This window comes from Rattus norvegicus, chromosome 5 (assembly GCF_021556685.1).
Source record: "Rattus norvegicus strain SHRSP/BbbUtx chromosome 5, alternate assembly SHRSP_T2T, whole genome shotgun sequence".
NCBI classification, from domain to species: Eukaryota; Metazoa; Chordata; class Mammalia; order Rodentia; family Muridae; genus Rattus; species Rattus norvegicus.
The window spans coordinates 35,063,528-35,135,616 of record NC_141538.1 but is presented as its reverse complement, the minus strand read 5'-3'; the positions used below and the strand labels follow the sequence as shown (position 1 = coordinate 35,135,616).

At 37.7% G+C, this 72,089-nt stretch overlaps 1 long non-coding RNA gene across 1 annotated transcript; it reads right to left on the bottom strand.

Annotated features, from left to right (window-relative positions):
• Nucleotides 1-19,262: 19,262 nt before the first annotated feature.
• On the bottom strand, nt 19,263-63,041 carry LOC148005692 (uncharacterized). Its single transcript, XR_015620160.1, has 5 exons — nt 62,916-63,041; nt 36,188-36,380; nt 28,841-28,945; nt 24,977-25,111; nt 19,263-23,497 (listed from the first exon to the last, which is right to left on the bottom strand). It is a non-coding gene; the product is annotated as an uncharacterized LOC148005692 (long non-coding RNA).
• Between the last annotated feature and the right edge of the window lie 9,048 nt (nt 63,042-72,089).

The window sequence follows — 72,089 nt, the reverse complement described above, 5'->3', positions numbered from 1 at the left end:
GTCACTTATGTATAGTATCATATGATCTGAAAATGGTGATATCTTGTGTTCATCCCTCCCAATTTATGTCCCTTTGATCACTTTCATCTAATTGCTCTAGCTAGAACTTCAAGTGCTGCATTGAACAGATAGGAGAGGTTGAGCAGCTTTGACTTGACCCTGATTTTAATGAAATTTAAGCTTCCATTTACTTTGATGTTGGCTATTGGTTTGCAGTATATTGCTCTTATTATATTTAGGTATAAACACTGAATTCCTGATCTCTCTAATACTTTTAACCTGAATGAGCATTGTATTTTGTCAAAGGCTTTTCAGAATGTAATGAAAGGATCATGTGGGATTTTTTCTTTGAGTTTGTTTATATAGTGGATCACATTGGTGGATTTACATATATTACACTATCCCTGCATCCTTGGGATACTTGATCATGTTGGATGATAGTTGAGATGTGTTCTTGAATTCAGTTTGCAAGGATTTTATTGCATATTTTGCATAGATATTCATAACGGAAATTGGTCTGAAGTTCTCTTTGTTGGGTCTTTGTGTGGTTTAGGTATAAGTATAATCGTGGCCTCAGAACAAATTGGGTCTTGTTTCTTCTGCTTCTCTTTTGTGGAACAGTTTGAAAAGTATTGATTTTAGGTCTTCTTGAAGGTCTGATAGAATTCTGTCCTAAACACATCTGGACCTGGGCTTTTATTTTCCCCCTTAGGAGATTTCTAGTGACTGTTTCTATTTTCTTGTGGGTTATGGGAATATTCAGATGGTTTATGTGATCCAGATTTAACTTTGGTACCTGGTATCTGTCTAGAAAATCATCCATTTCATCCAGATTTTCCAGTTTTATTGAGTACAGGCTTTTGTAGTAAGAGCTGAATATTTTTTGAATTAGCTCAGTTTCTGTTGTTAGGTCTCACTTTTCATTTCTGATTTTGTTAATTTGGATACTGTTTCTGTGCCCTCTCATTAGTCTGGCTAAGCATTAACCTATCTTGTTGATTTTCTCAAAGAACCAGCTACTAGTTTTGTTGATTCTTTGTATATTTCTTTTTGTTTCTACTTGGTTGATTTCAGCCCTGCGTTTGATTCTTTCCTGCCATCTACTCTTGCTAATGTATGATCTCTCCAATTTCTTTATGGAGGCACTCAGAGTTATGAGTTTTCCTCTTGGCACTGCTTTCATTATGTCCCATAAGTTTGGGTATGTTGTGCCTTCATTTTCATTGGATTCTAAAAAGTCTTTAGTTTTTTATTTCTCCCCCTGACAAAGTTATTATTGAGTAGATAGTTGTTCAGCTTCCACGTGTATGTCAGCTTCCTGTTATTTTCGTGGCTCCTGAAGACGAGCCTTAGTGTGGTGGTCTGATAGAATACATGGGGTTAATTCAATGTTCATGTATTTGTTGATGCTTGTTTTGTTTCTGAGTATAAGGTCGATTTTTGAGAAGGTACCATGAGGTGCTGAGAAAAAAGTATATTCTTTTGTCTTAGGGTGAAATGTTCTGTAGATATCAGACAAAGACTTTTGGTTCATAATTTATTTTAGTTTCACTGTGTCTCTGTTCACTTTCTATTTCCATGACATGTCCATTGGTGACAGTGGGGTGGTGTAATTGCTTACTGTTGTTGTATGAGGTTCAGTTTGTGCTTTGAGTCTTACTAATGCTTCTTTTACAAAGCGTTACAAATATGCTTGCATTTGGGGCATAGATGTTCAGAATTGAGAATTCGTCTTGGTGGATTTTTTCCTTCAATGAGTATGTAGTGTCCTTCCCCATCTTTTTTGATAACTTTTGGTTAAAAGTCTATTTTGTTGGGTATTAATTAGAATGACTACTCCAGTTTATTTCTTGGGACCATGTGCTTGGAAACTTTTTTCCATCTTTTACTTTGAGGGAATGTCTGAGGTGTGGTTCCTATATGACGCAAAATATTGGATCCTGCTTACATATCCAGTCTGTTAGTCTATGTCTTTTTATTGGGTAATAGAGCCCACTGATGTTGAGAGATATTCGGGACAAATGATTGCTGCTTCCTGTTATTTTTGTTGTTAGAGGTAGAATTATGTTTGTGTGTTTCTCTTCTTTTGGTTTGTTGTGAAAAGATAAATTTCTTGCTTTTTCTTGGGTTTCCCTCCTTATGTTGATTATTTTTTTAATCTTTGACCCAATTGATAAGATATAATTGCCCACCTATTTTCCTCTGTAGGGCTGGATTTGTGGAAAGATATTGTTTAAATTTGGTATTGTCTTGAAATACCTTGGTTTCTCCATCTATGGTAATTATGAGTTTTGCTTGGTATAGTAGCCTGGGCTGGCATTTTTGTTCTCTTGGGGAATTTATGACATCTGCTCAAGATCTTCTGGCTTTTAGAGTCTCTGTTGAGAAGTCTGGTGTAACTCTGATAGGTCTGTCTTTATATGTTTCTTGATCTTGTTCCCTTACTCCTTTTATATTCTTTCTTTGTTCTGTGCATTTGGTGTTTTAATTATTGTGTGACAAGAGGAATTTCTTTTCTGGTCCCACCTGCCTGGTGTTCATAGGCTTCTTGCATATTTGTGTGTATTTCTTTTTTTAATTTAGGAAAGTTTTCTTCTATAATTTTGTTAAAGATATTTGCTAGCCCTTTGAGTTAGGAACTTTCACTCTCTTTTATACCTATTATCCTCAGGTTTGGCCTTTACATTGTGTCCTGGAATTCTTAAATATTTTTATATAGGAGCCTTTTGCTTTTTGTATTTTCCTTGACTGTTGTGTCAATGTCTTCTATTCTATCTTCTACCACTGAGATTCTCTCTTCCATCTCTTGTATTCTTTTGGTGATGCTTGCATCTGTAACTCCTGTTCTCTTTCCTAGGTTTCCCATCTCCACGACGGTCTCCCTTTCAGTTTTCTTTAAAATTCTGTTTCCATTTTTAGATCCTGGATGGTTTTGTTCAATTTCTTCACCTATTTGACTGCTTTCTCCTGTATTTCCTTAACGGATTTATGCATTTCCTCTTAAAGGCCTTCTAATTGTTTTCTTGTGTTCTCCTGTATTTCTTTAAGAAAGTTATTTATGTCTTTCCTAAAGTTCTCTATCATCTTCATAAAATGAGAGTTTGAATCTGAATCTTGCTTTATAGTGTGTTGGGTTATCCATGACTTGCTGTGTTGGGAGAATCGGGTTCTGATATTGCCAAGTCAAATTGGTTTCTGTTGCTTATGTTCTTATGCTTGCCTCTTGCCATCTGGTTATCTCTGGTGTTATCTGGCCTCCCATTCTCTGACTGGAACCTATCCTTCCTGTAATCCTGTGATCCTGCATTCCTCTGATCCTGTACTCCTCTGATCCTGTGATCCTGGATGTGTCAGAATACCAGGGAAATCGACATGCACTTGGAATATGGACTGCATGGGATTGGGTCCAATGCTGGGGTTCTGCTCCTGGCAAGATGGGAACCAGAAGACAGACAGGTCTCTGGCTGGGTGGGAAATTTTCTACCTTGCGCTGCAGGGGTCCTGGGATGGTACATTTTGAACTCAGAGATTTGCATGGCTGGCTCTTGGGTTAAGGGAATAAAGGTTTGTACCACCATGCCTGGATCTAAGCTTTTTTTCTACTTGTAACTTGCACTGTCCTAGGCTGGACTTGAACTCAGTTATCTGCTTGCTTTTGTCTCCTGAGATTAAAGATACAGGCTACCATGCCTGGATCTAAGCTTTTCATGGCCACTATGCCTCAAGACCTTAATGACAAGTTCACCTTCCCTTTCTAGATCATAGTTCATTTCAGAACTGAGAATAGGACCCCCTTTGGGGGAATTAGAGGAAGGATTGAAAGAGCTGAAGGGGCTTGAAATCCCATAAGAACAACAATGCCAACCAACCAGAGCTTCCAGGGACTAAACCACTACCCAAAGACTATACATGGACTGACCCAGGGCTCCAACTGCATATGTAGCAAAGAATAGCCTTGTTGGGGCACCAGTGGAAGGGGACGTCCTTGGTCCTACCAAAGTTGGACCCTCCCAGTGCAGGGGAATGTCAGGGGGTAGTAAGGAGAGATAGATGGGGGAACACCCTTAGGAGGGAATGGGAGGGGACAAGAGGGCTTATGGACAGGAAACCGGAAAAGGGGATAACATATGAAATATAAATAAAGAAATATGTCTAATAAAAAATAAATTTAAAAAAGATGCTAACTCAGGGAAAAATATTTTAAATTATGCTATTATTATTATTACTATTATTATTATTATTTATCTTTTTCTTCATTGGTTTACTTATTCATTTACATCACAATCATACCCCCCTATTCCAAAATCCCCTCACACAGTGCCCCTCCCTACCACCCATTATTCTTCTCTGAGAAGGGTCAAGTGCCCCCTGGGTATCATTCCACCTTGGCACATCAAGCCACTGAAGGACTAGGCACATCCCCTACCAGTAAGCCCAGACAAGGTGGCTTAGTCAGGAGAACAGGATCTAGAGGCCAGCAACAGATTCAGTGACAGTCCGTATCTGCTACATATGTGCAGTGAACCTAGGTCGAGCCTGCTTGCTCTTAGGTTGGTGATTCGGACTCTGAGACCCTTAAGAGTCCAGTTCAGTTGACTTTGTTGGTCTTCTTGTTGTATCCAGATCCCCTTCTAGTTTCTCAATCTTTCTCCCACCTCTTTCACAAGACTCTCTAATCTCCTTCTAATGTCTGGGTCTTTGGGTGGAGCCTCTCAGAGAACAGTTATGCTAGGCTCCCCTCCACAATCATAATAGAATATCATTAATAGTGTCAGTGATTGGTGCCTGCTCATAAGAAGAGTATCATGTTGGGCCAGCCATTGGTTGGCCATGCCCTCAGACTCTGTTCATCTTTGTCTCTGCATATCTTGTAGGCAGGAGACATTTGGGGTTGAAGGTTTTGTGGGTGGGTTAATGTCCTTATTCCTCCTCTTGACGTACTGCCTGGATACAGAAGTTGGCCACTTCAGGCTCTATATCCTGATTGCTAAGATTTTTAGCTACAATAACCCCTATAGACTCTCTGGGGCCTCTCCCATCCCCATCCCTATCCCTGTCCCCATCCCCATCCCATGTCTCTGGTCCATCCAAGAGATGCCCCCCACCCCCACCTTGCCACTGCCGATTTTCCTTTTCTCTCCCTGGCTCTCCCTACATCTGATCCCCTGCCATTTCCCCTTTCCTCTCTCCTGCACAATTCCCTCTCTTCATCTACCTCCAATATCTATTTTATTTCTCATTTTGAGTAAGATTCTAGCATCATCCCTTGGGACCTCCTTGTTAAATGAAAACTACTCTGAGGTTCTACCTTACACCCATCAGAATAGCTAAAATCAGAATGGTTCTATGTGCTGTCAAGGACACAGACATGAGGAACACTCCTCCATTGCTGATGAAAGTGCTAACTTGTACAACTACTCTGGAAATCAACGTGGCAGTTTCTCAGAAAATTGGGAATAGTTCTATCTCAAGGCACAGAATTGTTCATAACATCTTTATTTGTAAAATGCAGAAACTTGAAACAACCCAGATACCCCTCAATTGAAGAATGGATAAAGAAAATGTGGTTCATTTACACAATGGAGGACTACTCAGCTATTTAGAACAAACTCATCAGGAATTTTGTAAGCAAATGGATGGAACTAGAAAATATTATCCTGGGTGAGGTAACCCAGAGCCCAAAAGACATGTATGGTATGTATTGACTTATAAATGAATATTAGGCATAAAGTACAGGATAACTACATTATAATCCACAGACATCTGTCATTTTTTTAAATAAAGAAGCCAGAAAAGCACATGAGGAAAAAAAAGTACATCATCTTCAACAAAAGCTGCTAGTCAAGCTCTATATCTGCATGTTGACACACAAAAACATCCATATATGTCACCCTGCACAAAACTCAACTCCAAGTGAATCAAAGACCTCAACACTAAACCAGATACACTGAACCTTGTAGAAGAGAAATTAGGGAATATCACTGAACTCATTAGCACTGGAGAAGACTTTCTCAAGAGAACACCATTAGCATAGGTACTAAGATCAACAATTAATAGATGGGACTTTGTGAAAATGGAAAACTCTGTAAGTCAAAGGACATTGTCCTTGGAAAAAAAGGTGTCAACATACAAAGTTTATCTTCACAAATTTCAAATCTGATGGAGAATATTTCAAATAAATATAGAACTCAAGATGTCAAAAAAACCCAAAAAGATACAATTAAGATTGAGTACAGATCTAAACAGAGAAATCTCAAGAGAAGAAAATTAAATGACTAAGAAACACTTAAATGTTCAACATCCTTAGCTATCATGGAAATGCAGATCAAATCTACTTTGAGATTTCATCTTTTATCTTACATCAGAATGGCTAATATCAGTAACACAGATGGCAGCTCATACAGCTGAAAATGTGGAGGAGGGGGAACACTCCTCTGTTGCCGATAGAAACCTGTACAGTCACTATAGGAGTCAATATAGTGGTTCCTCAGAAAGATAGGAATTGATCTAACTCAAGATCCACTACTTGGCATATACTCAAAGGATACTATATCCTACCACTTGCTCATTTTTCATTGTTTCTCTGTTCATAATAGCTAGAAAAATGAAAACAACCCAAGTGTTCCTCAACAGAAGAATGAATAGAAGAAATGTGATACATTTATACAGTGAAGTTTTTCTGAGCAGATTAAAAAATAACATCATAAAAATTCCAGAAATAAATTATCGGGAGTGAGTTAACTCACACTGAGAAAGATAAATGTGTTATGTACTCAGTTATATGTCAATATTGGCCATTAAATAAATGACAACCGGACTATTGTCTGTTTATAGCTGTGGGACAGTGAGCTGTGAAAGGTATCCAGGTTCCCAGTCGAGATAAAGTTGAAAACCCAGCGACCCTAAGGGATAGTAAGCATTTCCCCAAACTCCCAGGAGGCCAGGTCCCTCTCAAGTAGCTACAGCACCCCCATAGCCCCCTGTAGAGAGGCTTGTGGCCATCAGTCATGTAGAAGCAGCATCACATCCTCCCTAAGCTCTCATGGCCAAGCCAATAGGAAGTAGCTACTGCCAGACCCTGACCAACCCCTCCCACATGTAAATGAGACATGTCCAAGCTCTCAGGCCAAGCCAATAGGGAGTAGCTGCTGTCAGACCCTGCCCCGCCCCAAAACTATATATAACAATCCTATCAAGAAGGATTAAAAGCATGCGAGAACTGCATCGTATGAGAGCTTCTGTCATAAGAGCTGTAACACTGTCATTTGGAGAAGAGATCTGCTCTCCCAAAATCACCGTCAGAAGCTCCCCTGCACCTGTCGCTGGCTAGCCAGTCTCTTGCTTGCTCAGCCCAGCCAAAGTCTTGGAGTAATTGAAGTTGCAGCAGCAGAGACAAAGGTGGAGCAGCTGCAGCAGCGAAGGCAGCCGAGGCATTTACCCCTTCCTGCTTAAGTTCTCTCCCTGAACCCTCGCACCAGGCCAGGCCAGAGATCTGTGGAAAGCCTCCAGTGGAAGGCCGACACCTAGTTCCAGAGAGGTCAAGTATAAAGAAAGGTACTAGGGAACGGTGGAGGGTGAACACATGGATCTTCCTGGGAGGTGAAAATAGATTTTACAGGTGGAAGGGGTAAGGGACCGGAACAGGAAGATCAGATGAGGAGCAGGAGGCAAGATGGGATTGAGGAAGGAAATATGAGGAGAAAGAACTAGAATTGAGGGGCATTTGAGACCTAGCATAGTAGAGGCTCCCTAAAATAGATAAAGGTGATGCTAATGAGGCTCCAAATAATGAGAAATATGAATTCCCAACTGGCCATTTCTTGTCACCATATGAAGCTTCCAGTACCAGGACTGGGTACATCCAATTGAATTGTTGAACAAAGGTGTCCCATGGACATCTCCAACCAATTCAAGCAGTTGTCAAAACAGTAGGTTGCTCTTGATAAATGGAGAGAAAGATTCTAATGCTTAAAACAACATTCACATACCTCATTGATCATGGAGAGGTAGAACTAGAACCCTTGTCTTCTAGTGCCTTTGGTATAGAAACATACTTTGCAGGTTATCAAAAAAAAACAAAAAACAAAAAAAAAAAAAAAACACCAACCATACCAACCCACCCAGGAAAACTTTAATTACAATCTTTTATGCCTGTTAAACATGCCAGGGCAGTGGGTACACAGAATTTATGGGAGTAAGTCTTAAGGCCTACTCCACAAGAATGCATACCCAAAACTCCCTGAGTGACTATTTTAGTTAGAGTTTATTTTTCAACAAGGAAACACCAAAACACCAGTTGAGGAGGAAAGGCTCTATTTGGCTTATACTTCCCTATCAATGCTCATCATCTAAGGAAGAAAGTCAGCACAGGAACTCAAACAGGACAGAAATCTGAAGACAGGAGCTGAGGGAGAAGCCATTGAGGTGTGCTACTAACTGGATTGCTTCTTTTTTTTTCTTTTCCTTTTTTTTGAGCTGGGGACCGAACCCAGGGCCTTGCGCTTGCTAGGCAAGCGCTCTACCACTGAGCTAGATCCCCAACCCCAACTGGATTGCTTCTAATGACTTATTTATAGAACCCAGAACCAACAGTCCAGGGAAGAAACCACCCTACAATTGTCTGGATCATCCCTTGTCAATAACTAATTAGAAAAATGCCTCACAGATGGATTGTATGGAAACATATTCTCAAATATGGTTCCCTCCTTTTTAGAAAACTCTAGTTGATATCAAGTTGACCCAAGTCCAGCCAGCTCAGTGACAATGACCCAGAAACTAAGTAGCCTATAGGCCTAGGATAAATCCAAATTCTACCTGTCTGAAAACCAAATAATAGATGGTAGATGATAGATAGATAGATACATAGATAGATAGATAGATAGATAGATAGATAGATAGATAGATAGATGGATAGATAGATAGGCAAACAGATAGACATAAAATGACTCATAATGATTTTCTACTATAGATAGAAAATATAGATAAACATCTTATTTAGCCATCATCAGAGAACTTTCCTCCAATAGTAAATGGGAAATATGTTTTCCCACAACAAGATGGTTCAAGAGAATGAAACATTGGACATGTAACTATAAATGTGATGTCTCAATTAAATCTTTCCCTTTAAAGCTCAGAAAACCCTGTGGAAGGGTAATGGAAAACATGTAAGAGCCAAAGGTTATGGACGGCACCAGGTAAACAAGGCCATCTGAATCAACTAGGAAAGGCTAATGTGAACTCACAGAGACTGAAGTAGCAAGAACAAGGCCTACATGGGTCTACACCAGATCCTCTGTGCATATATTACAGCTTTCAGTTTATTATTTTTAGAGGGCTCCTGAGTTTCTGTATGAGTTCATCTCTGATTTTTGTTCCTACTCTTAGGGCACTTTTCTTTCTGTTGGGTTGCCTCATCCAGCTTAGATACAAGAGATTTTTGTTTCATCAAACTGTATTTTATTTTGTCATGTTTTGTTATCTCTTAGAATCCTGTTCTTTTCTAATGAGATAGACAAAGGGGGTAGATCTGGATAAAAGAGAATATGGGGGGGGCGGTTTAGTTCAGTGGTAGAGAGCTTGCCTAGAAAGCACAAGGCTCTGGGTTCGGTCCTCAGCTCCAGAAAAAGAGAAGGGGGGGATATGGGGAAAAACTGAGAGGAGTGAAAAGACGAAAAACTGTAATTAAGATATAATGTATAAGAAAAAATCTATTTTTAATAAAAGGAAATTTTAAAAGAAAATTATTTATGTTTAAAAATAAATCAAATTTATACTTCAAAATAAATCTTCAGCTTTTAGAACTTAATTTCCATGATCTGAATTTTTTTCCTATCATTGAATTACTAATTTGGACTTACTCTAACCATGCAAAGCAGGTGAGCAAACCCATCACTAATTGAATAGTTACTCTGTGATAACCATCAAATACGAGATGGACCAATCCTTTCAATCTAAACAAGAAGTTCAGTGTTGATAATCATGAATCCACAACTATAAAAAATAAAACCAGGGGTTAAAGAAGTTGGTTAATATGAATATGCCCACTGCAAAAAAACATGATAAAGGCATTTGTTATTTTTTCCAAAGTTAGTTTTTCTTAATATAACTTGACATTTTATAACCTAGTTAACAGGACTATAGCTTCTAGGACGTCCTTAGCATTGTGAAAATGTTACTTGTAATTGAACTTTTGGTTTATATTCATAATGGCATTCAGTTTTCATCATTTGTTTTATCAAGTGGTACCTACTGTTTGTGTCAGAGATGATGCATCATGCCCTGCACAATAAATACAGCAATGGGCAAGACAGTCTCTTCACCCATGAAACACAGTTCAGACTGATAGAGAAAAAGAAAACTTAAGAAGACAGAAAGCATCTATAAGTACTCATAATTAAAGAAGATAAAGATGAAGACTAATGGTTGAAACCTTGCCTTTTATTTGGTGAGTTATTAGGGAGGGCATGGGTCCCAACAAAGCGGAGTATCAGCAACGTAGGATAAGGGGAGATATTAGAGCAGAGATGAGATACTATAGAACAGCAACAGCAATGAACGAAAACAGAAAACATGAGTAAGAACTCAGGTGAAAGTCATGCCATTATGACAGAAAATCTAGATGGCCTACTATACTTAGAAGCAGAAAAAAGTAATAAATCTGTATGAATGAAAATTGAAAATATTAAGACTTTGAAAACCCCAAGAAGAAATACAGCAGAGAGGAAGCAGGACCATAAGCATGTGATGTTGTCAAGAAAAAGAAATGAGGTTTAGGTGAGCCCAATGTGCAGAAACTATGTATCAGATCCTATGTTGGGTATCAGAGAAGGATGAGGTACATAATACAAAAGCCAAGAATCTAGGACTGGTTTTCAATTGACCTCTTGTAGGAAGGGCTAATGTCACTAACATGACTAGACTTCAAATTTTTTACCTACCCTATAACCTAACAATAGAGTCACGCAAATGCTATTGTTTAGTATGAATTAATACGAGTACACAACGAAAGAGCCAAATGTGGCTCTTTATGCATATTGTCAGCAATCTCTGTTCTTTAATTATGCTGTCATTTTATAGAACCACAAGAAACTTAAGCCTGTAATTTATTTTTAAAGGAATTCTCATATTACCTAAAGCAATAGAAAAACCTTTATAATATTGTTACGTATATCTGAGTGTCATTTCTGAAATTTGATCAAAGATTGAAGCCATGTGTGGTTGACTATTAAAACCATTGTTATTTAAATGCTGCTAAGGGTTCCTTTTTTCTAAGGTTAAAAACATTTGGGAAGTTTACTTGTACCCCCTGGTCACACTCACTTCCAAGTCCTTCCAGGTCCACCTCCCAAACACTTGTGAAACCCCCCCTCACCCCGAAAAAAATAAAAGGAAAAAGTGACATATTACATATTTATTCTCGTCGGATGTCAGAACGTAGATAAAAACCCAACCTAGTCAGTGTGTCCTGAATCACCATATGGCTTTCTGCCTTTCCTTCATGCTTTCACAGATATAATCTGCAGTGCACGCCAGGCGATTTTGAATAATTTGGTGTGTCCTGAGAAAGTTCTGGCAAAGAGCTGCTGTGTTAACACTTAGTGTGTGCTGACTGCATCTATATACATGTTTTTCGAATCATGATTTTTCTGACCATGTTTTACTGAATTCAAACAAACATCCTTAGATCATTACGTTTTAGTTACACTCGTGTATAAAGTACACTGAAATAAGATTGTCTGTGGCATCGGACTGTAGTCTGCCCCCGTTCTTTCAGATTCCAGGCCCAGCAGACAAGGAACCAGGTCCTCAGATCTCAGATCCATTGCAGGCCGTCTGAAAAGCCGACAATGAGGAATCAATCACCTTCACACTAAGCAAAGCATCTCTCCGGCTCTAACTTGTCATTTTTAAGGGTGAAAAGAAAAATCTTTGGTTCTTTGGTTATAATCTTCATTATCCTTATTGGAAGAATATACGTAATGCCCTAGTGGAATTCATGAATTTTCAGAGTAATAAGTGCTATATTTTAAAAAAAAAATCATCTTTAAAATGTCAACACAGTGGGAGTATTTGAGATAGCTTTGAGTCCATTTCTTATTTCGAGGAACAATTAGCTTCTCAACTCTGAGTTCACAATTATAATTAATATTACAAAAACATTCTTGAAATGTGCTTCTTTGTTTTGACTTCAGGTAATATGTTCATTCGTAAGCTTTTGACAGGATCTGGTGAGTTCTGGACTACGATTTTTTTTCTTTTTTTTTTTTTTTTTTATTAACTTGAGTATTTCTTATATACATTTCTAGTGTTATTCCCTTTCCCGGTTTCCGGGCAAACATCCCCCTCCCCCCTCCCCTTCTTTTTTAAGAAAATATTCAACTAAACTTTTTTTTAAAAGTGGGTCATAAAATTGCTGAATACCTGTTTTAAGAATTTCTTCCACTTTCATTAATTGCACTAGATTGCCAAATTTAGCCACTGGCATAAAAATTAATGTTAACTATATTGTAGCTGTCATGTTGAACTAGAGAAAGGGGGCCAGATTAAAGTTACAACTTTGTATCTGCCTGGTCTGGTAGAAGAAAATAAGGCAGTACATCTAATCCGATGGTTGTTGGAAAGGAGAAAATGTGTACTTAGAACCTAAAGGAAGATGTAAGTAGTAGAAGCCAGAGTTAGCATCTGGGAGCTGGGAATTAACACATCAAAATTGGTCATACTGAAACAAATCTCCTTGAGCTTTTCTAATAACCATGTATTTTTCCAATTATTTTCATTTTCAAAGTGTTATATACCAAAGAATATCCTCAGAAATCATTTTCTTAGTCTTTCTTTTTTGTGGGTCTCTGAATTTTGTGCTTGGTATGATTCAGCTGATTGAAATGAAAATGGGACAATACAAGAAAAAACTGACATACGCTACTTATATGCACATATTTCGTTGTCATTCAATCTATCTTATGTTAAGAGTGGACATAAATGTTCTACAGTCAATGCCTGAGGAATCACAGTTTTATGAACTTCTAATTATGAGTGAGTCCATTAGCTGTATAGTCCCATTGTGCACTGTTGCATCCCATTTGTCCTAAATGTTGTTACTAGATTTTAGCAGCAGGAAAAAAACTGGTATTTCAAAACAAAGAAATCAAATCACATGGCATATTACCAATGGAGAAACACACACTCACACATAAAATTATGAATTTCCTTACTAAAGGAACACTCTATCAAGAAACTTAGAAATGCCATTATAAAATCCTAGAGATTGATCATAATTCAAGTCAATAAGACAAAAATCAATTGTTCCATTATATTGCTAAAGATGCTGCATATACATCCTCAAAGGAAAAAATTACTTCATACATAAAGTATAAATTACTCTGTAGTTACTGAATCTTTAGATTGTAGGTCATCTACACAAAACCCACTTGCTGCTTTCACTTGAGAAAAATAATGTTATCCAATAATATCTCTACATGCTCTTTTTTTTTTGAACATTTATTTAAGTGCTTCTCAAGCCAGTTGAGTTTCCTCTGTCTCTACATGCTCTTAATCCAGTTCTTTCTAAACCTTAGAGAACACATCATCTCCATAATATCTTATTATGTCTTCTTGCTTTTCCCACGTGACAGATCCTGCTGGTGAACATGCACCATTCATTCTATTCTAGCATTGATTTTGGTATTCAATGTTCATGAACTACACTAGCTTATACATGCCCAGTTCCCAGCAGCCAGCGAATATGTCATTCACTTTGGAAAGATTAAATACTGAAAAACATATAAATCTTGCTCTTGAGCACAATGACTCATGATTAAAATGAAATTTTATTATTTGAACTACTTCCAGTTTTTTTTTCAAATTGTTAAAGAATACATCCAAAGTTAATAGACTGGGTCTGACAAGAACATTTGTTTGACTGAAAACAAAGGAAACAACTTCTTGTTTTCCAAATCCACCTAGTATTTGAACTCAGTGTGGAAAGGTCAAACAGCCACCTGATTTCTTTTTTTTTTTTCCATCTTTATTAAATTGGGTATTTCTTATTTAAATTTCGATTGTTACTCCCTTTCCCGGTTTCCAGGCCAACATCCCCCAACACCTCCCCCTCCCCTTATATATTGGTATTCCCCTCCCCATCCTCCCCCCATTACTGCCCTCCCACCAACAATCACGTTCACTGGGGTTCAGTCTTGGCAGGACCAAGGGCTTCCCCTTCCACTGGTGCCCTTATTAGGCTATTCATTGCCACCTATGAAGTTGGAGCCCAGGGTCAGTCCATGTATAGTCTTTGGGTAGTGGCTTAGTCCCTGGAAGCTCTAGTTGGTTGGCATTGTTGTACATATGGGGTCTCAAGCCCCTTCAAGCTCTTCCAGTCCTTTCTCTAATTCCTTCAACGGGGGTCTCGTTCTCAGTTCAGTGGTTTAATGATGGCATTTGCCTATGTATTTGCTGTATTCTGGCTGTGTCTCTCAGGACAGATCTACATTCGGTTCCTGTCGGCCTGCACTTCTATGTTTCATCCATCTTATCTAGTTTGGTGGCTGTATATATATGGGCCACATGTGGGGCAGACTCTGAATGGGTGTCCCTTCTGCATGTGTTCTAAACTTTGCCTCCCTATTTCCTTCCAAGGGTATTCTTGTCCCCTTTTAAAGAAGGAGTGAAGCATTCGCATCTTGGTCATCCTTCTTGAGTTTCATGTGTGCTGTGCATCTACAGTAATTCAAGCATTTGGGCTTATATCTACTTATCAATGAATGCATACCATGTGTGTTTTTCTGTGATTAGGTTACCTCACTCAGGATGATATTTTCCAGTTCCATCCATTTGGCCATGAATTTCATAAAGTCATTGTTTTTGATAGCTGAGAAATATTCCATTGTGTAAATGTACATTTTCTGTATCCATCCCTCTGTTGAAGGGCATCTGGGTTCTTTCCAGCTTCTGGCTATTATAAATAAGGCTGCTATGAACATAGTGGAACATGTGTCTTTGTTATTTGTTGGGGCATCTTTTGTGTATATGCCCAAGAGAGGTATAGCTGGATCCTCAGGTAGTTGAATGTCCAATTTTCTGAGGAACCTCCAGACTGATTTCCAGAATGGTTGTACCAGTCTGCAATCCCACCAACAATGGAGGAGTGTTCCTCTTTCTCCACATCCTCACCAGCATTTGCTGTCACCTGAGTTTTTGATCCTAGCCATTCTCACTAGTGTGAGGTGAAATCTCAGGGTTGTTTTGATTTGAATTTCCCTTATGACTAAAGATGTTGAACATTTCTTTAGGTGTTTCTCAGCCATTCGGCATTCCTCAGCTGTGAATTCTTTGTTTAGCTCTGAACCCCATTTTTAGTAGTGCTATTTGTCTCTCTGCAGTCTAACTTCTTGAGTTCTTTGTATATTTTGGATATAAGCCCTCTATCAGTTGTAGGATTGGTAAAGATCTTTTCCCAATCTGTTGGTTGCTGTTTTGTCCTAACCACAGTGTCCTTTGCCTTACAGAAGCTTTGCAGTTTTATGAGATCCCATTTGTCGATTCTTGATCTTAGAGCATAAGCCATTGGTGTTTTGTTCAGGAAATTTTCTCCAGTGTCCACGTGATCCAGATGCTTCCCTAGCTTTTCTTCTATTAGTTTGAGTGTGTCTGGTTTGATGTGGAGGTCCTTGATCCACTTGGACTTAAGCTTTGTACAGGGTGATAAGCATGGATCAATCTGCATTCTTCTACATGTTGACCTCCAGTTGAACCAGCACCATTTGCTGAAAATGCTATCTTTTTTCCATCGGACAGTTCTGGCTCCTTTGTCAAAAATCAAGTGACCATAGGTGTGTGGGTTCATTTCTGGGTCTTCAATTCTATTCCATTGGTCTATCTGTCTGTCTCTGTACTAATACCATGCAGTTTTTATCACTATTGTTCTGTAATACTGCTTGAGTTCAGGGATAGTGATTCCCCCCAGAAGCCCTTTTATTGTTGAGGATAGTTTTAGCTATCCTGGGTTTTTTGTTATTCCAAATGAATTTGCAAATTGTTCTGTCTAACTCTCTGAAGATTGCATTGAATCTGTAGATTGCTTTTTGTAAAATGGCCATCTTTACTATATTAATCCTGCCAATCTTTGAGCATGGGAGATCTTTCCATCTTCTGAGATCTTCAAGATTTTTCTTCTGAGGCTTGCAGTTCTTATCATACAGATCTTTCACTTGCTTGGTTAAAGTCACACCAAGGTATTTTATATTATTTGGGACTATTAAGAAGGGTGTACTTTCCCTAATTTCTTTCTCGGCTTGTTTCTCCTTTCTGTAGAGGAAGGCTACTGATTTATTTGAGTTAATTTTATACCCAGCCACTTTGCTGAAGGTGTTTAGAATCAAAGCCAGGTACCAAGGATATACAAATAAGAAGTAAATGAAACTCGAGCAGTTGACAACTTAATGGGTTACCAAAGTACTGGGCTGTCTGTGGACTTCCTGATGCCACCAGAAAGAAATGGCATGTAGTCAAGTTAGTGTAAATTATATATACAATGTAATACAATGTAAATTACATATATATATGTATGTATGTATGTATGTGTGTATGTATATAATGTAATTGTCACTATAAAGAGGAAATAAGTGACATTTTTCTTACATGAACATACATGGAATATTAACACTAGAGTTACCTTTTGTCACATGTATATAAAGACTTTAGAAATAAAAAAATAAATGAACATTCAAAGAAAATATGTGTACAAATTTTTCTAGGGTTAGGTCTTATAGTGCTTATTCAGTTTGGCCCATTTGCTTACTTGCTTGTATTTGGGCTTTTTATAATTGATACACATCCATTTAAATATTATATAATATAAAAATATCACTTGGTATTTCTGAATATATAGTTGTTAATTCAGATTATAGCCTCTGTCCTTCCCTTTTAAATCTGAGCAGCCTGTGACATAAGTGAAGCTGGTTATAATCTCCAAGGCTATTCCCAGTGAGGTCATCACAACCTTACATGTCTAGATATTTAGGCCAGAGTTCAGACTTGCTCAGTTAGAAATACAATTATTTTATAGCCACGATCCTGCTAGGATAGCACATAGAAAGGACACTTTAAGGAATCCTGATACTCAAATACTTCAAGTTCTGAACCAGATATGGAAAGAAACAAAACTAACATGTTCCATGACTGAGCTTCTACCAAACTTTGAGTCTTTTTAGCTGAGACCAGACAACATGAATCAAAAACAAGCTGCTACTATGACATATTGTAATTCCTGACCAACAGAGTTTGATATAAAAATGTTTCTATGTTGTTAAATTACATGATCTGGACATAGAACCCACACACATATATCGCAGATGTGCACCTTGGTTTTCATTTGGGTGCCCCCAACAATTGAAGTGAGGCCTATCCCAAGCTGTTCCCTGTCTGTGGAACCCATTCCCCTGTCTTGTCTGGCCTCAGTGGGAGGAGAAGCACCTAGTCTGACAGAAATTTGATGTGCCAAGGTAGGGAGATTACTAGAGGATCCTCCACTCTCTCAGAGGAAAAATGGAAGAAGGGATGGGGGAAGAACTATGGGTGTGGGGGCACCAGGATAGGGGAGAGTGATTGGGATGTAAAGTGAATAAAAAATAAAATATAAAATAAAATAAAAATTGGGGGATAATCTTTTTAAAAAGTCACTGCACTAGAGAAAGTCCTTTCCCTACATTTGCAAATATGGAAGAGAAAAAAGTTTCTCAAGATTAAAAAAATAACAAAAGTACTATCCAAAAGGTAGTAATAATACAAACAATACTTTTACACATACTCGAATAAACTAATTACCAAACAATATAAGGTATAAAAACTCAGTATAGTTCAATATACTGAAATTCACAAAAAGAAAAAAGTTTACATAATCAGAGAAGGATCTATAAAGTCATTGAGTGATGATGAATTTTCACAATACTCAGTCTCAGCTCAACAAATATCATTTGCCCCCAAGGTAACTGCACCCACCATCATCATAAAAGCAATAGAACTCTTCCTGTTCTAATCATAATCATCCACATTTCACTCTTTCACTAAAATGCTGGAAAGACAGGTAATGAATGCCCTAGGTGTTTGTGCCACGTTGGGTATATTTTTTGTATTATAAATTTAATAGCTTTTTTGTCTACTCTCTTTTGAGATTTCAAATAATGTAGGGGAGACTCAGAGCCAGTGCCATGAAAACTAAGTGTATCCTGGGATTCTTATGCAGAGATAGTTTAATGGCCCACACAGAAGATATATCTTCATTCTGGAACCATTTCATGCTTCCTATTAAAGTGTTAAAGGCATATTGTTTAAATATCTTATTTTCTGAAAGTTCTATGCTTTTATTTTTACTGCAGCAGTAGCATTTCTATAAGATGCTTGCAAATAACTTTGTATATATTGGTCTGTAATTATTTTCCTCTTCTATGTGGTTTATTCAAAAAGGCATGCAGATATAATGGGGTGTTGAAGAGGTATCCTGTATCCCAGACTCACTGATAGACAGCCAAGTGCTCCATTTAAATCTGTCCTTTGAAACAAAGTTGAAAATTATGAACTTTTTCTCAATTCTTGCTTGACATTGTCCTTCTCAAAGCTATACACTTACATCATTCCAAGGATATCGCTTGCAATCATGCATAAACATCCCAGATCTTCACTAAGACCCAAGTTTCTGATGGTTGTCAAATCACTCAATACAATATTTAGTTTGAATATACCTCCCCTAAAACTATGACAGTAACATCCATAAACTTTGTGCTGAAAACACAAATGTGTCCTTAGTTGACTATAGTTTATTGTGTAGAGCTAAGACCTCATAAATGTTCTCCTGACCAAATTAACATGACTATTGCTGTCACTCATGTTCAGCTTATGTGTAGGCAGTCATATTATTCTCTTTTTTGTACTAGCCATAAAAAACATATTTTAAAATATTATTTTATATACCTTGTAAAAAATATAAAATGATCTATATCATAAACCAGCTTTACCAGGTCAAGTACTGAAGAGGATGTATAGCTAATCACCCAGTGGACTTTTTCTCTGATGAAGTAAAACTTAATTCTCTGAGGCTGAAGAAAAAGGTGAAGGATAAAAAATTAATTCTCTGGGGACAGTGAAAAGGAAGAACGCAAACACATGCATGCACACATGCATACATGCATGTACACACAAACACACACACACATGTCTTATTGTTGAAGCATGCTTAAAATCTTTTCTTTATTTTTTCTCTTATTCTTTTTGTATCACCTAAGACAAAATTCTATACATAAGAAAAAAGATCACCTCATAGCCACCAAATACATGTTCTCCAAAAGCAATAGCCACAAAAATATATTCTTCAAAAAAAGAATCATTGGAATCATTACACAAATCAATTACAACATTCTTAGTGATTATATATTCTTCTTTTGAAATTCACACTGACAAAACATTTTCCATCTTTCTTTTCATAAATTCGTTCTTAACCTCAAGGCAATAATGGTTCGTTCATTGATTAACAAAGTTTAAGCAAGCCAAACCTGAAGTAGCTGTTTTTTTCCCATGTGAGCTGATGGAAGTTTGCATTTGCCAATAAACAAATTACTTACCTTAAGTTTTATTTTTGAAACCTTATTTAGCAAAACTGATAATCCATCTCTATTCTTATACTCAGAATAGGATTGTTTATACTTTGTTCATAACTTTGCCTATTCATAGTGCACACCGAAACCCGTAATGATATGCCTAGATCAAGTAAGTCAGACCCAACGTAGAGCTAATGTCTTCTTTAATCATTAACCTTTCTCAAGCCTATTTCTCCTCCACAAGTACAACTATCTGCTTGTAATGCATGAGAGCTCACTGTGCTCCTTTTCTAGCCTGTGCAGCCCTCGCTACTCTACACAGAGGGGTCACATTCTACTCCTACTTGTAATCTTTATTATACCCTTCTGATAAAGCAATCTAAATCATCTCCTTAATTTTTTTAAAAAAATAGGTAAACTTTATTTATGAAATATTTCATAACATTTTTAAAAGGTTACTTAAGAAGGATATTAATGCCAACATCTTTAGCATTTTGAGAATAAGTAAAGAAAAACTGTAATACATATGACAGAGTGATTTAGCATAGGGTCTATAAAATAGGAGAAAGTATGTCTCGTATGAGAAAAATGACATTTTTTTATTAACTTGAGTATTTCTTATATACATTTCGAGTGTTATTCCCTTTCCCGGTTTCCGGGCAAAGATCCCCCTCCCCGCTCCCCTTCCTTATGTGCTACCCTAACTTCCTAAAACTATTTAAGTCAAACCAGGAATTTTGTAAAATCATTAATTCATATAAACAGTATTATTCTAAGAAGGTTTATCTTTATATTGATCTACAGGAAAATTGCCCAGTAGAGTGGGCAATCCACTATATAGGCAGTCAGGGTCTCACTATACCTATTTATACCACATTAGACACAGGAGGAATAGAGCAATGATAAACATGAGAAGGAATAGCAGCAAAAGTAATCCAGGGACAAACCTCTCCTAGGCTAGGGTTGTTCCACCCCAAGGTACATCCATCACAGCTATGCAAAATGGTGGACCATCTCACTTGTCCACTGCAGTTTCTCAAACATGACACCAGCCAGATCTGATGATTTTCTATATATCAGTTAGGTGACATTTACCTTCCTGGGAGAAAGTATTGTCTATTTATCTCAGATAGAGTACTAATGTACTAAAGAAAAAAAATTATACAATTCAGTGTGGTAGACTAATGGGTTTTGTTGGGGTGGGTCAGAGAAAAAAGGGTAAGGCATCACTAAAAAGAGGACAGATGAGTGAAATGCAGCTGATTCATTAAAAAATACGACCCCACCATGAGTGATAACTCAAAAAAAAGACTATCTATGGATTCCTCACTACCTCTGCCTCTTAAATTACACAGTCTAGCATAAGGTTTCTTAAACATAATCCTCCATTATCTCTTTGCACAAGACAGTTTTGCAAGATGTTGGTTATATAGCTATATGAAATAGGTATATACAATTAGTATTTACTGATAATAAAGCATAAAGAGATTTGTTTCAAAATAATTCTTTAGTAGTCATATAATTTTACTTTTAAAAAGATAAACACATGCATACTAATGAGATGAGGTGCTTACTTATTTCTGCATAAATCCTGGCTGAATATTTGACACTGAAGGACATAGAATATCTTTGAAACATTTTAGAGTTGATTGGCATTTTGACTGCATTGTATAATCATCTATGGTGAGACCATTACTTTTCACAAACATACAGTACAAAATGGCAGAAGTATGCTGAGGGCCATGTGAAATATTATTGGAAAAGTCATTAATTTTTTAGGAAACTCAAACAACAATTTTTGAAATCAAACATCCTAATATAACACAATCAAGATATATTACGTTTGATGTGGGAATGTTGAAAGATGATAATAAGAAAATTTTCAGAGTTTATTGTCCAAAATTCAGCAATTATACTTGTGAAAGATAAGAAAACCATACCAATAGCAAAATCACTTTCATTTATAACAGTGATTTTGACTTCTAGTTAAGGTGGTTGAGGTAGCATTTGTGGATGCTGCATGGCACATTGGCAGGTTCATTCTTGTGTGTTTAGAACTGAGACTGCAGTGAATATCACAATGTAGCAAGTCGTGAATTCACTTATTTAATTTTAGAATTAAATTTTGGTTGTTACAAATGTAAAACTGTGATTATCTGTCAAATTTCCGCAACACCCACCACATTTGATTATGCAACACCACATGAGACTGTGACTCTCTCTCTCTCTCTCTCTCTCTCTCTCTCTCACACACACACACACACACACACACACACTCACAGATACCATGTACAGTTGATAAAAAGATGAGAGCATAAGCATCTGATACCCCCTCCTCTTTCCTCCTGTGGTGGACCATTAATATTGCAATTGCTATTACCTAGCTATACTGTTCTGCTTTATTTCATGCCAAGACTGCAGGGCCAAGTATTCTTGAATCCTGCTCTGTTTCATGTGGAAATGGTTCTGTCAGTCCTAAAGGATATAGCTTCTCAACAGCTACAAAAGAAGCATTACAAAGCCAAGTTTTCTCAGTTTTCACAAAAGCACACAATTTTTGCCAAGCTGAATAGTTTAGGAAGTTTAAGGATTCATATTTATCAGCAGTTTTGCAGCATGATACACTTATTTCTTATTATGCTTTAATTATCAACTAATCATTTTTTAGTTTTGTTTTCTTATATAATATCCCCTGGTATTTTTTAAAGGTTGTTGTCTATATAAAAAGTAGAATTTTTCAAATATTTTGCCAAAGAAAACAATTCTTGAAACCAATTAGGTGGAATTGATTCTCTTTGAGCTAAATGATATATATGTGCCATAATCTATAACTAGACTGAATTTGGAGATATCAATTTTCTTAAGATTTTTTTTTTGGATTATTTGGATATTCATTAAGCTCATCTATTGGCATGGGACCATTTAAGAAGCACAGGATATAGTTAAATTTTATGGATTGGTATTTTCAGAAAGTAAAGAAGTAAGTAGTTAAGAAATGGATGAGTCAGAGACTTTCTAATGGGTTTCTTATAATGGAAACCCCCACCCCAGCACTCTCAAGACTTGAGTACTATGAACCCAGAATTTAGCATCCTTCCATGCCTCATGACAGTGCCTAAAGCAACACAACACTATTTTCTCATGACAAAAGCCCTAACTACGAAAGATAATTTTTTAATCTTTATTAACTTGAGTATTTCTTATTTACATTTTGATTGTTATTCCCCTTCCCGGTTTCCAGGCCAACATCCCTCTAACACCTCCCCCTCCCCCTCTACATGGGCTTCCCCTCCCCATCCTTTCCCCATTACCACCCTCCCCCCAACAATCACATTCACTAGGTGTTCAGTCTTGGCAGGACCAAGGGCTTCCCCTTCCACTGGTGCTCTTACTAGGCTAGATAATTTTTAAACCCCTAAGTTTTGCCAAAACAAACCAAATTAAGAGCATATCTCTAACAAATTTGTGCACAAGACAATTAAGAGGACCACTGATAGTTAAACCTGTATTTTTGACATCTATGGATGGCCTTCTCAAATCCTATATCCTCCTATTCCAACTTATTATGTCCCCAACACGCCGGTAAATTGAAGATCAAAGACATGAAGGAGTTTGTATAAATATTCCCACTTATTATGTCCTCAACATGCAGGTAAACTGAAGCTCAGAGACATGTAGAAGTTTGTATAAGTGCAACCAGCCAATGACAGAATTCAAATCATTAATTCATAACACTTTTGTGGCATTTCTGCATACTAACCACTTATAATAGCCAAGCATTGGGATGAGGGGGGTTGGGATGAAGACTCAGCCCAGACTGCTTGAGAAGAAGCTGGTCTGCAGCACAGAAATCATATCATAGGAAAAGCTTCATGACCACAGCCGCCATTGCCTGGGAAATTTTTGCATACCTGTGGACACAATTCCAGTACATATTTCATCATATAGAAATGTCTTGTATGTGCTCACTAACTAAAGCATACTTATCATAAATCATTAAGACCTTCCTAGATCCTGATCTATATGCCTTAGAATACTAGGAAGTACATGTTATTACCTGATCATTTTGTAAATGAGGGAAGTCAAGACAGATACATTAAGCAATGTGTCCAGTCACACAGCTTGAGGTTGACAAGACCAGGGCCACAACTCCAACAGCTTCCAGATTCCAGCATCTTTTTAACTATTCTGCTGTAGTGAATAAATGCACATGAGATTCAGACAGCAAATAAAGAAAACCATACCATGGTTAAGTGCCATGATGCAGGGATTCTGTTTTGCTGTTGACACCAATGAGGTGCTGACCCATTGTGCTTGGGGATGGTGAAACTTTAAACATAGCAGATATTATCTGAATTAGGAAATGAGTGCTAAAGCCATAGGCAGCAAATATGAGGCTTTTTAGTCATTGTGCACGTCATATATTAGGAAGAAATTACCTATTTGAAATCTAAAATTTGAAGTTCTCATTTAGCATAACTTACCTTTTCGCCATTTTCATGATAACGGCAATATTTAGAGGAAACCAGGTTTTACCTTTGTGAGGTAGACTGTTTTTGCTGGTGTTCATAAAATGAACCAAAAGCGAGCTGGAAAATGTGCAGTGATTTTTTCTTCTATATTTCATGAGGTTTGTTTTGGCTCAGAGCAGCCTAAAACTGTAAAGTGATCACTCCAGGGACCACCCATACACCTTGCAAGGTTCACATCTACTGTGACCAAACCTCCTTCTGAGACGATGCTCAGCCTCAAAGAAGTCTTAAGTAGATGACAGGAAGGGGGAAGAAGGATCTTGGGTTTCTGTATGCCGTGTCATTGGAAAATAGGGAGTCACCAGGGTGACGTGAAGATAAACTAAAGGCCACCTGGTCAGCACTAAACTATCTATTCTCCAGCAGGATTCTGTCCGGAGATGACAGTTGATTCCCCTCCTACCACTGCTTAAGCAAATTTGAGACACAGGCTTAGTTTTCAAATATGTAGTTGCTGACCTTGCAAAAGAGCAAGGAAAAATGTGCAAAACATCCGCAAGCATGTCAATCAACAAAGCCCATAACGTAAGGTAATTCTTATGAGTGAAAATCAGAACTCAGTGGGCACATAAATTTTATGTGAGTCTACTCTTTTCCAAATGATGTAAGGAGGAAATAGTATAATCAACTTTATACCTCTGCAATACTTAGGTTCTTTCCTCTCGAGAGATCACTGTGTTGAATATTTCTGACAGGAGAATTTAGACCAAATCTGGGCAGAACAAAGCAACTACATCTCAGAAAATACACCGTAAAAAACACATCCTGCGAGAAATCTTTTGTTCCCTTTTGTACGGTACAATGTCAGTCTGTCGTTTCTTAGAGAGAAATAAGATTACACATTTATCCTTTAACTACCTGCAGAAGAGACTGCATAAAACACGTGCACAGGTCAGGCTGACCCACAATTCTGCAAAACTCCATGAGGAAGCAATCCCAGCAGGACTACCACCAACACCACACTCGGCATAAGGTCCTCCATCAAAGAAATGGCTGGGGAAGAATTGAGATATGGACCTAGTTGAAATAATGCAATGCATTGCTAAAATATTAAGCAAATTTCAACACCTTGTCAACTCGATTTTGGATGTTATTCTATTTGGCAAAGTACAACAAAATAATATATATTATATTATATTGTATATATTAAGAAATATATATATGTATATATATATCTTCATGAGTAAAGCATGTCATTCTCCTGTCCATCTCTCAGGAACTTTGAAACAAGCACTGCTTACAGAGGTCATGGAATTCCTTTTGGATCCATGTAGGTATTATTTGGCAATAAGAGTTTCACATTTACAGACTCTAGGAAACTTGTTTTATTGTTGCCTGCTGGTTTGATCAGGCTGGCCTTGAACTCAAAAATCCTTCTTCCCTCATTGTCCCAGAGGCTGGGATTACAGGTACGGGGTCTCACAGTCCATTTATAATTTACTCTTTGAAAGATAATACTCATGTACACTTTCACTTTGACTTTTACCATATATAAGACCTTAAATAAAGCCAGTGGAAAATGTCAATTACTTAGACCCCAGTGTGAAATAAAGCTAACCAAACTTCTGCCCCTCAGAGGAACATAAAAGTGTTCTAATTTTGAAAACAGGTGTGATGTCAACACTCTGGCATTTGCTGCTTTAAATTTCTTGATTTTATTGGTTCATGTTACGTATTTCTTTAGGTAATGTCTCTTATCATGTGCAGTTTATATGGTATAACTATCTAGAAAGAAAAGTGGAAACCAAGAACAGATTGTAAAATAGCTGAGTTCACACATGACTATTATAATGCCCATGGAAATTAACAAGAAAAATGCAAAGGTGATCTCATTAATATTCATCTAATAAAAATCTAAATGTCTCCAGAAAGGCATCAACCTGTATATCTTAGACTGTGGAAATATTAATTACTGGTGTATTACAGTAATTTTAAATGAATTTTCACAGGTTTACAGGCCAAATATAAATAGTCTATATGATAGCTCAGAAAATGGACTACTCAATCATTCACTCATTCTTCCACTGAACACATGTTGGTAATGTACCTAACCTACTGAGTTTCAGGTGCTATAAGGCATAAGTAACACAAGAGTGTACCATAAGGAAGGGGGCACAAATAATAAAACAAATACGGGATAATATCAAAGATCAGGCAAAAAGGAAAACTGGGTGATGTGAAAAAGAGCATGGCAGAGAGCAGGATCCCAACAGGCAGAGGAACATGTCAGGAAAGGTGGTTTTGAAGATATAACAGCTGAGCAGAGACCTGAATATGAAGGTGAAGGGGAATCATGGAAGTAAAATGCAGGGTCAGAGCACTCTGTGAAGAAGGCCAGCAAATTCACGTAATCAACAATAGTGGGATGGAAAATTAAACTGAAATCATCAGCATTCTCCATGCACAGCACTCCTCTTCTATTTAAGAATGACAAACTGGACAGAGAAAAGAGCATAAAGCTTTAAGCCTACACAAAGAACTACAGACAACTAGGGAATTCTAAAAGCTGGAGAAACAGTCTTCTCTTGGGAAGAACACACCAATTGATTATATAATACAGAATGGTTAACCCTGAAAACATGCATATGAGTAATACTATAGAGACTGAGGAAGTTGTGTTATATCTTTAGGAATATGTATGCATATGCAGATATATGCATGCTTATAACAGCAGTCAATGAAAACAGTGGACCATGAATTGAAAGAGAAAAGGGAAACGTATATGAAAGTATGTGAAGGGAGGAAAGGTGGAAATGATGAATAATGTTATAATCTCCAAAAGAAAAAAATAACAAAATTTTACTTACAAAATCACATTAAGACTTTTATAGTAAAATACTTAACTGCAACCTTCTTTTCAAAATATTATCCTTAAAAATATTCACATATTCTAGACAGGAACTAAAGATGTATATTTACAATCAAGATACATTTTTTTTCTTTTTTCTTTATTAACTTGAGTATATCTTATTTACATTTCGAGTGTTATTCCCTTTCCCGGTTTCCAGGCCAACATCTCCCCATTACCACCCTCCCCCCAACAATCAGGTTCACTAGGGGTTCAGTCTTAGCAGGACCAAGGGCTTCCCCTTCCACTGGTGCTCTTACTAGGCTATTCATTGCTACCTATGAGGTTGGAGCCCAGGGTCAGTCCATGTATAGTCTTTGGGTAGTGGCTTAGTCCCTGGAAGCTCTGGTTGGTTGGCATAAGATCCATTTATCTTAATAGAAATAACTCATCACTCAGTGAGGCTTATATTTAATATTTATCTATAAGTTATTTTCCTTCAAAGTGTTTTTATGAAAGTACCTTCATTTCCATTGTGAAATACAAGAATTAATACATAAATATTAAATAAAAAGCATAATTTGTTTACTGGAAACCTAGAACACTGAAAAGTAAAGTCTATTAAAGTGTAAAACTAACACATACATTGTTATCAATAAAATATCCAAAGCCCAAATAAAGTTGTGAGTTTAAGGCACTTCAAATTCTATTGTCCAAAAGCCCTCCCCAAAAACTGCTGAGATTAAAATGTTCCACAAACCTATAGAAAAAATTCTATAAGTGAGTTTGAGAACAAAGAAAGTGACAAAAATGGGATATTATTTCCAAAAAGGTAGCATGATTCTTCATCTTCAGTCTAAATCCATTAGATCCAGGTGAAAAGTTGCTCCCTAAAGGAAAGAGAGTCAACACAGACTAGCCTACACCAGAACCAGTGAACGTTGAGCACAGCTGCACTCATCTAGGACACAAACACTAAAGAGCAAAGACAGAAGGATCCCTTGGGCTTGTTGGCCAGCAATCTAGCTAAGACAGTGGTTTGCTGGATGGGATATGAACATTGCCTTTGATTTTGTAGGTAGCTAAACTCAACCTCCTAAAAGTTAACTTACCTCCTTCCATTTTAATTGTCTTTTTTTTTTCTTTTAAGACTAGGCTTTACCACTGGCCTCCAGGTATGTCATTCCTACTACAGCAATGAACACTGAGCACTGTGGATAACATTCCATCGTAGATGTGACAGGTCCTCCTGAGGCTCAATACTTTCTGGAGGAGATATGTGCTGTTAATGGTTGCTAAGGGAAGCAGAATCATTCTCTTCAACATTGTGGCCTCTGGTAATTTTGTCTGTTCCCTAGGAAGTAACCTTGATTATGTTCAATGGGTCAAAAGTAACCCAAAAATAGGAGAGGAAAAGAGAGGGTTCAGCACGTGTCCAGTATGTTTTTTCTCAACTTGACACTAGCTAGGGTCATTAGGGAAAAGGAAATCTCGAGAAAAATATTTCATCAAATTGATCTGGAAGCAAGCCTACAAGGGCATTTTCTTGATCAATTATTGATGTGGAAAGACCCATCTCATTGTGGTCAACCCTGGGAAGTACCCACGGTTGGTCTAAGAAACAGGGCTGCATAAGCCATGAGGAGCAAGTTAGTAAACAGTGTTTCTCTGGTCTCTGCTTCAGTTCTTTCCCCCAGCCTCCTGCCTTAAGTGGCTGCCCCGTTTTCTCTCCATGATGGATTATAAACTGTCAGCTGAAATAAACTAGTTTCTCTCCAATTTGCTCTTAGTCATGATTTTTTTATCACAGCAACAGAAATCCTAACTGAGACAGCAGGAGTAGAATTGAGATAATAAGGAGAAATAGATTGTGTTAATTGAACCACAGTAACACATGAAAAATTGTAAAAACAAAATTGCATGTCTTCTCTTACTTGCAAATCTTTGAATCTTCAGACACCCGCAGAGGTCAGGAAATGAGTCCATAGGTAGATACTTTCAAGGGAGTTGAGAATAATATTAACACATGGTATAATGGGCTAAAAAACATGAAAAATTAAATGGTTAAATTGGGATGGGATATTAGAGAGATAAAATAATAAAGTCCTTTTTTTTAATTATATGAAAACCCACTACTATAGAAGGTTCCTAAAATGTGTTTATACACATATGTAAAAGGAGCTCTTTGAAACATTTTTAATGATTCTTTGTGAGTTTCATACATTTCTTCATGTCCTGTATCTGTCCTCTGCTCTTCCACTGACCTGCCTTTGGACTAGCTTTCATACTGCTGGAAGGTGCATGCATGTTACCAGATGGAAAAGGTAATCACCAATGTAATCTAGCTCAGAACACTGCAAACTACAATAATAACCAACCAGAAGAGATATGCCCTCTGGTAAAGTCAAGAACAACTCTCTGATAGCTGTAGCCAATCACTTTCTGATTGGACTTAAGACCAATTCCAGATGATGAAACTCAAAATCTAACACTATTATCAGGACCCAGCATCAGTAGCTAAGCAGATTTTAGTGGGCAGAGAACTTATTACTGCTACTATTCTGTTAAATGAACATAGCATTAAATTGACTCTTAATAAATGTTTTTACCTATTAATTAATATATCTCTCAGCACTCATCATAGAAGATTATTTTGCCATACATGCAATTAATAATGCAACCCACAATTATATGTACACATAATAAGAAACTTTATAATGTTTGACCCTAAATGGAATAGTAATATCACACATACACATGTGAAATGCTCAGTGATCATTGTAGAAGAATGATCTACAATCAAGAATATTATAAGAGCCAAAGACAGTGGATAACCACACAGAAATAGTGTTTTCTAGACAAAGAGGCCAGATGCACACTTGAACTCACAGTGTCCTGACAGATCAATGCAAGCTCAAGTCAGATCTAATTCCATCATGGAGAGGAGAAGCATAAAGTCCCATCACTACCTGAATCCTATTGGCAACTGATAGTTGCTGGGAAAGGGAGAGAGTCAGTTTTCTCTAAGAAAGTAGCCTTTGTTGAGTCAGCCATATCCAGTGGAAGACCACACATCCACAAAGATATGGGCAGCAAAATCTGATTTTATGGTTGCTTTTTATTCAGGGTTTGAGGTTTTTTTTCTTATAGACATGACATTGGGTGACTAGTGAAAGGGCAGAGGATCTGGGAGGAGTTGGAGAAGGGAAAAATATGATCAAAAATATTTTATACAATTTAAAAGGTAAAACTAAATAACGTAGCTATAATTAAACTTAAAGATAAAATAAAGAATTGTGATGGTTGGAATTAAAATGGCCCCACAGGCTCATAGAGTTGAATAATTGGTCACCATAGAGTTGCATTATTGGAGCGGACTAGGAAATATGGTCTCATCCAAGAAATGTGTCACTGGGGGAGTGAGCTTTGATGTTTCATAAAACCTATTCCAAGCCCAGTGTTTCTTTCTTTCTGCTGCCTAAGAACCTAGATGTAGAACACTCAGCTACCATTTCTGCCCATGTGCCACCATGCTTCCTAAAAGGTTGATAATAATAAGATAAGCTCTGAAACATAAGCAAACAACCATTAAATGTTTTCATTCAAACTAGTTGTCATTATCATACTGTCTCTTCAGAAAAAAAAAAAAAGAACATGGGCCAAGACAAGAATAGAGGACAGGGTGACATGTGATCTGAACTGGCTTCAGACTTGCAATGTGGCTGGGATTACCTTGACTTCTGATTCTCCCATTTCCAATTCTCAAATGCTGAGCTTACAAGCATGTGTTACCAACCACACACATATTATGCCAGGTAAGGAATCAAGCTCAATGTTGTGCTCATGTTAACCCCATGCTCCATTAATTGAGTTATCTTTCCAGGCCAAATTTCAGTTTTTCAATCTACACAATAGATGTAAAAAAATATGCTGAATGTATCAAGCAAAATAATGTAGATCAGAGAGCTATTTAAGAGTAGCTTTATCACATTAAAGTAGCTTTATCTCATTTTCTATTGCCCTCATAAAACTCTCCGATAAAGGATTTCGACAAGAAAATGTATAGACTTTCTTAAGTCTACCTACAAAAGGAAGGTGTTACATACTAAATTATACAAGTCACGCATTTATATTTTATCTTACATGTTCATTTTTTTCAGTAACTTTAGCAAGATGGTTAAAGAATTAAATTAACTTATAATTCCAGGCTTTTGGATATTTGGCAGGGTGGTGCCTTCAAATTTTTTCAAGTCTCCATATCAGACATTTTTAGTAAAGAATTTCACGTATTTGTTTTATGCAATCATTACCTAGGCGAACCTGCTTGTTTTATTATTTTGTTCTCTTCCACATCGTGTGTGCTTATCAGTCACTCTCACACCTCATTACCTGAAAAGATGCGCCTCGCAATGCACAATAAAGCCTCTCACAGACTTGCTTTACTTGAGCGAGCAGCAAGTCGCTGTTTTCTCTATTTCAAATGGCAATCAGCACTGCATTAAGAACAGCGGACAATAATGTCAGTGGTCATCATTCTTTCCTAGACAATATCAGGACCAAGTTAGAATTCGTGCTTGCCTAGCTAGCTTTTCTCTTCTAGCAATTATTTAAGGAAACAATACTGAGTTTATCCTTGTTTTTCATTGATCTTTTTTAAAACACTGGGTAGCTGTGTTCTATAAAAGTGACAAACAAGTAGACCAGCTGTTAATGGCTTTAATAGCAGGAGAATATTATTCCTCAAATCCTTAAATCCAAGACGTACATGGATAGACTTCAAAGATAAAACGCAGCTTATACAACTTTACATCTCTAACATCTATGCTGTGCATGTTACATCAATAAGCATCCTCTCGCACTCTCTTACATAACCAGGGATTTTTAGAAAGTCCTTGGCATTAATAACTAAGACAACCTACTCCTAAACAATCTGATTTTTTAAATAGTCTCTCGTTTCATAGTGAGCCGAAGAATTTCAAAAATTGGATTTTCTACTGCCAAGCAATCTGTCATTAAAACTAAAGGATTATCTAGATTTTAAATGATGGAATAAGTGTAAAAGAAGCTAGTCAGAAACTCTAGAGAACAAATTGTGGAAGGCTGCATAACATCTGTCAAAAATGTGCATGATACTTGCACATCTGTAATCTTAATAGCAAAGGAAAACAGGGAATTTTACAAAGCAGGAGACAGGGTCCATTCCAGAGACACTGGCTCAGTTTGGGTGAGAGGAAGACTTGCAGATATCAGGACCCAAGGGCAGAAGCCAAAACTAAAGACACGGGACCTCAAAAGATCCACTTTAGATGTGTAATAGCAATCATTCAAAGGTCAGAAAAGAAATGAGAAGCCAGGCAAAGGGTGTAAGGCAGGGGTACTGGCAGAGAGAGGAGAGATACAAAGAAAATGTTCCCCAAGATTAGTATTGAGGGTCATTCTAAAAAAGACTCCCATTGTGTGAGAATCCTGGACACTGAGACCTTCTGTGGATTTCACTCAAGAGAAACACAAGTGTCACGGGAATGGAGAGCATGCCCTAAACCTGGCCACTCTGATAACAGAACCTCACAGTACTCACTGAGGTGCAAATCTTGTCAAAGACAGCCTTCAAGGGAACATACAATTAAGGTGTATAAGGGGCACTGGACATTATGAAGTACTGCTCAGGAGTAGGGCCAGTTTGGAACTTGGCCAATGGACATGGGACCAACATCAGGCTTGCAAAGGATTAACCAAGGGACATGTCTTAAGGACCACTGAGATGCATGATCATCATCTGCAAGTCAATACTTAAAGAATTTGATTCAACTTTACAAAAATAAATGCCTGGGAAGGTGACAGGTACCTGGTCACTCTAGAAGAAATGCCAAGAGCCTGGGACCAGCAAGCAAGTGAGGAAACAATCAGACACTATACTCATCCCACTCTCTCCCCTTCACATACTTCTTCATTTTCTACTCAGTGTTAATCTAACAAACCAACTCTATCCTACTGTGTTTCTACCTTCTCTCTGTTTCTTTTTCTCTCTTTCTTTTTCTCTAGTCTTTGCTTTTTCATATTCTTTTTTGTAAGTTTTTAGAATGAGTATAGTTTTCATTTACTATTGGTGTCTCTATTTCTCAGTCTCTTGGTGGCTGGGACTCTTTTAGGTTATCTGACTGTATTTTTTTTACTTGTTTAATTCTACCTGCAGCCAAAACATCTTTTTCTCTCCATGGTCTCTATGGTTCACTTCTTCAACTCTTCTCTCTTCAAACTTTTTCTCTATTAGCACAATACTAATTTCTAATTTTACTCCTTTTTTTCTTTACATTTATACCTATAGTAAATGGTAAAATAGTACACACAATACTATCAGTGTTTCTTCTTAAAATGGTATTTACATAATAACTTTTTTCTTTTATTTGACTGCTACTTTTATGTTCATAACTGGCATACCCTTTATAGTAATTTATTTTACAGACAATATTCTGACATCAGGGAAGCACTGTGATGGAATCTGGTACCCAGAACACCAACCTATCAGAGGAAAATGACACGGAAAATCTATTACTACTCCCTTTTGAACTGGACGAACATTTTCATGGAAAGAAAACGGGTGAGAATTGGTGATGTTGCTCATTGGGTAATGGTGTTTTCCACAGCCTGACAAATGAAGTTCAACACCCAGGATCCACATGGTAGACAGAAGAAGAGTACTGACTCATAAAAGTTCTCCTTTGGTCTTTACATGTATGTCACAGCACACACACACACACACACACACACACCTACAATAAATAAATATATGTAAATATATTATATGTGTATTATATAAATATGATACAAGTATATAAGTAAAAAATTAAAATGACTTTTTAAAAATTCAAGCAATGCTCTAACCTGAAATGTATAAATTCCAATAATAAAACCCAAGGAATATGAAAAACCATGAACACCTCTGCTCCAAATATTATAGAAGCCACAGCAATGAGAGCAAAGTAGATAGCAACCCAGACAAAGAATTCAAAAGAATGATTGTGGTTCTGTTCACATGGACACAATCAACTCTAAAATGAATTCCATGAGAAGAAAAACAGTGGACATGAAGTCAACATATGATATCAACGTGTAAATTAATGAAGAGATGAGAATGCTGAAAATATACTGCAATACTAGAAATGAAAATTCAAGTGAGTCCAATGTCTAAAGTTTGGAATACTTTTCATTTCAATAAATTGACAGGAGAACAAAATATCAAGGATCCGAGATAAGGTAGGTGAATTGGAAGACTGATCCACAAAATCACATTTGTATATTTGACATGAGAGAAGAAGCAAAACTGTCTACATGAATAAAAGAACGAATGAGACTTAAAAGAGAAAGAAAGAAGGTTATGCGTATAATAGTAGTAAGTGGAACATCGCTCCCTGTTGGCCTCTACATCATGACATAAACAAATCTATAATCATACTTAGTTTATAACATTCTGTCCTTTAACATCACTCTTTCCCTCTAAAGATCACATCAGCACTTTTCCTGTATGTTCAGGACAATGTCGTAATAAAGAGTTTTGATAGTTGATAGTGAATAGTTAACCAATCCCACTACTTCCGTTTGCCCTGTTGCCTACATATCAGAAAGCTAAAATTCTGGGCAAGCTTCCTTTGCTATCAGTAGAAATTGTAGTCCTTCAAATACTCATCTAAATATATATAAAATATCTCCTAACTTCAGTAAAAGCCAGGCTATGTCCCATGATCTCTCTAATTTCCATCCCTGCTTGGGAAACTGTCCTTATCCCTCAAGATTGTCCCATTATAGTAGTAAACCATTTTACAGCTTTGTGATATATACAAGGGCATCATCAGTCTTGACAAACCAAATTTTGAGAGAGGGAGCCATTTCATTTTTACAAAATAACTGTAATGACTGTGCTAAGGCAATAACTTAGAGAGACAGAATATGAGCAGGCAGACCTGAGAGTGACAGTGGCTTCTTTAATCAGTACTGCCCATGGGTGCAGTTGGTAGGGACGTACCAGGGAAGCTTATTTTACAGTGATTCCCAGGTGAGGCCCTTCTTTCAGTAATTCAGTGATAACTTTATGTCCTTCTTTTCCCGACATTTCCAAAGATTTAATAGACCCCAAATTCTCTACTAGCTTCTCCATTCTTGGAATAAGTGGGGAAATTTTACCTGCTGAATTGAACACCAAATGATCTATTCACTTGGTAGTAGAGATAATCACAGCTTAGATTTTTGACTACAAAATGGCATGCAATAGACACTTATTGTAGAATGGCAGGCCTCTCCCTTATCCATTAGAGTTTGCACCAATAAAGCACAGTAGCATGGAGAAATGTGGTAGAAGTTTAATAGGAAAAATGTCCCAGGACATTCAAGGACAATGGAAGATCAAACCCAGACTATTGACTAAGCAGGAAGAAAGTAAGCTGTCACATTCATACTGGCTTACATGAAAGGAAGATGCATTTTTTTTCAAATATAGGGCATCTTTGATAAACTTATGAAGCAGTTATTGATTTTTTTAGGTAGGTGACCTTTCTAAGTCCATCCTTCAATTCTATATTATTCTTCCTTTTATCTATAAGCAGTCATATGACTCTGCTGATGCCACAGCTATTTTCTAGAATGGAGTATGGAATATATATGTATGTATGTATGTATATGTATATGTATATGTATATGTATATGTATATGTATATGTATATGTATATGTATATGTATATGTATATGTATATGTATATGTATTTGTATATGTATATGTATATGTATATGTATATGTGTATGTATATAAAACAAATGCCAATCTAAGTTCCTCAACTATTCAATGTAAACTCCAATACCAGAAGACAAAACTAAATAGGAAAAGTATATATAATTTTGTTCATAGAATAACCTTCTTCTTGGTCATATAATACATTGGACATTACTGTTGGTCAGACTTTTGGCCATGAATCTTAAAGGGAGGAAATCTATTCACAGATTATACCCTGTTTCATAACATTTGGGCTTATAGGTCTGCTAAAATTAATCCCATTCAATATTACTCTATCTATGGAGACATTTACTACAGTTATGCCCAGGTATAACTAAGAATATACTAGTATTATAAATTAATGAGTCATAGTGCAAATTGGCAGAAGCAGGCCTGCCTTTCCTAGTGTCCATTCCCACCAGACCAAGTCACTGCAAGGGCTCTTCGAATGACTGCAAAAACAGGAAACAATGAACCTGTAATCATATAAGAATATCAGACTTGCAGCATAAGTATATACCTTGGCTTTTGACTCTTGGCCACACATGACTCAGAATGTCTGTTTTCTATTCATTAACATGGAGGGGAACCAGGTCTCCACATGATGGCCACACTGTCAATATCCACTGAACCACAGGCCCTTTGTAAAAGAGTGATCTTCTGTACTGGAAGCAGTTGCTTTCCCGAATAGGGAGAGTCCTGGGCATGTAGGCCTGGAAACCAGGAAAGGGAATAACAATTGAAATGTAAATAAGAAATACCCAATTTAATAAAGATGGAGAAAAACGATTAGAAGAAGAAGAAGAAGGAAGAGGAGGAGGAGGAGGAGGAGGAGGAGGAGGAGGAGGAGGAGGAGGAGGAGGAGGAGGAGGAGAAGGAGAAGGAGAAGGAGAAGGAGAAGGAGAAGGAGAAGAAGGAGGAAGAGGAGGAGGAGGAGGAGGAGGAGGAGGAGGAGGAGGAGAAGAAGAAGAAGAAGAAGAAGAAGAAGAAGAAGAAGAAGAAGAAGAAGAAGAAGAAGAAGAAGAAGAAGAAGAAGAAGAAGAAGAAGAATTAGTCAGAGCTCACAGAATAAGCTAAGCACTGGAGAAGGGGTCAGAAGCCAAAGGGCCAGCCCTGAAAATAATGGACAGGCTCTCAAGCCCTGCTGTGTGGTCCTCCTATCATCATTCATGATGTAAACAATGTTACTGAACCTGTGAAATGGAATCCAAGGATAAGGGATAGAGAAGGGTGGAAGCTGTGGAAACAGGCTGCCAGGATCTCCTTCATAGAATGCTTCCAGCCTCAGTACCTTACTTTAACTTTCTCCAGGAATCCATTCCCTACCTCCTTTTGCTATTTATTGCTGTAATTTATTGTCCCCAAAAACGCTGCTTAACAAGCCTGATGGGTAGTAGAGTTTCCAGGGTCACTCCCTCCATCTGGCAGCTTCTCGGGGGGGGGGGGGCAGGCACTGAAAGGAATCTCTCTGAACTTCCATCCATCACTCACTTCCTTAGAATTCCCCTGGTTGGGCTACATCTTTCTCATTTACAAATACTTCAAGAAATAAAGGATATATATGTTTCTTTTAATTGGAGCCAGAAGAGGGTCCATGCCGTTAACAACCTTTCCAGAGCAAGGAAGGGATGCTGGAATTGAATTTCTGTACAGATCTACACCATCTCTGCTTATCACGCTGAGTTTTTTCTACATCAAGTTTGAATGGATGCATTCAGGTTGGGCATCTATGCAGGCCACACTTCAGTGCCAGTGATTTGCAGACTATTGAACTCTCCATTCAAAAGCATATAGTCTTAATACACAGTTACAATAAACTATTACCTTATGATAATTTAAAGCTTAATTGAAAAAGTAATCAATAACTAAATATTTCATTCTATGTACTCATGTAAACATATCCAAAATTTGTCTATTTGCCATCCTTTTTAATTCTTCTTTTAACATTAAGCTCTGCCTGCTTTATCTTTCAATGCAAGGTCAGTGACTCTATTTCTTTTACAATATTCAATTCACTCTGACTTTCTAAATAGCCTTTCCCAGGAAAGGGAGAAAAGGCTATAAATTGGAAGGTATTTTATAGGTCTCGAATTACCAAAACAGTAGATGTGGAAGAACTATACAAAGAAAGATTGTTTTCCCTTGTTGTATACTAAACTCAACTCCAAACACTGGATAAAACAGTAAAAGTAAGAACTAGAGGGATCTTACTGTCTAGCTTCAAATGATACCATAAAAGTTATAGGAACCGTAACAACATACAACGGACATTAAAAAAAAAACAGAATTGAGAAAAACAGAAATGATTCCATAAATAAACAACAAATCTAACACAAAGGTGACTAAAACCCACAGTAAAGGAAAGATTTCTCTTCAATAAACCATACCTAGAAATGTGATTATGTTCATATATAGAAGAATCAAGTGAAACTCATTCCTCACCATATAAAAATCAATAGAAATGGATTACCACCCTAAGTGTAAGATCCAAGGGATAAAGATACTAGAAAAAAAGTAGTTGAGTCAAGAATATTTGAGTTAAGTACTCAAAAATACAAACAGCAAAAGCAAAAAATAAATAAGTAGGATTATCTCAAACTTGGAGAGAAAAAACTTATAAGCCATACATCTGACAAAAGCCTAAAATTCAAAACATATAAGAAACACAAAATTAAAGAAATAAAAGTATATCATTTATTTAATGAGCAAAAGTAAATTCAACATATTTCTCAAAACAAGATATACAAATCTCTATCAAGTACATAGAAAAATGCGCAGTATCATTAGCCATCAGAGAAATGCAGATAAAGCCATGATGACATAATCCTGCACATTAGCTAGATATCTTGAAATCAAATTGACAAGAGAAATAAATGTTAATATGCGTCTGGAAAATGGGAAATATTCATGCCCACAGTATTAATTTTAAGTAGCACAACAATTATGGAAAATCCTCACATGACTCAGTAATCACACCACTAGTTACATATTCTCAAAGGTAATTAAATAAAAAAATCAGAAAGGCATCTGCCTTCTAACACTTATTCTAGCACATTTTATAACAGCTAGGAAGTAAATACAACCAATGGGTCCATAAACTGATGAAGTGATTTTTAAAATGAACCTAAACACAATAGAATGCTGTTTAGTCATAGCAAAGTATAAAATGATACCATTTGTGGCAATATGGAAAATAAGCCAGGCACAGAATAAAAATGTTTTGTGATCTCACTCACTGTAGAATCTGAAAATATTTATTTATCTTATAGAATTAAAAAAGTTTTAGGGTGCTAGGAAAGTTAAGAAAGGGGGAAATGGGGAGATTATTAATTTGCCCACAAACACTAAGTTGAAATTAGCTAGGAGAGAGTTTTCAAGTAATTTGTTGTAAATTATAGACTTACTGTGATTAACAACAGTGAAGTAAATATTTCAAAAGACTTAAAAGAGAGTGTTTTTAATTTTCTCATCAAAAACAATCTGCTATGAAAGATAAACCAAATGCCCCAGATTCATAGTTAAATATCTATGTATCAAGGCATTATGCACCATAAATGTTATATATTTATGGGTCAAAAACAAAAATAAGTACAAATTTCTCAGTTCAATTTGAATTTCAGATTAACAATGAATCAATTTTTAGTATAGGCCTGAGACACCATTCTCTAGACGATAGCTCATTCTTCATTTTGGAATAGGACTAGCAATACATTCTGGGTTTTCTTTTTCTGACCATCATAATCCTACAAAATAAAAGTCAATTAGATAAAGAAAGGGGACTAAAAACAAATAGCACTTAAGAATAAAGTGTAAATAGATATAGGGAAAAATAGGAAATTTAATTTATGCCTGTATTACAAAGGACACAGAACTACTTTCTTGGAATCGTGGATGTATATAAGCACAGCATATATTAATGAACTTATTTTAAAGTTAACATTAATATAGCTAAATATTATCCCTAAGAAAAATTGAATGAAACATGTATGTATGGAAAGTCATGCCTACTATAGCTGGCTTTCTAGTTTTCACAAAAAAAGTGGGGAGAAGAAAAAAACATGTGTACATAAGAGTTTGAAAATGAAAATCTACCAAGATGAACTCTCAATTCTGAATATCTATCCGCAAATGCAAGAGCATGTACATTCATAAAAAAAGCACACATTGAATCTCACACAATAATAGTGGGGGCTTTAATACCCCACTCTCACTATTGGCCAGGTCACTGAAACAAACACTAAACAGAGACACACTGAAACTAACAAATATTATAAACCAAATGGATTTAACACATATTCAACCAAACAACATTTGGCTAACTAAATTCAACTAAACAACATTTCAACAAAAACAAAAGGATATACCTTATTGTCACCATCTTCTGGAATCTTCTCAAAAGTTGACCATATAATCTGACTTGTAACAAGGCTCAACAGATACAAGAAGATTAGAAAAATCCAATGCATTCTATCAGATCACCACAGACTAAGGCTGGAAATCAATAACACACACACACACACACACACACACACACACACACACACACACACACAAATAAAAAACCCAGAAATCTCACATAACCATAGAAACTGAACAACTCTTTATTAAATGATAACATGGTCAGGGATGAAATAAAGAAATTAAAGACATTTCTAGAACTCAGTGAAAGTAAGGCCCAGTATACCCAAATGTATGGGATTAAAATGAAATCAGTACCTCCCAGCACCCAAACCCCATGGGGGAGAGAGCTGAACTCCCAGAAGTGAAGATAACCCTGAGACCTTGAGACTGCTAATTCCGCCAACTTCTGCTCACATTCCAGGCCCAAGAAGAAACTGCATAGTGCCTCTGGATACAGAAATATAAGAGCAGTCAACAGTAGGACCCTGCTGGTTTCTGCCTGCACCTGGAACTGAAGTGAGCCAGTCCCACAGCTCCCTGGACCAAAATCCCATGGGGGAGAGATATGGACATTCAGAAGTGCTGACACTTCTGAGAACTCAGAGGAGACAACTACTTTCTGCCCACATTCTTGACCCAAGAGAAAATCACCTAGTGCCATCTGTGCCTTCTGGGCACAGGGACCTAGGAACAGTCAGGGGTAGGATCCTGCTGGTTTCAGCACTGAGAGCTGAAAGCCATTTGCCAGGAGCTCCTACACACCTGAGCGAAGAGGTTAAACCAACTCTTCTATGCCAAGCAGCCTAACTGGAGGCTTCGGGTCACACAAACCCAGGAGCGGCTCTCAGTTCCCAGATCTGGCTGAAAGAAAACAGGTTTATAGGAGTGCTGACAGAGAGGACGATGTGAGGGTCAAGCCACTGTCGAAGACAGCAAGACAAGCTAACACCAGAGACAACCTGATTGATGGCAAGAGGAAAGTGTAGGAAACTAAGTAACAGAAATCAAGAGTACTAGGTATCATCAGAGCCCAGATCTTCCACCAAAGCAAATACTGGATATCCAAATACACCGGAAAAGCAGATTTAGATTTAAAATCACATTATATGGTAATAATGGAGGACTTTAAGAACATAAATGACTCCCTTAAAGAAATACAGGACAACACAAGTAAACAAGGAGAAGCCCTTAAAAAGGAAACACAAAAATCCCTTAAAGAATAGCAGGAAAACACAAACAAACAGGTGAAGGAAATGAACAAAATCATACAGGATTTAAAAATGGAAAGAGAAACAATAAAGAAAGCACAAAGGGAGATAACCCTGGATATAAGAGCTAGGGAAGAAATCAGGAGTCATAGATGCAAGCATCACCGATAGAATATATAAGAGATAGAAGAGAAAATATCAGGGGCAGAAGATAACATAGAAAACACCAACACAACCATCAAACATAATGTAAAATGCAAAAAGCTCCTAACCCAAAACATCCTGGAACTCCAGGACAAACGAGATCTAACCTAAGGATAATAGGTATAGAAGAAACTGAAGACTCACAACTAAAATGGCCAGTAAATATCTTCAACCAAATTATAGAAGAAAACTTCCCTAACCTAAAGAAATAGATGCCCATAAACATACAAGAAGCCTACAGAACTCATAAAAGATTAGACCAGAAAAGAAATTCCTCCTGTGATATATTAGTCAAAACACCAAATGCACAAAACAAAGAAAGAATATTCAAAAGCAGTAAGGGAAAAAGGTCAAAAGCGTATAACTGCAGACCTATCAGAACTACACCAGACTTTGCACAGGAGACTATGATAGCCAGAAGATCCTGAGTAAATGTCATACAGACCCTAAGAGAACATGAATGCCAGTACAGGCTATTATATACAGCAAAACTGTCAATTAAGATATATAAATAAACCAAGAAACTCCATGAAAAACCAAATTTACAAAATATCTTTCTACAAATCCAGCCCTACAAAAGGTAATAGACGGAAAACATCAAACAAGGAGGAAAACTATGCCCTAGAAAAAACAAGAAAGTAATCTCCTTCAAATGAAACAAAAAGAAGAAAGACACACAAACATAATTCCACCTCTAAAAACAAAAATAACAGAAAACAACAATCCCTATTCCTTAATATCTCTTAACATCATTGGACTAAATTCCCCAATAAAAAAGACATAAACTAACAGACTGGATACATGAAAAGGACCCGGCATTTTGCTTCATAATGGAAACACACCTCAGAGACAAAGACAGACACTATCTCAAGTAAAAGGCGGGAAAACAACTTTCCAAGTGAGTGGTCTGAAGAAAAAACTTGGAGTAGCCATTTTAATCTCTAATAAATTAATTTTCAACCAAAAGTTATCAAGAAAGAGAAGGAAGGACACTTCATATGCATCATAGGAAAACTCCACCAAGGTGAACTCTCAATCCTAAATATATATGCTCTAAATGCAAGGGCACCTACATTCATAAAAGAAACCTTACTAAAGCTCAAAACACACATTGCACCTCACACAATAATAGTAGGAGATTTCAACACCCCACTCTCATCAATAGACAGATAATGAAAACAGAAATTAAACAGAGACATAGAGAAGTTATGAACCAAATGGACTTAACAGATATTTATAGAACATTTCACCTTGAAACAAAAGGATACACCTTCTTCTCAGTACCTCATGTTACCATCTCCAAAATTGACCATATAATTAGTCACAAACAGGCCTCAACAGATACAGGAAGATAGAAATAATCCCATGCATCCTATCAGATCACCACAGACTAAGGCTGGTCTTCAATAACAACAAAAACAACAGAAAGCCCAAATATACATGGAAGTTGAACAACACTCTACTCAATAACTTGGTCAAGGAAGAAATAAAGAAAGAAATTAAAGATGTTTTAGAATTTAATGAAAATGAAGGTACAACATTCACAAACATATGGAACACAATGAAAATAGAGCTAAGGGAAAAACTCATACCTCTGAGTGCCTCCAGAAAGAAGCAGGAGAGAGCACACATTAGCAGCGTGACACACACCTAAAAGCTCTAGAGCAAAAAGAAGCAAATATACCCCACAGGAGTAGAAGGTAGCAAATAATCAAACTTGGGGCTGAAAGGAACCAAGTAGAAACAAAGAGGAATATACAAAGAATCAACAAAACCAGGAGATGATTCTTTGAGAAAATCATGACAATAGATAAACCCTTAGCCACACTAACCAGAGGGTACAGAGATTATCCAAATTAACAAAATCAGAAGTGAAAAGAGAGACATAACAACGGAATCTGAGGAAGTTCAAAAAATCATCAGAGCCTACTACAAAAGCCTATATTTAACAAAACTGGAAAATCTGGAGGAAATGGACAATTTTCTAGACAGGTACCTGGTACCAAAGTTAAATCAGGATCAGACAAACCATCTGAACAACTGCATAATTCCTAAAGAAATAGGAACAGTTATTAAAAATCTCCCAACCAAAGAGAATCCAGGACAAGATGTGTTTAGTGCAGAATTCTATCAGACCTTCATAAAATACTGTTTAAACTGTTCCACAAAATAGAAACAGACCAAGCACTACCAAATTCCTACTATGAAGTCACAATTACTTTTATACCTAAACCACACAAAGACCCAACAAAGAGAACTTCAGACCACTGGCCCTTAAGAATATCAACACAAAAATACTCAATAAAGGTCTCGCAAACCAAATCCAAGAACACATCAAACTATCATCAATCATGATAAAGTAGGCCTCATCCCAGTGATGGAGGGATGATTCAATATACATAAATCCATCAACATTATCCATATATAAAAAAACTCAAAGAAAAAAACCACATGATTATTTCATTAGATGCTGAGAAAGCATTAGACAAAATTCAACACCCCTTCGTGATAAAAGTCCTGGAAAGATCACGAATTCAAGGCCCATACCTAAACATAGTAAAAGCAATATATGGCAAACAAATAGCTAAAATTAATGTATGGAGAGGAACTTGAAGCAATCCCACTAAAATCAGGGACTAGACAAGGATGCCCACTTTCTCCCTACTTATTCAACATATTACTCAAAGTCAAAGCTATCAAACAATGAAAGGAGGTCAAAGGGATACAAATTGGAAAGGAAGAAGTCAAAATATAACTACTAAGTCCAAAAAACAATGTCAGCAAGGTGGGTAGGTATAAAATTAACTCACACAAATCAGTAGCCTTTCTCTACTCAAAGGATAAACAGGCTGAGAAAGAAATTAGGGAATTGACACCCTTCACAATAACCCAAATACCATAAAGTACCTAGGTGTGACTTTAACCAAGCAGGTGAAAGATCAGTATGACAAGAACATCAAGTCTCCAAAAAAAAAAGAAAGAAATTGAAGAAGTTCTTAGAAGATGGAAAGACCTCCAATGTTCATGGATTGGCAGGATTAATATGGTAAAAATGGCCATTTTTCTAAAAGCAATATTCAGATTCAATGCAATCCCCATAAAAATTCCAACTTAATTCTTTATAGAGTTAGAAAGAGCAATTTGCAAATTCATTTGGAATAACAAAAAACCCAGGATAGTGAAAACTACACTCAACAATAAAAGAACTTCTGGGGAAATCACCATCCCTGACCTGAAGCAGTATTGCAGAGCAATAGTGATTAAAAGCTATGATGTTGGTACAGAGACAGACAGATAGACCAATGGAATAGAATTGAAGACCTAGAAATGGACTCACACACATATGGTCACTTGATCTTTGACAAAAGCACTAAAACTATCCAATGGGGGGAAAATAGCATTTTCAGCAAATGGTGCTGGTTCAACTGAAGGTCAGCATGCAGAAGAATGTCAATCAATCCTTTCTTATGGCCCTGTACAAAGCTTAAGTCCAAGTGGATCAAGGACCTCCACATCAAACCAGATACACTCAAACTAATAGAAGAAAAAGTGGGGAAGAGTCTCGAACACATGGGCACTGGAGAAGATTTCCTGAACAAAAACCAATGGCTTATGCTCTAACATCAACTATCGACAAATAGGACCTCATAAACCTGCAAACTTCTGTAAGGTGAAGGACACTGTCATTAGGACAAAATGGCAAACAACAGATAGGGAAAAGATTTTTACCAATCCTGCATCTGATAGATGGCTAATATGCAAAATAAACAAAGAACTCAAGAAGTGAGACACCAGAGAGCCAAATAACCCTATTAAAAAATGAAGTACAGAGCAAAACATAGAATTCGCAGCTGAGGAATGCCGAATGGCTGAGAAACACCTAAAGAAATGCTCAACATCTTTAGTCATCAGGGAAATGCAAATCAAAAGAACTCTGAGATTCCATCTCACACCAGTCAGAATGGCTAAGTTCAAAACCTCAGGTGACACAGCAGGTGCTGGTGAGGATTAGAAAAAGAGGACAACCCCTCCATTGTTCATGGGATTGCAAACTGGTACAACCACTCTGGAAACCAGTCTGGAGGTTTCTCAGAAAATTGGACATAGTACTACCTAAAGATTCAGCTATACCACCCCTGGGCATATACCCAAAAGATGCCCCAACATATAACAAAGACACGTGTTCCACTATGTTCATAGCAGCCTTATTTATAATAGCCAGAAGCTGGAAAGAACCCAGATGACCTTCAACAGAGGAATGGATACAGAAAATGTGGTACATCTACACAATGGAATATTACTCAGCTATTTAAAACAATGAATTCATGAAATTCTTAGGCACATGGATAGAACTTGAAAATATCATCCTGACTGAGGTTGCCCAATGACAAAAGAACACACATGGTATGCACTCACTGATAAGTGGATATTATCCCAAAACCTCTGAATACCCAAGATACAATCCACAAACTACATGAAGCTCAAGAAGACAGAAGACCAAAATGTGGCTGCTTCAGACCTTCTTCGAATGAGAACAAAATACTCTCAGAAGGAAATATGGAAACAAAGTATGGAGCAGAGACTGAACGGCCATCCAGAGACTGCCCTACCTGGGGATCTGCCCATGTACATACAGCCACCAAACCCAGACAATATTGCAGATGCCAGGAGTGCTTGCTGACAGAAGCCTGAGTGGCTCTGTCTGACCCTTACAAATACAGAGGCAGATATTCTCAGCTAACCATTGAACTGAGAACAGGTCCCCAGTGGAAGAGTTAGAGAAAGGACTGAAGTAGCTGAAGGAGTTTGCAACCTCATAAGAAGAACCAGAGCTCCAAGGGACTAAACCACTATCCTAAGAGAACACAGGGATGAACCTATGACTCTATCCACATATGTAGCAGAGGATGGCCTTGTAGGTCATCAATGGGAGAAAAGGCCCTTGGTCTCGTCAAGGCTCATGCCCCAGTGTAGGGAAATGTCAGGGTGAGGAGGTGGAAGGGAGTGGGTGGTTGGGGGAGGGAGCACCCTCATAGACAGGGGTCTGTGGGACAATAGGTTTCTGGAGAAAAAATCAGGAAATTGGGTAACAATTAAAATGTAAATTTAAAATGCAATTAAAAAATAAAAATTAATAAAAAAAAGAAAATCCATCAATATAATCCACTATATAAACAAATTCAAAGAAAAAAATCACATCATCATTTCATTAGATGCTGAAAAGATCTTAGAAAAATACAACAGCCTTTTATGTTAAAAGTCTTGGAGAGATCAAGAATTCATGGGGCATATCTAAACACAATTAACGCAATATATGGCAAACCAACAGCCAACATAAAATCAAATAGAAACTTGAAGAAACCCTACTAAAATCAGGGAATAAACAAAATTCCCTTCTCTTTTCCTATCTATTCAATATAGTACTCGAACTTGTAGCCAGAGCAATTAGACAAAAGAAGGGTGGGATCAGAATTGGAAAAGAAGATAAAGTATCACTATTTGTGGATGACAGGGTGGCAGGGTAGTTATAAATGAGCAATCCCAAAAATTTTGCCAGAAAACTTTTACACCTGATAAGCAACTTCTGCAAAGTTGCTGGATACAAAGCTAACTCCAACAAATCAGAAGCTTTTATTAATACAAGTGGTAAACAGGCTGAAAAATAAATTAGGAAACAACACCTTCACAATAACCAAGGGTAATATAAAGTATCTTGGTGTAACTCTAACCAAGCAAGTTAAAAGTCTATATGAGAAGAACTTCAAGTCTCTAAAGAAAAAAATTAAAGAAGACCTCAGAAGATGGAAAGATAACCATACTCAAGGATCAGTAGATTAATATAGCAAAAGTAGTCATCTTTCCAAAGGCATTACCAAAAGCAATCTACAGATTCAATGCAATCACTATCAAAATCCCAAACCAATTCTTCACAGAGATAGAAAGAGCAATTCTCAAATTCTTTGGGAATAACATAAAACCCAAGATAGCCAAAACCATTCTCAACAATAAAAGAACTTCTGGGGGAATCACCATCCCTGACCTCAAGCTATACTAAAAGCAATAGTAATAAAAAAAACTCATAGTATTGGTACAGAGACAGACAGGTGGATTAATGGAATACAACTGAAGACCCAGAAATAAACTCACACACCTATGGACACTTGATCTTTGACAAAGAAGTGAAAAACATACAGTGGAAGAAAGAAAAGCATCTTCAATAAATAGTGCTGGTCTAACTGGCAGTCTGCGTGTACAAGAACAAAAATAGATCCATAGTTATCACCTTTTCCAAAGTTCAAGTTCAGGTGGATCAAGGACCTCAACATAAAACCAGATACACTGAATCTAATAGAAGAAAAATTGGGAAAGAACCTCAAATATATTGGCACAGGGGGAACTTTCCTGAAGAGAATACCAATGACTCAGACTCTAAGATCAACAACTGACAAATGGGGGATCTCATGAAACTGAAAAGCTTCTGTAAGGTAAAGTCAATAGGACAAAATGGCAACCTATAGATTAGGAAAAGATCTTTACTAGGAGGGTTAATATTCTTAATATACTAGGAACTCAAGAAGGTATCCACAAAAACCCCAATTTAAAAATGAGATATAGAACTAAACAAAGAATTCTCAACCAAGGAATCCTGAATGACCAAAAAGTACATAAAGAAATGTTCAATATTCTTAATCATCAGGGAAATGAAAATCAAAATGACCCTGAGATTCCACCTTACACCAATCAGAGTGGCTAAGATCAAAAATTCAGGCAACAGTAGATGCTGAAAAGGATATGGAGAAAGAGGAACACTCCTCCACTCCTGGTGGGACTGCAAACTGGTACAACCACTAAGGAAATCAATCTGTTGGTTCCTCAGAAATTTGGAAAAAGTTCTGCCTAAGACCCAGCTATACCACTCCTGGGCATATACCCAAAAGATTCTCCTCCATACCATAAAGACAAGCGCTCCATTGTGTTCACAGCAGCATTATTCATAATATCCAGAAGCTGGAAATGCCCCTCCACTGAAGAATGGATACAAAAGATGTGGTTTATTTACACAATGGAATACTATTCAGGTACTAAAAATGAGAACAACATGAGTTTTGCGGGCAAATGGCTGGAACTAGAAAATATCATCCTGAGCAAGGTATTCCTGATCCAAAAGGACATGCATGATATGTACTCACTGATAAGTGAATATTAGCCAAAAAGTAGAAAATACCCATGACACAACTCACAGACTGTATGAAGTTTTACAAGAAGGAAAGCCCAAGTGAGAATGCTTCAAACCCACTTAGAAGGGGGAAGAAAATAATCATGGGAGGAAGAGGGAGGGAGGAACCTGGATAACAGAGGGCAGAGGGAGAGAAAGGAGGCAGGATCAACTATGGAGTAAGACAAAAGAAAAGCCCAGAAGGCCAAGAGAATGGATGGAAATACGTAGCTGCAGAGGGTGAATGGTAGGGGGAAACCTCTGGAAAGTCCCAGAGATCTAAGATGTGTGAGACTCCCAGAATTCAATGGGGATGATGCCATTATCATCCCCATTTGGATTAGCCAAAATGCCCAACACTAGGGAGATGGAGCCTAAAGAAACCACTTCCAGTAGACAGACAGGACTCCTCCTCCCTTCAATTTTTTGACCCAGAATTATTCCTGTCTAAAAGAAGTGCAGGGACAGAAAAGGAGCACACACTGAAGAAAAGGCCACCCAGTGTCCTGACCAACTTGGGATCCATCCCATGAGGAGGCACTGAACACTGAAACTGTCAATGATGCCATGTTGGTTTTTCAGACAGAAGCCTAGCATGGCTGTTCTCTGAGAGGTTCTCTCACCAGCTGATTGAGATAGATGCAGACAGTTACAGCCAACCATTGTTCTGAGGTAGAGAACCCTTATGGAACAGTTAGGGAAAGAACTGAAGGAGCTGAGCTGATTGCAACCTCAAAGGAAGAACTAAACTGTATCAACTAAACTGCATCAACTAAGAGTGTTAACTAAACTGGACTGCCTCAGACATCCCAGAAACTGAGCCACCAGCCAAAGAGCATACATTGGCAGTAGCCATTGGCAGTAGCCATCTAGCACAAACATAGCAGAGGACTGCCTTGTCTATCCTCAGTGGGAAAGGATGTGTCTAATCCTGCAGAGACTTGATGCCCCAGAGAAGTGAGATGCTGGGACAAATAAGGAAGGTTGAGGGGAGGGGAGGGGGACGCCAAAGGGGCAGAGGGATGGGGTAAAGAACTTTAGGAGTGGGGGCAACATTTGAAATGTAAATAAATAAAATAATTTCATAAAAATAACATATTCAGGAGGAATTCTTATGGAAATTTCCTTAATGTAAACCATGAGGACTGCAGATGATAATACTGCAAATAGATAGATTCACACATGCACGTGCATGTGCGTGCGTGTGTGTGTGTGTGTGTGTGTGTGTGTGGGTGTGTGTGTGTGTGTGTGTGTGTGTGACCTTACTATAACCATACACTTCTTTTGAGGTATTTGCTCTTTGTACTTAAGAACAAGGTTGTCATTAGGTTTTACTTCCCATTCTTGATTAATCCTCAGTCTAGACTTCTGACACAGCAACAATAACTTGAGGAATATTCTGACACGGTGAAGGATAGTGGCCCAAACTCAGGGGAATGCATTTGGTGATTAATTTTGGTAACTGAATGTTTAATAAGTCATGAAACAAACAAGAATAAAACAAGCAAGAACACAGCTTGACCCAAGTGTGAACGCACTCATCTGTCTGCTCTTTGAGATAGGGGTGAACACAGGGTCATCCTTTTCCTCACGGACATTCATAGACAACTTGACAAACCAAGATAGACTCAGTTGCCTCAATGGCACTTATAAAGGCAGACAGATTCATGGAGAAAGAACCAATACACAGTGCACTAGGATCCAATACCCATACACCATAGCCAGGACACTGATAGCACTCAAAATGCCTCCACTGTGTAAAAAGACCACTCTAGGCTCTTATCTGGAATGTAATTGAGTAATGTGATGATTTTTTCCCTTAAGTATTTTTGTCTCTTGTCACTGATTAACATTTAAGTTCCCATAGAAATTTTATTTTGACAATCATATCAAGGAAAATTCATAAGAAAATTAAAATAAAAACTGAAGTACACTTCAAGCTGTGGAGTACAAAATATTGAATCATCTTTTACCACTGTGTAATTCACAAGTTACTGTGCAGGTCTTTTCTAGGACTCTTTTGAAAGCTGAATTTTTTTTAAGTACTTGCGGAATACATCATCCATTTGAACAGTAGTGTTTTTCCTTGCTTATGGGTTATGGTCTACATAAAAGTGCTTTGAAAACTAAGAAATATTCCAATGCTGATTAAAGCCCATAAACCTAAGTCCAAGTGAGGCGTATGAAATTGCTATTTGATTCTAAGAACTGCATTCCTTCAAGGAGAAGTAATGTATGCCACTAAATAGTATGACTGAGAGGTGGAGAGTTAAGGAATAAAGGGTGAACACAGAAGAGGGTATATTTTGAGAGTTCAGAAAAGCGTACAGTTTTGGAAAAATTATAACAAAAATAATAACAAAGCACTGGGATGGAGAGGTGACTCAGCAGGTATGAACCCTAGATACTTCCAGAGGACCCAGGTTCAAGTCCAAGCACCCACATGCCAGCTAACAGCTGTTTGTAATTCCACTTTCAGGATATCTGACACCCTTTGAAATCAACAAGCAGGCATGTGTGGTGCATAGACATACGCATGGAGGCAAAAAAAACACGCAAAAGTAATAAATAAAAATATTAAATAAATGTGCTTATTTATGTAAAAACTAATAATAACAACAAAGCCATTGACAATGTGAGCTGTGGCACAACAGATTGCTTACCCAAAGGTCCTTTGTAAGGTTCAATTTTGGGTGTCGCTTTGCATTTAAAAGTGGAATTACATATGTTTTAATTATGCTATGTCTCTGCTGGATTTAGTACTAATACAAATTCATAAGGCATCCCTTTAAAGGAGTTGAGATTTCAACCTTCAGCTCAACTACTGAGATCACTATGTCTCTTGAAGGAGAACAAAATTAACCTCAAAATCCAAGGCCAACAATTAATTTTATAGGCTGCTCAACACCTCCATGAAAGTTAGTCTGATTATAAATTATACCCGAAAGCCTCCCTCTTGCATATTTTCAGATTAAATTCCATTATAAACATGTCAAAGTTCATAGTTGCTAAAGCTCTACATTTCGGTACAGCCAGTGAACCACAAAACCACTGTTAGCTGTGAATTGCTTTGTGCATTGATTAAAAAGCAGGAACCGTGTGGAAAGCAAAGGTCCTACTCAGTCAGGAGAGGACTGTGGATATCGAGAAGGAAAAAAAACTTACAAAATTAGATAAACATCACAACATTAAGTTATCTTTCCATTTTGTGGTCTACTAAGTTGGAAAGACCAGATCTTGATTATTATAATTATTACAAATTTCAACTAGTAGTGTCACCTTTTGTGGAATGACGGGGTGAATGTCTATACTTTCTCCTTTCTAGTTGAGAAAGTAGAAAACTAAGACATACTTTCCCCAATTCTCTTGCAACTAGTACACTATAGCCAAGTTATGCTCAATCCCGTTCACCACGCTCAGGCAACATGTAGAAGATAGAACTGAGGCACAGAACTATCTACCTGTGACCCTTGGAGGTGGCAGCTGCTGCTGCTGCTGCTGCTGCAAGTGTGGCTACGCCTGAGGCTGAGGCTGAGGCTGTGGCTGCTGTCATAAAAGTCTTAGGCTTTTCTACAAAATGTTTATATTATCCATTTTCCAGCTTCCTGATCACCCAGGAGCAATCACAGCAGCAGCAGATTTCTAATTTAACTTCCCTAGGAAAGTCCTGCTTGCCCATCCTCCGTATTCCTCAGACAGCTCAGGAAGCAACCAAAGCAGTTCTTCATCTGGCATAGCTCTAATAGGAGTCCAGCTGTAATACTTGTTCATATGTCTGGACCCTTCCAGAACATTTCTAAGCTAAGCCCTAATTGCTTAGAACTCCTGTTCTAATGGAGTTACTGACACCTTACCATTTTGGTGCTGTGTATTGTTTACAAAGCAGTCTGTGTGTGAAATAGTAAAAGAGGGGCCTTGAATTGCAAGGACTCGCTATCATATTCTGGTCACCAATGCTGGTCTCACTATCTGCTGGTTGTGAAGATGGTGAACTCACTCTGGACTCAATTTCCTTATTTCTAGATAAAGGATTAATAATCACTCCTGGAGACAGGTTAGATAAGAGTTTTTAAAGGCACAGACAATACACACTCCCAGGGTCAAGCTAGACTTAGTCTAAAAATGTTAGTTTGCTTCTCTTTCCCATATCAGGTGATTTATATCTAAGTCATTTCATAAATGTTAGACACTGAGGAAACTATATCTTCCCCTTTTCTGTTTCCATAGGTGTCTTAGATCTGTTAGAGTCTGTTATAAAACAAATCTTAGTTCTTTTGTGAATACATGAATCTGAATACTTAAACGGACTCATATTAGGTTACCATTATAGGAATTTGATTAACTTATAATGAAGTGTATCACAGAAAAAAATCATCAGTTTATATGCACTGAATCCTATCTCATACACACAATATCAAGGAAATGTAAAGAGAAAACTATTGTAAAAATTGAATGTATATAAATCCAGATATTAATCAGTATACAAAGTGAAACTGCTTACCCACTAGACTGAACAGGGACACTTATCGTTTTCTTTTTTCCAGCACTTTGCAACAATCTTTGAGGTAGGTACTAAGTAACAAGAAACACAGTTGAGGTTCAGCCACTAGTGACGACTTGATAGTGGGTGACTTGCTAACCTCTGTGAAGTTTGGTCTTAACATGTATAGCAGAGGATAATAAGAATGTCCTGTAGAGCTGCTGTAAGAATCAGATAGGCAATTTCTGTACTGTCATTCTCTTGATAGTCTGTACTCTGTAGTCTTTGGTTGCCAGTCCTAACAGATGACATTATATTTCGAAAAACAGTTTTCTAAGTGCTGTTCTTTTCCTGAATCTCACTGCAATCAAATCCTTTCAACTTGTGCTGGAAAAATACCAGGGCATGGCTTCTGTACTTTTTCTGGTCCCTCTCCCTTCCTATATGGCTTTAAACTCAATCATGTGATTATCTCCATCAAGATGTCCAGCTGCGCTTAGATCTTCCACCAGACAGAGCAAGATGGGCATCTGTCATTACTCATTTCTCTTGATTTTAGGGACTATGAATTCCCATAGGAATGCAGCTGAGAAGTCCGCAAGAAACAGACTATATGAGCCATTTGCCCTGATGACCAACCTTGCTCCTGGTAGGCATTTCTATCATTAAATGTCCAAGTTCAAAATCAGTTTACCAGTGCCACCTCTGAACAGAATTGCACCCACCTTTTAAATATTAAAAGGTGAGAAAAAAACTGCATGTGATGTCCCGTGCCTTTAATCCCAGGACTCCAAAAAACAGGCAGACAGATCTCTGTGAGTTTGAGGCCAGCTGATCTACATAGCAAACTCCAGGCCAGCCAGGGCTGCTTAGTGAGACTATGCCTCAAGAAGAGAAAGGTAGGAGCGATGAGAGTCAGGGATGCTCCAAGTTACAGTGGTGTGTGCCCACATGCAGAGGATTTGGGTACAGTGCCAGGCAGTAAAGGATTAAAAACAGAGTAGTGCAATATTTCACTCGGGCACAAAAACTCAAGCTCTACCTTGATGTCCCTTCTCATCAAAAAAATATATCTTCACCTCTCTTTAATTGACATAAAAGTCAAAGCAAATGGCCAAGCCACATTCTTTTTATTCTGCTTTATATCATAGCTAAGAATTTTTTAGAACATTTTCCTTGCAGCTGTTATTCTTATAAAACACTAGGTCTCTCTTCTAGCTTTGTTGTGTGTTCCAGTATTTGTCTAGATGCCATTTACCGAAGGTAAAATAGAATCGTTGCCCCAAGGTATTGTTTTCCACACTTATTCTGGAAGGCCAGCTTTCCCCTACCACCTTGAATCCAGGCTATATTTACTGATGCTTACAAGCTTATCTTCACTAGGGAAAACATTATAGAGTAAAAGTTCTATGGGGTTGATATGAAGTGGTGTAGGAAATATTACATGATTTAAAATGAAAAAGAAAACTGTTTCCCATCCAGATGTTAGAGTAGTTGACATTTCACAACTAGAGACTGATTCTTCTGGTTGACTTCCTTTCCAAATGTTTCTAGAGTCGGTAACATCATACTCATTTACACTGAAGAGTCAGAGGTGTTCCAGCAAGGGCTTCATTTCTGTGAGCACTTTAGGTAAGATTTTTCTTCATTAGCTTTAGTAACAGCATCAGTCCCTTATTGGTTGGCTAACATGTAGTAAGTAAAGTCCTGTTTACTTCATGGCTCTATTTCTTATTCTATATAACACCCCTGAAGGCAGGTGTTATTACAACCATAATTTACAGACAAGAAGTTTAGGAAGAAGCTGAAGAAGGAGTGGCTCTGAGCAGAGATCAGCACAGGTCAGATCTCAAGCTCATTTCTTCTCGGCGGTGTGTCCTTGGAAAACTGACAGTCCCTAACCTGCAAAGCAGAGCCAACTGCATTGTCCAATAGAGCTTTGCAGGAGTAAATAAGTACCTGACAGTGGGTCTGAAATACAAAGACCATAGAAAAATGGAAAAGGAATTTACTGACTATGATTGCTGAATCAGAGGCCAAGTGACCAGTACATAAGATCTCCACAGCCTGAGCTATCTTCACTACAGTGGAATGATTTTACAAAAACAAAAAAATGCATGTCTCTATACCCCATGTCCTTCCAAAACAAAATTGAATAAATGCATATAAACCAGGAAGTTAATAGTCACTGTAAAGATAACAATGAAAACTGAAAAATGAACTGATCCTTTAGAATAACTCATTTTTTCTAGACTGCATCAAGGTCAAAGAGGAATTTGGCAATAGAAGCCTCATTTCTCTTGCCTGGTTTCCTGTGGCATAATCTGACACTCAGTCTGTGTCACTAGTTCCTGTCTATGCGGGGCTCCATGAGTCAGTGCCTAGACCCAGGCTGAGTCACAGTGGATAGGTGATGACGCAGCCTAAGACACAAGAGATAGCAATTAAAAATGGCCTTTGATGGTAAATGCAGTATCATGAAAGCCTGGCTCTATACCTCAAATTAGCAAGGAAGAAACTGTCTGGTTCAAGAGAGAAAAATGTGTGTAAAATGTCCCTCTTGATGTAGGGGGAAAATAACAATGAAGGAGTACGTTCTTACTCATTCAGAGATTGGTACTGAACATGAAATCCACCCCTTGCTTTTCAGATGCCCAGCTTGGTACAACAGAGAACAGTTTATTTCAAATGCAATCCTTTAAGTGCTTATGGACTCACTTTCTCTTTTATTGTTATAGTTATTTTTTTCTTATTTAGCAATTTATATCACCCTCAAGGCCTATTCTTTTGTATCTGATATTCCGTAAGAACTATCAAAATAGTCAAAAAAAAACATTTTAAGAAAATGTTTGCATCCTCCTACTCTCTCCTATTACCTCCTACAGGAACACCAGGACTGGTCTATCTTTTCATTTTAGTGAGGGGCTATTTTAACAAGATAACATTCTTGGAGACACTAAGGTGATATTATAATATTCCTCAGCCCTGAACAGGTCTAACAGTTCAGCTTCCAAAAACAAGAAAAGGAAGTAGAAATCATCAACTAGCTTTTTCTTTTACTGAACATTCTGTTTCTGGAAGATGCAAACTTTTCCTTTGGTGGAAATGCCAGTTGGTTCTGACAAACACTTGTGAAACTTCCGTCTTCTTGAAAATAGCAAATATCTAAAAATTCACAACATTTTTCACAGATTATAAGAAATTAGCTGGAATAGGTGTGCTCTCAAAGGCCAAACTTCCTGGACTCCCAGGAATGCTTTCCCAATAGGCTCTCGGGAACATTTATAGGAACCCTGCCAACTCCTCACATACCAACTCAGTCACAGCTTCTGTCCTCCAAGCTTCCTCTCTCTGAAAAGTTCAGCCATCTGAACCTTGTCTTGCAGCCATCTTCAGTTGTTTCTTACTCATATCACTTACCCCCAGTTCATGCAGGAAGGTGACAGCTCCCGGTGTCCATAGCTCTTATCTATGTCTCTATCTACGTCATAGATGCGTGTGTGTGTGTGTGTGTGTGTGTGTGTGTGTGTGTGTGTGTGTGTGTGTGTAGTGGCTCTTCAACATGGCTCACCTGACCTACGTTGTGAAGGAACTGAGGTTCAATGGACTCCCTACTGCCTCTGCATCATTCATGTGATCCCAGCAATGTCTGTCTAAAACAGACATCTCTATGTGCCTACAGAATGGTATCTACATATCCTGATAGCCTACTTCTTCCCTTGTTTCCTCTCATAGTGTCCTTCTCAGCATCAAATGCTCCTGCCACACAGGAAACAACTCTGTTGTCAAACATACTTCATGAACCCTAATCTCTCAGCCTTAGATCATGGTGTCCCATTGTTCTGAAATAATTAACCCATGGGTTTCCTGACCAAAGCACTCCTTCTATCCATGCCTCTCTAACTTTCCCAAATTATTATTACTCCTTCTTTGCTTACAACCCAAGATAAGCATTGTATGAGCATTTTTACAAAGAAAATTAGTGAATGTTTTCCCTTTTTTAAGGTCTTCTAATAACCTTGTAATACTGAGCTATACACTCTCAATGTGGAGTACAAGGCTCTTATATCTTGACCCCCCCCCCTATAGAGACAGATGAATGCTGGCCTCCCTGTTTTTACACAGGCTTACTTTGACTCTTTAAAGCCCCCCAGTGCATGCCTAACTCCTGGTCCTTGCCCCAGATACTCCTCTCTTTGGAGTACATGCCACATACATCTGAACACACCTGACCACTTAAATCTTCAGAAGCACCCTCCATCAAAAACAGTCTCTACCAACTTCCCACACAAACTGCCCTCTGCCAACTTCCCTTTAAGAGCACACCTATTCCAATTTCCCTCTGCCCTTTCTTTAGAAGACTCTCCATGACTAAATTTCTTGATGTGTGTACTGATTGTCTGATTCTATACAGCAGCATATAAACCCCTGAGGGTAGTTGTTTATTGTTTTATTATTCAGAGCCCAGACCCTTCGACTTATGCTTATTAAAGGAACAACATTAAAACATTGTATTTATTGCATTATCTTGAATTTCAGTTATGTAATATATATATATATATATATATATATATAATGTCTTCATATGTTCACCCTTCTTCCTATACTGCAATCATCTAAAACCAGAAATACATTGATTATATTGATATTTTCCAATAGTAACTGTAATATCAGGTTGGTCTTAGTAAAACTTTCAAATTAGAATTGATATAACTACCATAGACTTCACATTATTTATCTCCCCAAGTTAATGAGCAGTGGATCTAAGAAAAGCTGTCTCAAAACTCCAGTCTGCCATTTATAAGCTGTGTGACTTATTAACTTCTCAAAGATATATAATAAAAATATCTCTTCTTAATTCCAAGGTAGAAGTGAAGAGTAAATGAAGTTACTTATGTCTTTTTTCCTTTTCCAACCACAACTACTCAAAGGCAAAGAAAATAATTGCTGCTTCATATAGTTCATAATTGATATAATTTATTAAGTGCTTACTATATGGTAGTTGTTGTAATAGCCACTCTTTAAATATTCTATCTTATTTAAATTAATCTATAAGATAACCAGGTAAGTCTATGAATTGTTACATTAAGTACTTTTCTATTGCTGTGATAAGACATCATGATCGAGCAATTTATCAAACAAAGGAAAAGTTGATTTGGTGCTTACAGTTCCGAAGAGTTGAGAGCTCTTCACCCTCACAGTAAGAAAGCCTGCCAGTGATCGGGCATAGCTACTGGAGCTGGAAGCTTAGAGCTGAGAGCTCACATCTTAAACTACAAACAGGAAAAGAGAACAATCTGGGAACAGTGCATGGCTTTTGAAACTTCAAAGCTGACCAGTGACAAGCTTCCTCCAACAAGGCCACCCCTCCTAAGCCTCCACAAACAGCCAACAACTCCAAGAATTCTAGTGCCCAAGAAGATGGAGGGTTGTCTATCATTGAATCCACCACAATAGGTAACCCTACTGTATACATATTACAAAAATCATAAGGAGTAATAACTTTTTAAAAGTCCAGTCACCTTCTGATGAGGCAAGTGTCTGTAAAAGGAAGTCTGTTATGATATTTCTTGATCAATTGCTCTAATTATCTATTTCTTTCTTGAGAATATGATGTCTCCTGAAAGGCCAAGGAATCCCTGGAGGACTTTAGATTGTGTTCTTCCCATTCATAAATCTAAGAGAACCAAGATGCAAGCCCATGGTCTGACTTGAGTCAGATTATCTTGGGAATTGATGAGAGTGGTAGTAGAAACAGAGAAGAAGGAGTTTCTTTTCCAGTGTTGGTTCATATGCAACCTTGTCCGGCAGTATACTACTTCTGAGAACTGCCTTTCTATTCCAAGTCTGGTTCTCCAGTCCTCAGTTCAAAACAGTAGGTACCTGGAGAGCCTCCCAGTCCGTTGTCTCTGTCATTAAACCAGTCTGTTTCTGTGACTAGCCTAAGCACAACCCCAAAAATACAATATACAAAAAGAAAAAGAATTTGACTGAATAATAAATTCTCAAAAAGTTAATAAACAGTACACTCATGATTATATGATCCCTATTCACAAAGAAGAATGTAAAATTGTACATAGGTTAAGAGTCACATTAAAATACATCGCAATGGAGAAATACCACAAAACTGTGTACCATCATATCATCATTAGTTAAATGAATAGGCCAAGCTGTAAATGTTGGGGGTGTGTAGAGGAGAAGCAGCACAAGATAGAACGATCTGAAAGCCCTTACATCCATCAATATATGCCTGAGTAAGTCCCTGATATCATTACCTAAGTCAAACCTGAACAAAGTGATGAATGCAGTTCTCTCTTTCCAATACACAAGAGTGAGGCTTTATAATGGCTCTGCACCTAGACTGTGAGGTACTCTACTACTGGACTCTGAACATCAACACTAACATGTTACAGAATGACAGATCTCCCCCACAGTAGTGCTGAGTAACTTGTATCAGCCAAATGACCAGTCAAATCACTATGAGCACATTGGACAGTTAAATTGAAACACTGGAAGAGCACCGTGTAAGTGGAAAAGAGCCATCAGTGAAGAATTATGAAAAAAAATAAGGTCAAACCAAAAGACTGCTCAAAGTTTGCAGAAACATTACAAAGGACTACCTTGCCCCAGACAGCAGCAAGAAAGCCTTGAAGAAAGCTAATTAGCTAGGTCTTAAAATATAGATGAGTTTACAAAGGAAGAGATAAAAGAGGTACATTTTAGGAAGATTGGTCAATAGAAGTAAATAATGAAAGACAAGAGCATAAGCAAAACCAACACAGTGTAAGTTCTGATGTTTGAGACAGGCAAGAGTAACAAGGACGAGATACAGAGGGGGGCAGGAATGGGCTGTAGAAGGTATGACTTGAAAAGATTCTACAAATAATGAGATATAAAATCCTTCTTGACCAGATCAAAGCCATGTTTGTCTTTGTAGTCTATGGGGACATCTATATCTCTCAAATACGTAAGCTGAAAATCAAAATAGATTACAATGTGAAAGATATCAAACAGGTTAAGAAAAGACTGAGGTGGACTCACAGAGGTTTATCTGCCTATAAACTCAAAATGCTATGACTCATACCCTGGAAAATTAATCTAAAATTCAAAATGTGTAGAAACCTGTAATGTATCTACTAGACTGAAAGCATCAGTAGTTCCACGCACATGTGCATCTGGTAACTACTATAACCAGTACAAGGTTAATGATCCCATAAAGTAATAAGTTGATTTCATGCTTATCGTTCATTTTATAAGGTAGGTGTTTCCATTTCTTTCTTCTTATACAAAGATATTATATAGTTAATGACATTTTAGTAGGGAAATATATGTCATCAAATTATTTTTCTTGAACATTTACTAAGAGTAAATGACTCAGGGCTGTAGAGATGACTCAGTGATTAAAAGCATGTACTGAGAAGAATCTTGGTTCCCAGTACCCGTAGAGATGGTTCATGGCCACCTTAACTCCAGCTCCAAGAGACCCAACATCTCTGGCCCCCATCAGCACCTGCACTGATGTACACGTACCCACACACAGACACATACACATCATTAAAAAATAAAATAAATATTTAAAAATAAATGGCTCAAATTCTAGAATATAAAAATTTAAAATATACTCATAAAACTTGGTTTGTAAAAATGAGAATTACTTCCCCAAAAAGGATGCAAATGTTCTATATCAAAGATGTTTGGAGCCAAGTCAGATATAAGTTTAAATAAAAACAGCCTTCTACAACGTAGGGAGATCGATACATTGAGCTTCAACAAATTAGACTATAATTTCTCCTGTAAAATGTGATGTTTCCTAGAAGAAGAAAGAAAAAGCATCTTTAATGCCTGGCTTCCTTTGCTACAGTGACACCTACTGTTATTGACAATTCTCTGTTTCTAAGAAAGAAAACTGAAAATAATTATTTTAAACTCTAATAAAAGGGTTATTACTGTACTTTCATTTTAGTAGTTTACATGAATTATACTGTTAATAACAATTAAGTATACAGTTTATGCACAGATGAAATATCAAGTGGAAATAGAATTGCCCTTAAAGAATTGGCTTTAGTTGGTCTTCTTATGGGATTCCTTAGAATGGGAACAGGAGCTATCTCTGACTCTTTTGCCTGCTTTTGGATTTTTTTTCTCATACTGGGTTGCTCCAACAAGAATTAATATGAGGGAAGACGCCTAGTCTTACAACGACTTGATATGCCATGTTTGGTTGAGATCCATGTGAGGTCTGCCCTTTTATGAAGAGAGCCAGAGTCAGAGTAAATGGGGTGGGGGAAACAAAATGAAAGAAGGGAGGGGAAAGTGAAGTCAGGATGTAATTTATGAGAAAAGAATAAATTTTAAATTTATTTTAAAAAGCTGACTTAATCAAATGATCAGTTCCAGGTCGCTATAAATTCTCTCTCTCTCTCTCTCTCTCTCTCTCTCTCTCTCTCTCTCTCTCTCTCTCTCTCTCGCACACACAGATTATAGATAGATAGATAGATAGATAGATAGATAGATAGATAGATAGATAGATAGATAGAGATATAGGTATATAATCATAAAATAGTGAAGTTTTTAAAATAGAAGTCAAACAAGGGCACTTCAGGCTCTACAGCACATTTCTGCATGATTCTGCAGAAAAATCTACAAGTCTACAATGTAATTAGGTGAACACATAGACACTGCTGATAACATGCCTGTTCTGAATTAACCTTCAATCTGGATGTCAGCCTGAATGTAGATCTGAAGGACTGCAAGAAACGGGGGGCCTTCGTATATTCAAACCCTCCCCTATATAGTCAATGGCACTGGGCAAAAAAGAGGAACCTCTCCTAACATAGGGAGAGGAAATGAAAGGGAAAAGTCACCAACACCATAAAATTCCAGAGTCAAGGCCAGCCATCTCACCAGAGGAGCAGGACTAAACAGTTGAGTAACACTGTTTTCTCACCCCATATATGCTTCTGGGTAAAGATGCCATATCTTTTTCAGAATATTAAGAATATTTTTCAGAATATGAACCTGGTTGTCTGGGTAAAGTGCAGCTTTAACCTTCAGTGCTTGTCTCTGTTTATTGGCTTTTGTGACAGATAATATGGACCAAACTAGAAAATATTCAGACTAACCTTGAATGGGACAGTATTAAAGACAGCACTGCACTTACTTATTTGTTTACTCTGACAAACATGCAGGTCCAGTGAGACACTGAGCTAATGTCACGGGCTTAAGAAACCTGTGTTTAAATACACCTCAGTCATACAAATATCCCCTCTGCTCCCAAAGTTCTCTAGAAGCCAAAGTATCAGTAAATAGAAAACATTCTTCACTATATTGTGATTTCACTGGAATAAATACAATAATCTATAACTAAATTGCATTAGATTAATAAACTAACATAGGCAGGAAATAAAAAAATAAAGCATATAGAAACCATAAAAGAAAAGCAACCTATGTTGAGCTGAAAATATCTTCACCTGAAGGTAAATGGTGAACCACAAGATTTACCAACGTAAGTGCGGATGAAAGTGAGTCTGTCTGCCACAGAAGGTAAAGAGTCAAGGAATCTTCAGGAAAAACAGAAATAAGCAATCTCATTATTCATTTAGAACTTATTTTTGTAGACAAATGCAATGACTTTGCCTGTTAGGGAATAAAAAGTACAACCAGGAAATAAAAGGATGAAGAGGAGTTGACTAGTTGCAGAAAACAAGGATCACCGAAAGGTGATGTCAAAGCAATTTACCTAAGCAAGAACAGCAAGAGGCTTGTACTGGCATCCTCCATGTTTATACGGGGCGGACTCACACTCACATGTACAGGCACACTCATTCATGAGCACGTCTGGCTGGACTCCGCCTCATTGTGTCTCGCAGTTGCAGACAAGAACATCTCTAGCATGACTCTGCAAGATCAGAAGTCACAGAATTCAATTCTATGTTATCTTGTTCAGAGGCATCTATACTCTGCCTCACAGTCATTTAAAAGGACCACAACTTTTTAAAAATGTTTATGCTTCAAGTTGGAATGGGCTACATCATTTATTATTTTTTAAAATATTTTGACAATTTCTTACCTGTAAATAATGCATCATATCCACCCCTAAAAACTTCCTCCCAATCTTCCAACCTTCTTCCCAAATTCGTCGTCTCTCATTTTCATGCCTCTTCCTTTTTCTTGTTTTCTTTTTCATAACTGAGAGTCCAGTTAGTGAGACTGGACTAACCATCCAAATGACGGATAGCCTGCCAACTGTCATACCTCCAAAAAAGAAAGAGTGAGAGGAAGGGAAGGCGGGAGGGAGAGAGAAGGGGGAGAAGAGAGAAAGAGAGAAAGAAGGAAAGAGAGGAAGAAAGGAAGAAAGGAAGGAAGGAAGGAAGGAAGGAAGGAAGGAAGGAAGGAAGGAAGGAAGGAGATTTCCTCTTCCCCAGCTGCCATCCACTGCTGGCAATAGTTCTTCAATTAACGGTGAAGCTTCTAGGCTTTCCCTGTAGAGCTCAATTTCACTTAATTTTAGTTCCTGCATGAACATAATCTCCCTTACCTTCCTAGTACTTGCCTATTCACCTTCTTTGTAAAGCTTAAAACTCACTGAAAAATAAACTTTTTCTTTTTTAGTACTCTATTAAAATAGCCTATAATTTAAGCTCGCTGTGATAGACATATTTTCTTTCTGCTTATTGTTACATCTGCACATTTGAGTGAACGGTTGTATTTTCACACTTACTACTGTCCAGAAATTCACAGAAGTAGATTGAAAGCCTGACTCCACGATGTATGTTAATAGTAGAGTTGCACTTTTCTTCTACCCATACTTTAGAAAATACTCTAAGCCTAATTTCAGTCTTATTGGCTTAGGAGCCTGACCCCACCTTTCAGCTCCAGCAATGGTACCTAAAACAGGATGGGTTACTCAGAGAATTCAAGCACCCTGACCACACCCGTTGGTGCATGATATAAGGGGGTTCACCACAACTGTCACAGGGGTGAAAGCTTTGTGATCACAGTGCACAGTTAAACAGAGGAAAAAGCAAACAGAAATTTGTTAATATGTATACCACACACATGAGAAAGAAGCACCAGGCAAAGGGTAATTCTCAGACGGGAATGAAATCCCAGCTTGAACAGCATCTTTAATAAATAACAGTGAATTTTAGAAGAGTAACAGGCTGCTGGAAAAGGACTATAAGCCTCTAGAAGTGGCAATTTGATCTGTGGAGTGACAGGGTGGAGAGGGTGAGAGGTTCTCATGTATCACATGCTAGCTTTGTACTCTCTATGGTGAACTCCTGACCCTCATGTCTCCATTTCCTGAATGCTGGATTGCAGGCATGTACCACCAAACACTGTGTCTGTGCTGCTGGAACCTGAGTCCAGGGCTTCATACATGCTAACAAGCACTCTACCAACTAGCTGAGCTACATTTCCAACCTTTAACGTGTTATTGTGGGGTGGAGCAAATAAGTGGGAGGGGCAGCTTGATTGGTGAAGATTCTCAATGCCATGTCCTCCATCACTATATCCAGATGATAAGAATCTAAAGTTGTCTTTAGAGGTCAGTATTTCTTGGAGGTGGGAGAGGTTATCCTTTAACTTTGTAAATATATACTATATTTTATAGACAAATACAGGAAGCAGAGAGGTGTCCTTTATATCTTTTCCTTTAATTATCAACAATCCGTCAAATTTGGGAGTAGCATAAAAGCCAAGTTATGTCCATTCAGACTCATTACCAGAACATTGTCTGGAGCTATCAATCAATCCATTCTGTGGGAACTGTATAAGGAGACTATAACTTCAAAGGATACAGACACCATTTTGCTACTGCATCAGAAGTGACTGCCAGAAAAATAATCCAACAAGAAAGGAAAGCTGAGAGGGAAAAAGATACACCTGGTGACCATTTAATCCCCTGTTCCTAAGAGTATCAAACACTTACCCTTTTAACTCTCCAGTAATAAAACACAGTCAAACTCTTATTTAAGCTAGCTAGGTTAGACTTCTCTGCCTTGCAGTGCAGACTGAGTCATTAGTCATGAATATGGGTGGCACCATGGGAGTCTTCATCCATGTATCTGCAAAGCAGTCCCAATGGCTTCCTGTATGGAAGGAACCAATTACTGCAAAAGTTAGAAAAACCAATGACTAACAACAGAATGTTTCATATATACTAGGTGATGACCGCAGCGACTCGTGCTCTTGCCTACAAAAGGTAAATTAACCAGACGGAAAGAACAGCAGAGTTCATTCCGCTTGTAGGACATATCACTGACAGACATATTATACAGTGGAGAAACATTCCAATGTCAGGTCTGCCCACAAGAGGGCAATCATCACATGAGAAATCTGTCAGTACTGCACCAGAAGGGAGAAGTCATAGAGATGTGGACTGTAAAGTGCATGGTGTCAACAGAATTCATCAGACGAAACAGAACTCTGAGCAGGGGGGAAGTAAAGAGACGGGGTCAGGTTGAAATAAGAAGAGCATGAGATACGGGTGCACTTTAGAACTACTGCACTTGCACCATAGTCCATCCATACTACTGTGACAACTGATGATCATATACTAGTGTGACCAACTGGGTAGACTCTAAACATCAGAAATTTATTTTCTATGGATCCTGAAAAGTCCAAATTCAAAGTGAATTCCTTTTCTAATGAAGGTGTGCTTCCTGGTTCCACAGCATGGTAAAAGAACAAACATGCTCCTTTGATCCTCTTGTAGAGTCACTAATCCCATTCAGGAAAACTGCACCGTCATGACTATTCCACTCCTAAATGCCAGTATTTCTCACCCACACAGTCGCACTGGGGGTTAGGATTTCTACATAAGGATCTGGGGGAGGAGACAACTATTCTGATTACATCAAGCCTTAAACACAGACCCTCTCACAGAGGCTCTAGCCTGACCTGCTGGACAGCAGCACATCCCTGACATATCAGAAACTCTACCTAATATATTACACCCAGAACTAATTTACCCGACTAATAAATCAAAGTACAGTCACACACCCTCTTGGAATATCTAGTCCTACTTCTAAACTTAAGAAAAAATAAAGCTTCAGACAGTTACACGCAGTAAAACTCACTCTGTAGATGACTTGAAAAGAACGAGCCCAGAAAATGGCTCACAGGTGAGCACAGTATGCAGTCCTTCATATTGTTCAACATATAAAAGGGTCATGGTATTGGTCATCTTTTTAATCACCCAAACACTGATGAGCTTTACACGCAAAGTAATTATTTGAGGACCTGTCAGTGGAAAGATGGATATGTTTTCATATCATGTGTACAAAGCTAACTGAAGTAAACACAAGTGTGTGTGAACATGCTAATCTGTGAGCAAGTGTAATGGATATTTCCAGGGGACAAAATAACACGCCAGCGCGACAAAAATATAAAACAGAAGATATTGGAGACAAAGAACTGGAGTTTTCCGGTGACCAGATGGAACTCCCTGCCTCACTGGGTTTCTGTAATCTACCCTAGAAATCTCCCAGCCTCCAGGGTGCCACTCTAGCTCCATCCAAGAAAAGCATAGTTATCTTTCAATCATGTGCTAATCGAAAGCCCACCATGGCATTCTCCTCTGTGAAATAATCCATTTTTAATTTCTTGGCTACTTCCATTATTATCTCAATAGCCAAAACACATCCTTAAAACTTACCTCTGTAATCCTAAGCCAAAGCCTGGAGCTAGGCAGGTGAACCATGAGGAAATATAAAATGACATTCATGTTCCTAGACATGTTCAGCATCCCGTCCCAATGCCTATGCTTTGGTGAACTTTACCATTATTCTAACACTTGCTTGTGAACCCAGCTCACATCGCTTCCAAAGAAAGTAAATTGGTTGTTCTAAAATGTATTAACATTAAAATTTCTGGTAATTTAGAAAATACCATCAGGTTGGAAATTTCAAATACATGGGCTTTATGTTCCTTAGAGTGGGAGCTAATGCACGGATGAATAAGAAACATTTTTGTGCTTTCAACATCTTCTCATATATTTAGTGAAAGTTAATTTCTGCACTACATGCTTAGCTGGAGAGAGCAAAGCTATTCTACTGCTACGATGTTGAAGAGCTCACCCTGTGCCAGCGGCGTCCTGTCTGGTAATATTTTTAGTGTTTTCCTCTCCCTATGGTTACCTCATTGACTCGACTAATGGACCAAAATGTTTTCAAAATATGGAATGTTATTAAGCAGGGTTCTGCAGAAAGTTGATTTATATGAAGGAAGAGCATAAGCATTCACAACTCACTACAAAAATCGAAGGTGCTGTTTCTGTAATATTGCTTATACCTAGAATTCTATTCAATGGCAAAAGGCAATAGAAAACCTAGAGGTGGATGTGAGCTGAGAGTGTGCTTGCAGAGCTGCTGATAAAGACCCATGAATGCACGGGGGCACAGGCCTTGGAGCTGCTGAACCTGAACTTGACTTCATCGCTAGCAGCTGTGCCTTGAGCCTTGTTACTCTAAAGTATCTTCATTAAATCAAAAAGGAGAATGAGGACTATGATATCAGCAGCCAGTTAAATTAGATGGTAGGTGTTAAATGGTACATGCTTTAAGCTCGTACTATTGTCATGTTACCTGAGATTATGAAGAAACATTAGGTTGGAGACGTGAATCTTCATAGAGCGTCCGACATAAAGTTGAAATGATAAGGGTTACCCCTCCTTCATCCCATCAGCACACTAAAGACACATGATTCTTGTGACGGTCAATAAACACAGAAGAATGTTAAGAGATGAAAGTGTCCTGACGCTGGGATCTAAACCAAAAAAGTAAATAAATAACATGGTCAGCTTGTAGAAGTTCGTTTGTTTTTCTTCTTCAGCCCAAAAATGAAGAACACAGTGGTGAGTTCAAAACTAACTCAACTATGCAGAAAAGGAAAGGGAAGAGCTGTAAAGGCTGGTGGGGAAGGAGGACGCCAAGGAAATGAGGCCTTCCAGTTGTAACAAGACAGATGCACACTGGAACTCACATTAAGACTGTGGCGGTGTGCATAATGCCTTCCCAGTACAGAAGCCTTCACACGTTCAAACCAGCTGGGATCCCAGCACCAAGATGGGAGGAAAGTGGACACAAGCCCTCATCCCTAATCCAGGAGCTGTCTATAAGTGTCCACTGCTCGAGAGGAAAAACCAGTTTCTTCCAGTCTCACTGGGCATACAAACGACACTTAGGCCCCATGCCCAGCAGTAGAGGACCAACACGAAATAAACTCAGCGGTACTGTTGGAATCTTTTCTCATACTGCTTTGTTCGCTCATTTTTAACACTACTGGTCTTTTGCTTGTGTATTATACTTTGTGATTCTGCAGTTTTATTGGTTTTATGTGTTTGTAGGGGTGCAAGTCTCTGCGTGTGTATGCGTGTTTTATTTTGCCTTTTCTGATTCACTTCCTTCTCATTTGCCCATTTTCTAAAGAGAAAGGAGGAGTGGAGTTGGGTAGGGAAATGGGGGAGCACCTAGGATGAAATTAGGGAGGGAAACAGTGATCAGAATATATTGTAAGGATGAAATTATTTTTAATTTTAAAGGACTAACTCAAAATATGTTCTTGGAATTTTATTTCTTGAACAACTGAAGAATTATACATGCATGCCTATGTGTATACATTGTTCCATGTTTTATTCTGTTACAAGTTTAAAGTTTTCATCTTCTTTCACACTAGAAATACAGATCCTATCACAGCAGAGGCCCAAGTAGGTATGTCAAATTTACCAAATATATTTTATGGAAAAAAATCATGCAATTTATGTGCAAAAAGGAAAAAGGGCAAAGAAGCAATAGTGTGGTCTGAAATTACATGGCCAGTGTCATTACCCAAGCACATTGGGTGCAGGATCGGGTTTTTTTGGGTTTTTTTTTATATTTTATTGTTTCCTAATTACATTCATTCTGTGAAGATACAGGTCAATCTTTTCACATGTGTATACAGACTATAATAATTAGATCAGAAAAATAAGCACTTCTATCTCCTTGAACATTTCATCTCCGTGTGTTTGGAACTTTTTTTCTTCTTGTTGTTTAGTTATTATAAAATAAAAATAAATCAAAGAGTTTTTTACAGCCAAGAGTTCTCCTTCTGTGCAACAGAAGGCCTGAACTAATTTCTCCCCTTGACATCTCTTATCTAACTTTTTCCACACTCATGTCCATTCCGTTCTCAAGCTCTTCTGATAACTGTTCCACTCTGCTCTTCAAATAAAACCACAGAAAATCCACCTAAATTTAAATTTCAGATACATATTAAGGTTTTCTTTTTTAGTTGAATTCCTCCTATGACTAGACATCGGGGTTTTCTGTTAGAGGGCAAAGGCACTCAACATCAAATTAAGAATATTGGGGCAACCTCAAAGCCAACTTCTCTGGAAGAAGGGCAGATGAAGTGTGAAAATATACCACTTATTGAGACTTTCCAAAAGGACGCCAAGAAGAGCTAGGTTATACCACTGTAGAGTCCATGACTAGAGTTTTCAGAGACAAGACTGAACATTGATTCTAGCTTTATAAGACCACAAAATATCAAATAACTTCAAGATCTTCCTTACTAGTATAGAGCAGGTCTCGATGAATGACCTTCATTTAATAATTAGCAACAATTAGATGCATGACTACATCTTTAGCGTCTTTCTTTTCTTAAAGTAAACAACAGCATTGTCTGTGCGATATACCTCAAAAGTTGACAACCGTGAGAGAAAAGACCCTTAAATTCACTGCTTGCTCTCAGATCTTTAAGGATTTTAAAAGTAATTTTCCTATCTGGATCTAAGCCGCTTTGTGTCCCTGCTGTTGTATGACTTGAATTTTTCAAAATCATTTTTCCTGGGTCCTTTAATAATCCAAGTGTCTGTGCAGACGTCAAGCTTAAGCATTTGGAATTGAGATTAAATTCCCTGAATGCTTTTGGCATTAGTGAGCGCTGTCATTCCCATCAGTGTTCAGCATGAATGCTATTGGATAAATGCCATCACATTAAAAAAAATAGATGAAAGTGTTGCAGCCACTGAATGGCATGTGAGAAGTGGGCCTGTAATACTGACAGACCCTGAAGTGCAGTTTCATTCCCTACAACAGAGTGTACAGCGCACCTGAAATTGGACCCCATGTAGTGACTAAGAATTCCAATTTTCTCAGTTTTATAGAGTTCTGTATTATGTTTGACAGCTCTTTTTCACACCAATGGCTTGTTTCATAATGCTAACAAAGTACAAAAGTGAGAACATGTCACCAGAAGAAAAGAAAGAAAGGAATGCAAAAGTGTGTGTAAGCTTTCAAACACATAATGCATGATTTCCTGAGGGAAATTACCATTTTTCATATTGTTATGACAGTTTTAGTGTACTGAATCTGCAAATGTTGGCTCTTCCCCATACACAGATTTTAAAAGTTCATCCAAGGATATGACTTGGGGAGGGTGAGCAAGGGAAGCAGTGGGATGCGGATGAACCTGTCTAAGGACTGCGTGCACGTGGCTACATCTTACCCTACTCCACACTTCCAACATCTGATATTTAAAGCCAAGATTGTCCCATTCGCAGAAGGGACATTTTTTCCAAGCCAGGTAAAATGAGGTAATGGCAAGACTGAGACAGATAGCCAGGCTCACTTGTCAGTGCCTCCATCACCCTTCTGGCTGCACCCATCTGAAGTGAAAAAGTGAGTTGTCTGCCCTGCTTCTAAAAATGAGACTCCAGCTCACTGTCTTTAATTTTGTTGTTGTTACTCTCAATGAAGCTCATGTTTCCTGCCTCCTTATGCCTCCTGATTCTGTTAAATTATTCCAGGTAGCGTCTGTAGCACAGGGCCCCACCCCCCGAGAAGCTTACACACACCCCACACCACAAAGCAGCATTATTCCCAAGGACTTGTTCAAAGGTAACGGGGATGAGGGTCTTCAGTCTAGTCCACCTTTCTGCCTTCTCTTATTCTTCCACCCTTCTTCCTGATTTGGCCAAATCAACATTGGCACTGCACATTTTTCTGTTTTTCTCTCCTCCCAATTCACAACTGTCCTATTTTGTCATGTACGGCCATTCATCAAACTGATTAATTGCTGGTAGTTACTCTTCTGACTTGGCCTCAGAGTCCCATCTTGTGCTGTTCCCAGAGGCAACCCTGAGGAGAATGTTCCGTGATCACCTGGTCTCACCCTCTTAGTTTTATCCTTCTGCTCTCTAAAGACTAGAATGAACAAACATTGTAAGATTTTTAACAATAGGGTTGGGGATTTAGCTCAGAGGTAGAGCACTTGCCTAGCAAGCACAAGGTCCTGGGTTCGATCCCCAGCTCCGAAAAAAGGAAAAAAGAAAAAAAAGATTTTTAACAATAATGGCTCATAAGTACAATGACTCAAATGCCATCTTCAGTTCTGCTGTAGAGACAACTGTAGATTTAAGGTCAATAATAAGATCCTGACTCCGACCATCATGCATTATACCAGATTTTCTGAAACTTCCTGATCTTCATCTGAAAGATGAGATTACCAATGCTGTAACTATAATAACAAGAGTTATAAAGAAAAGATGTAGGCTATATGTTTTATAGCTCTAGGCACAGAACTGGAAATTTTATAATTTCAAAGCGCATTTCATTGTGTACTTTACTATCTTGCCATCTTCTCTAACGTTTCTGGGTATGGAAAGTTATTATTGTCTGTCTACAAAATATGCTTCTACTTTCTTCTCAGGTGAATTATTCTGACAAGCTTACTGAGGTTCTCAGAGCAATCAATAAGAAAAATAGTGCTGTATGGTACATCATTGTTCCAATGGAAATAATCTGGATTCGTGGAATTCCTTGATTCTGTAGGGATGCTGCTTTTATACTATGAATGTCATCAAAAATAAATATACAAATAAAAAGTTACTCATGGTTAAACAATGAACATACTTTATGTAAAAAGA